The following is a 72,089-nucleotide window of genomic DNA, read 5'->3' on the forward strand; positions in this document are numbered from 1 at the left end:
GCGTCCCGCTTACATTTGCCGGGCTTATATATTATTTATATTATTTCGGCCAAGTCAGCGGAGCTCGTGTGAGAAGGGCATTCGTCAGAAAAATTGCGGAGCCCGAAAACCGGGTCTGATATTAGTTCAATCCAGAGGGAAGGTTGCCCAAGTCCGCGGAGCTCAGGTTAGAAGGGCATTCATCAGAAAAATTGCGGAGCCCGAAAACCGGGTCTGATATTAGTTCAATCCAGAGGGAAGGTTGCCCAAGTCCGCGGAGCTCAGGTGAGAAGGGCATTCGTCAGAAAAATCGCGGAGCCCGAAAACCGGGTCTGATATTCGTTCAATCCAGAGGGAAGGTTGCCCAAGTCCGCGGAGCTCAGGTGAGAAGGGCATTCGTCAGAAATATCGCGGAGCCCGAAAACCGGGTCTGATATTAGTTCAATCCAGAGAGAAGGTTGCCCAAGTCCGCGGAGCTCAGGTGAGAAGGGCATTCGTCAGAAAAATCGCGGAGCCCGAAAACCGGGTCTGATATTAGTTCAATCCAGAGGGAAGGTTGCCCAAGTCCGCGGAGCTCAGGTAAGAAGGGCATTTGTCAGAAAAATCGCGGAGCTCGCAGCCGCGCTCTATACCTTCCCCCCTTGCCCATCGCAGCACCCCCTGGTGGGCTTAATCCGGTACTACGATTTGTGGAAGTCTTGCCGATGAGTGGAGACTGGCACCCCTCGGGCCGGGACAGGCTTCCAGGAGCCAGGGGAAAATCGGAGCATGTGACGCAAAAGTGTCGCGCACGCCACCCGACACGTGACTCTAATAAGAACCACCTCTCCGGATGTGTAATAGGAAGCACGTGCCGGGGCCTGGGCCCTTGATTCCCTGAACCCTGTATTCACGGTGGGCGTGGTTAGACAGAAAGCGCGGGCTTGGTACGGTGTGTGCGCCACAAACCCCGGAAGTCCTGGGTTTGCTGGTCACATTGAGGCAATGGACGGAACCGACGGCAGTGACGAAGACTATCTCCCCGACTCGTCAGAGTTGAGCAGCTCGGATGATAGTGGAGGGGAGGAGATGTCTTTTCACGGCAGGCAGGTTCTGGAAGTGTCCGGGGCTTGCTCCGCGGAGGCCGAACCAAGTCTCCATCCAGCCCGCGCAGTGTCGGTCCAGGTACTTACCCGAAAAGCATATGGTTCGATTGCATGTAACAAGAAAAATTTCTGCCTGTGGTGCGAGAGGCCATTCTCAAAAATTGCGAGACATGTGCAAGCTGTCCACCACAATGAGCATGAGGTAGCAAGGGCACTCAGCTTTCCGAAGCGATCCAGGGAAAGGACAGTGCAGCTAGACCTGATTCGCACCCGGGGAAACTTTGCCCATAATGTCGGGGTTCTCCGTGAGGGCAGCGGAGTCCTCCTACCGTGCAAGCAGCCGGAAGAAGCAACGGCTCCCCAAGATTTCATGCACTGCGTAAAATGTAAAGGGCTATTCTCCAGGAAGCACCTGTGGGGCCATGTGAAGAGGTGCCCGCTCCGCAAAAGTGACAGCCCCAAACCTGGAAGAACCAGGGTGCAGGGTCTCTTCACTTACGCCACACCTCTCCCGAAAGATGTTGGCACCGGCCTCTGGAAGTTGCTGAGCGAAATGAATTATGATGATGTGGTACCGGTAATCAAAGGGGACGGCTGTATTATGCAGTTCGGTCAGCACCTCTATAACCATCTGGGGTCTGATGTCAGCAAGCATGATTACATCCGTCAGAAGCTCAGAGAGGTGGGGCGGCTTCTGCTGAAGGCGATGAAGGTCACACCGTTGCGGTGTATGGAAGATTTCATTTGCCCACCGAATTTCCTGCAAGTGGTGCATGCTGTGAGGAGCCTGGCCGGTTACGATGACCGCACCAATACATATAAAATACCCTCGTTGGCTCTGAAGGTGGGACACAGCTTGCAGAAGATTTCTGCTATGGTGGAGTGTCAGGCACTGATGGAGGGCAGTGCCCTGACAGTGGAGCATGCCCGAAACTTTCGGAAAATTTATGAGGCGAGGTGGAGCGAGCTCATCTCCACTGCTGCCCCGAAGACACTTCGAGAGATAAAATGGAATGCACCGCTGCTTCTGCCCTTCACTGATGATGTTAAGCGCTTGAACCTGTACCTCCTTGACCGTCAGCGAGGGTACATTGATGAGTTGTCCGCCCACCCTTCCAAACAGCAGTGGTCCATGTTGGCCAAAGTTACCCTCACGCATCTGATTCTCTTCAACCGCAGGAGAGAAGGTGAGGTTTCCAAGATGCGGCTCTCCTCCTTCGATTTACGGCACACAGCCAATTTGCAGGGTGATGTGGCCCAGACCCTGTCAGAGCTGGAGAAGGCACTCTGTCGTCACTTCTCCCGTATTGAGATTCCTGGGAAAAGAGGCAGGAAAGTCCCTGTCCTGTTATCCCCAAGCATGCAGAAAGCGATGGAGCTCCTCACAGAGAAGCGGACAGAATGTGGTGTGACCCCCACACAATATCTACATGTTTGCTAGGCCAACAGCCATGTCCCATTATAGGGGATCCGACTGCATACGTCTCTACGCCCGGGAGTGTGGGGCCAAGCACCCCGAAGCATTATCTTCCACCCGCCTACGGAAGCATGTGGCTACACTTTCCAGGGTCCTCAACCTGAGCGATACAGAGATGGATCAGCTTGCTGATTTCTTTGGACATGATATCCGGGTGCATCGGCATTATTACCGCCTCCCGGAGGGTACCCTTCAACTGGCCAAGTTGAGCAAGCTCTTTCTGGCTCTCGAGCAAGGGAGAATGGCTGAATTCCGGGGCCACAATCTGGAAGAGATCTCCATTGATCCAAACGGTAGGTATCACTTGACAGTGTGGCTCCAGGGACTGACTGTCTAAGTGGGCTGGTGTGATCGGTTTCCCTGTCCTTCTCTATCCACAGAGCCGATCCAGGTGGTGAGCGATGACTCTGGGGATGAGCCAGAGAGTCAAGATACTGAGGTTCCCATGGGGCACATGGGAAAAGAAGCCGGCAGCGTGGTGTTGGCGGTGGATGGAGGTGCAGCTAAAGGTGGGTGTGACTCAGAGCCGGATTAACAATGGGGCGGATGGAGCTGCAGCTCCAGGCCACCCCATCAAAATAGGCCCACAGCATCCCCTGCTGCTGGAAACAGGAAAAAATGTTTTTCCTGTTCCAGCATGTCAGTAGCACCAGAAAGCCTCCCTGCGCTGAAACAGTTCTCTTCTCCTCGCCTTGCTTGCCGGGATGCAGGGTGATTTAGCAACTTGTCTGGTCCCGTGACCCCTGTGCAGGGCGGCTGATGATCCTTGCTCAATGTTAAAGGTAATGTAGTTTTCCCTCAAAGGGGGCGTGGCCACGGGTCCGTGATTAGGCCACACCCCCGGTCTTTCTAGTGCTCATGTGGCATACTGGAATGTTACGAGACAACAGATTTTGGAAAGTTCCAAAAGCCTTTTGATTCTTATCAGTGAGTGGGGGAGTTTATGACCCCAAAACCAGTTACTTGCAGACCCTGTGACATGTAAAGAGTTAGGACAGGAAGTGTAGGGGGTTTTAATAGATGGAACAAAGCAGAGGCTAGAATTCAGTGGGAGCTGAGGTCTGAGGATGGAGGGCACAGGCTAGTGTCCAGGAGAAACGCAGTCCGGGGACTGTGGAACAAGCATGGTCCACAGTCCCTGGCATGGAGAGAAGAGCAGCATGTGGGTGTTGCTATGAAGAGAGGGAGAGACCATATCTGCAGTGTAACAGGAGAGACAGCAGCTTCAGTGAGAGATGGAGAGTGCAGTGTGAGAGCCACAGTATGCAGAGTACAGTGGAAGGAACCAGGAACAAAGGACCTTCAGGTGTACCCAAGAAGCAGGACGGGAGGTGTGATTCTTCGGGAGAGGACGAGCTGGGTGAGTGGTAGGAAACCACGTTTGGCGGAAGGCCCCCAGTAACGTGTCCATGAGAGATCCCGTTTAGATAGAGCCCCTAGGGAATGGGGGAGAGCACACTGAAATGAATCTCAGTTTGCGGTCGCCGCACTACTGATTCCCAGAGACTGCGCTGGTATGTACTGTACTGTAATGCTGTCACATCATTGTTAATGCTGTTATTGCCCGTGAAGCAAATGAAAGGAGATGTAACCTGATGTAACCCATATAAATATTGTGCTGGAGAGGAGAATGAGGAGTTAAATGTTATTGTCGTGATAACCCTGTCTGAACTGTGAATAAACTGCTTGCTTATGTGATGAGATGGCCTGGCGTGCAATGCTTTTAAAATCACTGATTGACCTGGCGCTGCCCGGCTACCACACTCATGCTGTGTCCGGATTCCGGAAGGCTCAGTGTCTGGGGGAAATGGGGGAGAGTGGGAGGGCTGTGGGAACAGGGATTTTGTGTTGGAAAGGACAGGCTGGGGGTGTGTGTAGGGACTGGGGTGAACAGGGTGAGAGTGTGTCTATGGTGACTGGAGGGGACAGGCTGTGGGTGGGGAGGGGGGGGGGTGCTGGGTGGAACAGGCTTTGTGTGTATGTACAGTATGTATGTATGTATGTATGTATGTACTGTATGTGTGTGGTGTGTGTAGGGACAGGGGTAACAGGCTGTGTGTGTGTAGGGAGGCGAGGGGGGCAGACTTTGTGTGTCTGTGGTGACATGGGTATGTTGCTGGGATTAGTTGCGCGCACAGACTGGGTTGCTCACATTGGAAGCTATGCTCAGGCGCATGTCTGTGGACACTCGGTCCTTGAGGTCCTTGTGCATTTGGCTGCACTATGTGCACTGGGAGGGGCTTTGTTGTCGACTGAGTGTTGGCTGCGGGGGGGGGGGATACGTGGAGGGTCGCTGGTCATCCAGCTCAGGGGATCCCGCCAGTGGCGGTTTTAGGTGCGGGTTAGCAGGACGTTCGCCCAGGGCGCTATGGCCTGAGGTTGCAGTAACCCCACCAGTGCCATCAGCACCCGTCTGCTGCCTGCACTGCAATACCCCCCACCACTTCCTGCTGCCAGCCAGCCGGCCCGTCCTGGCCACTTCACACTGCCCGCACCTCACCGCTGCCTCCTGCCGACTACCCCCCTCTCCTGGACGCTTCCTGCCGGCCACCTCCTGCCACTACTTACTCCCCTTCAGCTTCACGCTGGGCGGATGTATGAGGAGAGCATAGAGCCACGGGACCACAGGCGCCAAATGGTGAGTGACGGCTAGCTGGTGCAATTTGTATAATGAGCTACCTGGCGCAATGTGTATAAGGGGTTACCTGGTGCAATGTGTATAAGGGGCTATCTGGCACAGTGTATAAGGTGCTACCTGGCACAGTGTGTAAGGGGCAACCTAGCAAAGTGTATAAAAGGGGCTACCTGGCGCAGTTTGTATAACAGACTCTACCTGGTACAGTGTGTAAAAGAGGCTACCCGGCGCAGTTTGTATAACGGGCTCTACCTGGCACAGATTGTATAACGGCTCTACCTTACGCAGTGTGTATATCTGGCTCTACCTGGTGCAACATGTATAAAAGGGGCTCTACCTGGTGTAACGTGTATAAAAGGGGCTCTACCTGGCATAACGTGAATTAAAGGGGCTCCATGAAGATGGCCCGGGAAGATCGTGACAGCTATCTGGCTGCTGCTTATTGCTAAGGGAAGCCGGGATAAATAGCTGCTGCACAGACAGAGGCATGCACTTCCAACCAACCGTAAGTTATACCACCTGTCAGCCGGCATATAACATCAGCAAGGCACCACAACACCGCAAGCCCACACTCAGACGTCTAGCTATTATCTCAAGGACAGTGCTATACAAGTGTTCCCCTAGTGAACTTCTACTTAGCGCTGGTGCTCCCCATGCCCATATCTGTCTTCATACACTTCCCTCACACATCCACCCTGAATACTGGCAAATATTTCATGTTGTATGTGTTGTACACATTACATTCTACACACTTCTATTAGACACTGGCCAGCACCTATATCACCATCCTTAATATGCTTTTAGATTGTTTTGATACTCACTTCTGGGCCAATACATTGATTGAACTGTATCGATTTATTACTAATAAAATATACCAGCGTATATATATATATATATATATATACTGTATGTATATATATATATATATATATATATATAGAAAGAGATAGAGCTATAGATATATATGGGATGTAGTTATGTGGCCACCAGTCACAATACCTCCCCCTGCATTCCGAAGCCTGACAATCCCGACAGTTGGCATGTCGACTAAAAGGGACTATTCCCACTCGTGGGTATCCACGACACCCATAGAGTGGAAATAGAACCTGTGGTGAGCGTAGCCGGGATCCCAGCCGCCTGTAACACATACCCAACCCTATTATGTAGAGATAGATAGATAGATAGATAGATAGATATAGAAGAAAGAATGGAAATATAATACCACCAGAAACAGTATAACCTGCATCACATGCTGTGGTAACGGTTGTCAATGCTTCGGTCCCCTTCCGGACCAATTTCAAGACCACCAACAATTACAGCAGCTGCTCTCAAGCCAAAAAGAACCTGCAGTTAGTTACTTGTTGGCTTGAGACTGGCTGCTGTAATTATTGGCAGACTCAAGGGACAATGGGGGTCATTCCGAGTTGATCGCTCGCTGCAGATTTTTGCAGCGCAGCGATCAGGTAAAAAAACAGCAAAACTGCGCATGCGCACGTGCGCCATACGGGTACAAATAGCATCGTTGCTGTGCAATGGATCTAGTGAAGAATTCATTCGCACAGCCAATCGCAAGGAGATTGACAGGAAGAGGGCGTTTATGGGTGGCAACTGACCGTTTTCTGGGAGTGGTAGGGAAAACGCAGGCGTGTCCGTGTTTTTTACAGGGCGGATGTTTGATGTCAATTCCGGCACCAAAAAGACTGAAGTGATCGCAAGCACTGAGTAAGTCCAGAGCTACTCAGAAACTGCTCAAAATGTTTTTGCAGAGCTCGGCTGCTCATGCGTTTGCACACTTGCAAAGCGAAAATACACTCCCCCATGGGCGGCAACTATGCGTTTGCACGGCTGCTAAAAGTAACTAGCAAGCGATCAATGTGTGGCGGACCCTGCGTGACACAACCCCTAGTCACAATCCTGCTGTTGCTGGTCACTCCCACTGTGACGGTATACAATAGGCCCTTCATAAATTTCAGCTCCAGGCCCATTTGGTCCTTAATCTGGCACTGGTGTGACTGTCCATTCCATTTGAGATGCGTCCATGACTGGTGGTGGCGTTGCGTGGTGACTGACCTTTCTTCTCCCGCACAGGGGTGCCAAGCGCAATCCGTGGACCCCAGCAGAAGTGAAAGCTGTTGAACGTCACATGATTCGGTTCATTCGCTCATTCAAGGTGCCGGGCAAGAATGACTGTGATGCGTGCCTAAGGGCAGAACGACAAGCGCTGAAGGCTCGGAACTGGCTCTCGGTTAAGTTTTACATTAAGAACCGAATTACTGCTGAAATGAGAAAGAACCTTTCCTGAATAAAATGTATCTGCTGCTGAATACATGTTTCCTCTATCTCTAATTAACCCCGAAAATAAATCAGTTATGTGGGTGTCCTCATGAGGCAGGTATTCCTGAATAGGTCCCCATGAGGAAGGTTCCAGACATAAGTCCCGATGAGGATAGAAAAACAAGTATGTGTGTCGTGTGTGTGTGTGTGTGTGTGTACATATATATCCACTGGATACAATCAATTTGCCGGTGGTCAGGATCCCGCCACCGAAATCCCGCTAGCCGACATTGCCGCAAGCCGGAATCCTGGCGCACCAGGGCTAGTTACACTAGTGGGAATAGATTCCCATAGAATGGGAATAGATCCTGTAGAAACCACACAGTGTTCGCCCCGCTGCCGGCATTCTTGTGGGTGGGATGCCACTGTCGAGATATGGACAGCCTGGCTTCCCGTCCACCGGTAATACTTGCCAAACCCATATCCACACACATTTACATATATGCGGAGTTTAAATATATTCATAATATATACACATAACTATAAATATTTATATTGGGAAAAAAATATTTATGCATATATTTATATATTATATTATGTACAGTATATATTATTATTATTTTTTTTTTTTAACATTCACATACTTATAGTATTTAGAGTCACTTTTAATTTCACTCGTTAAATTGCACAAGCACTTTTGTAAACATTAGATTGGTATCTCTCAATAAATCATAAATAGTGTATTCCCCTCTTTGTTTTTGTTTTCTGAACCTGTTGCTCTGGAAATCGCTGTTCTAAATATGTTTTGAATATGTACAAAACTAGTATACTTGATATTACCACTTGTTTCTATATATTTTTTATATGGCATCCTGTTACCATGGACACCGACATGCTGGGGATCGAGAATTGTCTCCTGGGTCCACTTAAAGATGGCCGCCGCAGCTGTACTGAAAACTACATAAAATAATCTGACACAAAATGGACACCACCATTTGTTTTAAGAGACATAACTTCCGTCCACAGTATAGAGCCGCTTGAAGCAGCCGCGGGCGCATGCGCAAAAGAACTTGTGAAGCCGGGACCCTGCCGTGGGCGCATGCGCAAGACGTCACCGGAAGTGGGGCGGAAGCGCTAAGCCGAGCCCTCCATCACCGGAAGTGTGGTGGAAACGCCCGCTTTTCACATCCTGAACGTTTTAAACCTTTTTCTAAGCTGTAATCTACACGTTTCTGTAAATACTGAGTTTATAAGAATCTGTCTCCATTCTAGCTGTGTTGCAAATTAGCTTTTTAGTACTTTTATAATATGGATTGCATAATTGTATCACATGATCTAGTATGATGTCACAACCCCAGAATTAAGTACTAGGGGTATAAATAGACATATAGGGGTATATTTACTAAGGTCCCGATTTTGACCGAGATGCCGTTTTTTCTTCAAAGTGTCATCTCGGTAATTTACTAAGCAAAAATTACGGCAGTGATGAGGGCATTCGTAATATTTTGGAAGTCCTAGGAAAAAATCACGAATCAATACACCATCGGTCAAATACGCCTGCAATTTGGTAGAAATCGGTCATTTACTAAAAAGTGCAAAACACAAACACTGCCGACAATAGCCAAACACTGCCGTGCTAAAATACAAATCGTGAAAAAGTGCTAAAAAAAAACAGACCTGCTTTTTTATCCCGTGTTTGTATAGGCATGCACGGATCCATGAGATCCGTGCATGTTTTTCAGTGGGAAGGGGTGGAAAATGTTATAATTTTCCCCAAAAAAATGCGTGGGGTCCCCCCTCCTAAACTAAACCAGCCTCGGGCTCTTTGAGCCGGCCCTGGTTGCAAAAATATGGGGAAAAAATTGACAGGGGTTCCCCCATATTTAAGCAACCAGCACCGGGCTCTGCGCCTGGTCCTGGTTCCAAAAATACGGGGGACAAAAAGCGTAGGGGTCCCCCGTATTTTTGAAACCAGCACCAGGCTCCACTAGCTGGACAGATCATGCCACAGCCGGGGGTCACTTTTATACAGTGCCTTGCGGCCGTGGCATCAAATATCCAACTAGTCATCCCTGGCCGGGGTACCCTGTGGGAGTGGGGACCCCTTCAATCAAGGCCCCCCCCCAGCCACCCAAGGGCCAGGGGTGAAGCCCGAGGCTGTCCCCCCCATCCAATGGGCTGCGGATGGGGGGCTGATAGCCTTTGTTGAAAGTAATGAATATTGTTTTTAGTAGCAGTACTACAAGTCCCAGCAAGCCTCCCCCGCAAGCTGGTACTTGGAGAACCACAAGTACCAGCATGCGGCGGAAAACCGGGCCCGCAGGTACCTGTAGTACTACTACTAAAAAAATACCCCAATAAAGACATTACACACACACCTTGAAAGTATAACTTTAATACATACATACACACCACCATATACACATACTTACCTTATGTTAACACGAGGGTCGGTCCTCTTCTCCATGTAGAATCCATGGTGTACCTGTTGAAAAAATCCTACTCGCCAAATCCAGTGTAGAGGGCTCCTCGGATAATCCATTTGTAATCCACGTACTTGTAAAAATAAAAAAACGGGACACCCGACCACGAACTGAAAGGGGACCCATGTTTTCACATGGGACCCCTTTCCCCGAATGCCAGAAACCCCCTCTGACTGATGTCTAAGTGGGTTTCTTCAGCCAATCAGGGAGCGCCACGTTGTGGCACCCTCCTGATCGGCTGTGTGCTCCTGTACTGTCTGACAGGCGGCACACGGCAGTGTTACAATGTAGCGCCTATGCGCTCCATTGTAACCAATGGTGGGAACTTTGTGGTCAGCGGTGAGGTCACTTTCGGTCAACCGCTGACCTCAAAGTTCCCACCATTGGTTACAATGGAGCGCATAGGCGCTACATTGTAACACTGCCGTGTGCCGCCTGTCAGACAGTACAGGAGCACACAGCCAATCAGGAGGGTGCCACAACGTGGCACTTCCTGATTGGCTGAAGAAACCCACTTAGACATCAGTCAGAGGGGGTTTCTGGCATTCGGGGAAAGGGGTCCCATGTGAAAACATGGGTCCCCTTTCAGTTCGTGGTCGGGTGTCCCATTTTTTTTTTTTTTAAATTGTTTATTTTAATTTACAGGTTATAAACTTTACAGGTTACAAACATTACAGCAGCCTCCCCCCATTCTTGGGGTGGGCTGTTTCGTCTAACATTATAGTACCAAAAGCAGAGATATAACCTTAAAATAAGGAACATATGGTTCCCATGCTGCACAGATACAGCAAAGAGTTATGCAACGGGGTAAGCAGATACTGTTCAATTGAATGGGAACCAGAAATAAAGAAAAGAAAAAAAAACAAAAAAAAAAAAACAAGCTCATGTTTGTATCAGTAAGAGGAATAAGACTAGAGAAAGAGAACATGAAGGGCGAGAAGGAGAGACAGGGAAGGCTGAGAGGGGATAGAGTAGAGGGGGAGAGGGGACAAAGTTGGAGAGAGGCCGCTGGTACGCCCCCGTGTTGCGCTGGTTACGCACAAGGCGCCGGTACGAGATGGAAAGTGCTATTCGGGGAACACGGAAAGGATATATTGAAGATATCCCACGGGCTACTTATCAGGTTAGGAGAGTACAGGGGTCATAGTAGTAGGGCCGTCGAGCTCCCGGAGGGTCGTGCTCCATGTGCGGTAGTCTGTGAGTCGAACCATAGTTCCCAGTTTTGAAGGAACTGGAAAGATCTGTTATGGAGGTAAGCGGTGATTTTTTCCATGCTTGCGAAGTACCATACCTTGTTGATGACCTGCTGCATAGGGGGGGGCTCCATCTTTTTCCAATGGAGGGCGATTGCGCATCTAGCCGCGTTCAAGATCTGTGTCAGTAATTTGCCCGAGTTCGGAGGTGCATTGGCAATGGGGAGACCTAGCAGGAATGACCAAGGGTCTTTGTGTATCCGGATCTGGAGTACTGTACTCAGCAAGTGTGCGACTGAGTCCCAGTATAGCTTGATTTTGGGACACGTCCACCATATATGGAGGAAAGAACCATGTCCTCCGCACCCTCTCCAGCACAAAGGCTGAGAGGAGGGAAACATTTTGTGGAGTCTGGAGGGGACTAGATACCACCTATATAAGATTTTATATGCGTTTTCCTTAACTAAGGTTGAGATAGAGGATTTCGCGGCCGCCGTAAAGACATCTGACCAATCATAGTCATCCGGTATCGGGCCAAGGTCCTGTTCCCACTTGTGTATAAAAGCCGGAGTTACCAATTTATCCCCTGCCTGGAGAAGGGAATACAGTAGGGTGATGATTCCTCGGACAAGTGGATTGTTATAACAATAGGATTCGAGGGTTGAGAGAGGTTGGAATGGGGATGAGCTCGTTAAGGACGCGACAAAGTGTTTCACCTGGAGATAGGTAAAAGGATTCGCTTCCGGGAAGTCATGTTTTGAAATGATATCCGGTAACGGTGCGCAGGTCCCTTCGGATAACACATCTAGAACAAAGCAAATGTTGTGTGTTGACCATGGGCGCGAGCGGGTTATGGATTGGCCTGGGACGAAAGCATGGTTGTCCCACAAGGGGGTAAGTGCTGAGGGGGATGATAACATGTGGAAATGACGTGTGCAATAGTCCCAGATCTGGCAAGTGAATTCCAGAACCGGGTGGAGTTGCAAATGGGGAGATCTGGTCTTAGGAGGGGATAAGAGTATAGATGATAGCGATGAAGTGTGGCTAAGCGTCCTCTCTAGCTGAAGCCAACGTATGGACTGCGTAGGGGCGAACCATGCCACTGCTTGGCTGAGATGGGTAGCCAGATAGTAAAGACGGATGTCTGGGAATCCTCTCCCCCCTTCTTGCACTGGTTTGCGGAGGGTAGAAAACCCTATCCTAGGGGTTTTATTTCTCCACACAAAGCGAAGCAACCACGAATGGATTTGTGCCAGTACCGAATCCGGAACTTTCACTGGCAGCGTCTGGAACAAATAAAGGAGACGGGGAATAATATTCATCTTCAGAGCAATAATACGACCCAGCCAAGAGATGATTAGTGATTGCCATTTATGGAGGTCGGCCTTAAGGTTTTTAAGCAATGGCGAGAAGTTTTCCTTAAACAAGTCTCCATAGCGACTCGTAATATAGACCCCCAGATATCGAATTTTAGAGGTGCGCCAGGAGAATTTAAAGTTGTTTTGCATGTTGGCTGTTTGGGAAGGGGAGATGTGGAAGGGAAGAGCTTCAGTCTTGGACCAATTGACTTTGTAGCCCGATATATTTCCGTAGTCAGACAGGAGAGTAAAAAGGTTCGGCAAAGAGGTGTGAGGTGAGGAAAGTGATAGGAGGACGTCGTCTGCGAACAAGGAGATCTTGTAGACAGAGTCCCCCACTTCCAGTCCTCCTATATCGGGCGAGGCTCGTATGCGGGCTGCTAATGGCTCTATTACTAAAGCAAAGATCAGGGGTGAGAGTGGGCAGCCCTGTCTGGTACCATTGGAAATGTTCAGAGGGTCTGATTGTACTCCGTTCACAGATACCCTAGCGGAAGGGGTCGAGTATAAAGCTTGTATCCCTGCGAGGAATTCCCCCTGGAAACCTAAATGAGCAAGTGTTTCAAACATGAAGGGCCAACCTATCCTGTCAAATGCTTTCTCTGCGTCCAGAGAAAGCAAGAGAGCAGGGGTATGAGTAAGGTTGATATAATGAGTCAGGCTAATAACTCGTCTCGTGTTGTCTCGAGCTTGACGGCCGGGAATAAATCCTACCTGGTCGTTATGGATAAGGTGGGGCAAGACACTATTTAGACGGAGGGCTAATATTTTGGCATAGATCTTGATATCTGAATTAAGTAGTGATATAGGCCTGTAATTAGCGCAATTAGATGCGTCCTTACCCTCCTTAGGGATGACTATAATCTTAGCCTCCAGTGCCGATTTGGAGAAAGAAGCTCCCTGTAGGACAGCATTGAAAAGGGTTGAGAGGTGGGGAGTAAGCTGGGGGAGAAAGGTCTTGTAATATGCGGCCGTAAAGCCGTCTGGGCCAGGGGCTTTGTTAAGTTTTTGGTTTTTGACAACAGTGTCAATTTCTTCGTCGGATATTTCTGAATTCAATTCGGCAGAAACCGATGAGTTCAGACGAGGGAGATGGCTTTGAGCCAGGAAGGAACGGATAGCCCCAATAAAGTCTGGTTTTGTCTGAGAGGTCTCGTGGGCATTGTATAGCTTCTCGTAGAAGCGAGAGAAAGTTTCCGTGATACGTTTAAGATCCCTAGTCTTCTCACCAGAGGGAAGCTGAATGGACATAACGTTGTTCCTTGCAAGTTTAGCCCGGAGCCTAGAGGCTAATAGCCGATCGGCTTTATCCCCTTTTTCGTAAAAGGATTGGTTGAGCCACTTCAGGCTGGTCTCCACCTTCGTCGTCAGGAGCATGTTTAATTCACCTCTGACCGCAGCTAGGGAGGAGAGATCCGTTTCGGATCCTGTTTTTTTGTGTTTCAGTGAGAGGGAACCAAGCATGTCTGAGAGTTCCCGGATGCGTTTAGATCTGGTCTTCTTGTTATAGGAGGAGGCGCTGATCAGGCATCCACGTATAACCGCTTTATGAGCGTCCCATAGTAGCATAGGGGAAACAGATGGGGATGCGTTTGTCTCAAAGTAGTGGGAGATTTCAGCGGCTATGTGGGCTTTCGTTTGGGGGTTAAGAAGGAGTCTATCATTCAGTCTCCACACAGGATGGCGGGCGGGTGGGTGTGAGCCCTGGACATCTACGGTGACCGGGCCGTGGTCTGACCACGTGTTGGGGTGAATGGAGGTGTCTATGATACATTGCGCAGGTTCCGAACTCAGGAAAATCATGTCCAGTCTTGTGTAAACATCGTATATGGGGGAATAGTATGTGTAATCTTTAGCGGTCGGCTCTTTCACTCTCCATGTATCGAAGAGAAGGTGGCGTGACAGCAGGAGATTCAGAGCAGCTGCGTTACGCGTGTGTGAGGGGCGCATAGATCTGGGTAGAGGTTTAGATCTGTCCAGAACGCTGTCCAAAGTCACATTAAAATCCCCCCCTAATACCACATTCCCGCGTCTGTGTAGGGTTAAGAGGCTATTTAGTGAGTGGAAAAAGGGGGCCTGGTTCTGGTTTGGCGCATAGACATTTAAAAATGTATAGGGGGACCCATTTAACATCCCCACCAGCAACAGGTATCTACCTTCGGGGTCGTTCAGTATTTCAGAGGGGATGAAATCTAAATGATTAGCGAAGAGTACTGAGACCCCTTTTTTCTTGTGTATGGGGTCGCAAGCATGGAAAGTGAGCGGGAAGTGTTTGGACTTAAGTTCTGGATGAGACTTACCCGAGAAATGAGTCTCTTGTAGGAAAACGATGTCGCCTTTAAGTTGCTTAAGGGATTGGAATAATAGAGATCGTTTACGCGGGTTATTCAGACCTTTCGTGTTCAATGTGATTATTCTAAGAACCATGATATGAGAACAGAGCACTTTTCATGTGGGAGCGCACCAGCTGGGCTCCGAAAGAAATAGGGGAAGGGAAAGGAGAGAGGATCGGAGAGAGAAGAAGGGAGAGGGTAGGAGAACAGATGAAGGGCAAGCCTATATTAGTATCAGTGGTTAGAAGGCGGAGAAAATCCATTCTCGTTAGTCGGACCCAAGGAAGAAGTCGACCCGTAGGTCCAGGTCGTCCGACGTCGACCTTAAAGGTCGAATGGGGGGTGGGTGGACCCAGCTGCTCGGAGAGGAGCCCGGGTCCCATGTGCAATCAGATTAAGGGTAAGTGTACATGTTGCGGACAATATACTATGGGAGCTTGAAGGGGAGGGAGGAAGGGGGGGAGGAGGGAGGGAAACAGCATTAATGGAATTGGGGGTAAACATGTCAAGTCGACCACATATCAACAACAATAACATTACAGCCTACGTGAGGTAAAGAGAGAAGGTTCGGCCCATACGGGCCCCCCGGGGCCGGGACCCCCGCGGCCAGCCACGACGAACCCCGGCCCCGCGGGCCCAGACAGGCCCCCCCACAGCAGGATCACCAAGGCATTAAATGGTAAACATTAACTTAACCAAAGTCTCTACATCTTATGGGAGTCTTGGCATAGTGCGGAAAGACCCCCCGCAGTCCGTCAGGGATTCGTATGCGCATCGAGATCCATCATGGACCTCTATACATGGCGATTCATGTATCTGGGGAGGCGTGAGAAGCGGATCCGACGGTGGTCCAGTTTGAGGCTGGGGCTGTGAGAGAAGGGGAGGTGTTGACTGGGAGAGAGCGTTGAGGAGTGGTGGTCGGGGGGCCGGAGATGTTCAGTTGATGGAGTAGTTGAAGGGCCTCATCTGGGGACCTAGCAGAGAGGAATTTACCATCCGTTCTGACTTGGAGGGCAAAAGGGAAGCCCCATCTGTATCTGATGTTATGGTCTCTTAGGGCTTTGGTTATATCTTTTAGCTCCCTCCTTCTGTTCAGCGTGACCGGCGACAGGTCCTGGAAGATCAAGAGATCGGAGCCCTCGAACGGGATAGTCGACATCCTCCTGGTTTTGGCGTAGACTCGGTCTTTGACCTCGAAATAGTGGAAGCGGAGAATTACGTCTCTTGTTGTTTTGGCGTCTTGGGATCTAGGACGTAGAGCCCTGTGGGCCCTATCTAGAAGGAGCATGTCGTCTGGAACGGAGGGAGCCAGTGAGCGGAAGAGGCGGAGTAGATAATCCGTGAGGTGATTTTGTTCCACCGTCTCGGGCACATTGCGTATTCTAAGATTGTTCCGACGACCTCTGTTGTCCAAATCTTCCTGCTTATCCGCTAAGAGCATAACATCCGTACGTATTTGTGATATCTCCTGTTCTGATTCTTGTTGGAAGGCGATAAGCTCTTCTTGTTTTCTTTCGATGGCATCCACCCTGGTGCCCAGGCTATCCACGTCCGATTTTAGACCCGAGATAGCCTCCTGTACTTCTGCACAAATTGATTTTTTAATATTACGCATCTCGGATAGGAGAAGGGCGACATCCGCCTTTGTGGCAGGAGTGGAGGAAGAGTCATCGTCCGAGTCTCTGTCAGAGGTTGCTGAAGTGGGTGGGGGTGAGGTTGCTCTCCGGGTGGAAGATGGGGTCGTGTTCTTGAAGTAGCCCACTAGGTTATGGGCATTCGACTTTTTCCCCCCTTTTGGCATGTTGGCGGAAAGAGGTGAGGTAGGTTGGTTGTCAACACCTGGGAAGGACGAGGGAGGCTCCTATATCATTAGGATCACACATGGGACCAGGTGTAGTACATATCGAGGTCACATGTTAGGCACTTTGAAGAAGATCGTCAGGAAAGTCCAGCTGGGCATGCCACGGCATGTAGGTAATGAGTGACGTTTCTTAGCACCGGCAGGGTTGGGAACCCCCGGAGGCCGGGGCTTCTTTCAGAGATACTCAAGGCCCTTCAGGCGTCACGTGTGTGGGTGTCAGGGGGGGGGGGAGGAGTACTGTTGGACCGGTAATAGTAGGCCGAACCCTCAGAAGTGTTATCTGGTCCAGTATTTCTAGCCCGTAGGAGCGCTTATAGGGCGGGGTAGGGCGTTCAAGAGGTGAGGGTGAGAGCAGGGTAAGGAGAGTCCTCACTATCAGCAGCGCCCGCTTCCGATGGCCGCCACAGGTACACAGGGGGTCTCCTGCGTTGGCGGCAACGGCTCCCACCTCTCCAGGCAACAGTCGTCAGCCGCGTCTATCCGGTCTCCACCGCCCCCCGGCCCGTCCAGCCGTGTCCCCGGCAAGGGAGGGGAAGGTCGTATCTCACAGGAGCCCCTCCGAGGCAGCACCAGCCCGTGGGATCACACCCCAACCGTGAAAGAGTATACCAAAGGTGAGAGGACAATTGCAGGGTGAGGTGATCACTGTACAACAGGTTCTCCCCCCTCACAGTCTGGTGTAGTGGGCAGCAGGTACTGGGCACGGGGGTCTAGGCGGGGGCTCCGAGGTGTACTGGGAACCCAATCCTCCAGCCGTGTTTTCAAGGTGGCCGCCGGCCTTCGTGCACTTTTACCGTGCGGCTCTGTTATGTGCTCGGTGCAATGGGGAGGCAGGGGGGAACAGGGCCTCCTTCAACAATGTAGCTGCGCCGGCAGGAGCCGTGTCAGGGGCCGCTGAGTCCGTCCGTGGTCAACACGTGACCGGCCCCGCAATCGAGGTCCCGGACCGAGGACCGCCGCTAGGCCGCGTCTCGCGGGAGCTCTAGTGATCGCTACCCGGGTCCGCGGCTCAGAGCAGGTTGCAGCGGACGAGGCGGCACGGACAAGAGGCGCGGGGAGAGGGAGGAAAGAGCCCCGATGCTGTGCTGGGGGGCGCCGGTAAGGAAGGGACTCACCCACCGTACGGGGCTTCCGCCGCCAACCGCACACGATATCGACGGCTGCTGCAGGGTCACAGGACGAGGTCCCCGGTCCCGGGGAAATCACTCTCCGTCGGCCCGGCGTATGGGCCTGTCCTCCCGGTCCTCCCGGACGGCAGTCCCGAACGGTCTCACTTCCGGTGGGGTGGGAGGTCGCGCCACAAACCCCCGGCTTCTTATGGAGGGGAAGGCCGCAACCTGCAGGAGCCCTGATAAGGGCTCCCCGGCTCCGCAACCGACACCCTCCGATACTAGTTGGAGCAGAGAACCGGGATACACGGTTAGATGTGTGTGATGACCCGTGAGGTGAATTTTATAAGCAATATAAGGCCCAGGCCCTCAGGAGCTCACACACTTCACCTCCTCTCGGCTTGCTAGCTAGGCCACGCCCCCCGGGTGTCCCATTTTTTTATTTTTACAAGTACGTGGATTACAAATGGAGTATCCGAGGAGCCCTCTACACTGGATTTGGTGAGTAGGATTTTTTCAACAGGTACACCATGGATTCTACTGGAGAAGAGGACCGACCCTCGTGTGAACATAAGGTAAGTATGTGTATATGGTGGTGTGTATGTATGCATTAAAGTTATACTTTTAAGGTGTGTGTGTAATGTCTTTATTGGGGTATTTTTTTAGTAGTAGTACTACAGGTACCAGCGGGCCCGGTTTTCCGCCGCATGCTGGTACTTGTGGTTCTCCAAGTACCAGCTTGCGGGGGAGGCTTGCTGGGACTTGTAGTACTGCTACTAAAAACAATATTCATTACTTTCAACAAAGGCTATCAGCCCCCCATCCGCAGCTCATTGGATGGGGGGGACAGCCTCTGGCTTCACCCCTGGCCCTTGGGTGGCTGGGGGGGACCCCTTGATTGAAGGGGTCCCCACTCCCCCAGGGTACCCCGGCCAGGGGTGACTAGTTGGATATTTGATGCCATGGCCACAAGGCACTGTATAAAAGTGACCCCCGGCTGTGGCATTATCTGTCCAGCTAGTGGAGCCCGGTGCTGGTTTCAAAAATACGGGGGACCCCTACGCTTTTTGTCCCCCGTATTTTTGGAACCAGGACCAGGCGCAGAGCCCGGTGCTGGTTGCTTTATATATGGGGGAACCCCTGTCAATTTTTTCCCCATATTTTTGCAACCAGGGCCGGCACAAAGAGCCCGAGGCTGGTTTGGCTTAGGAGGGGGGACCCCACGCAATTTTTTTTTTAAGTTTAAACATGTTTTATTTTTTTAACAAGGTGCACAATGAAGCCCTGCACGGATCTCTCAGATCCGGCCGAGATTCATTGTATTAAAGTCGGCAGTGTTTTACAAGTCACTCACGTAAAACACTGCCTAAAAAAACGAATGACATCGACATCGGAAAAACCGAAAATGCAGAATACGGCAGCTTAGTAAATTAGTCGTAATCAATTCAAAAAGTTGCATATTTACACTTTCGATGTCATTCGTGATTGAACTTTGACCTCAAACGGGAAAATACGATTCTTAGTAAATTTACCCCATTTTTTCATTCTGTCCCTACCCTTTGAAGAAGTCTGATGAGACGAAACGCGTTGGGTTTCCTGTACTGACCTCCTACTGATTTTAAGCTAAGTTTGATCTCCTATCCTTTGATGTTTTTTCCGTATTTTTACTTGCATTTTAGAACTTTTTTTACTCTCATGTTCATTAAAACTTTTTTATAATTTTACATCCTTTTGGCTCTTAAAAATTGTTTTGGCATATTTAAATCTTGTTTTAGCTACACCTGTCGCCGGTACCCCTATCCCTCCCTTTTACTTATGTACAGTATAGTTAGACTCATAGAACACATTATCCATATATCTTTATTAAAAAGTGCCTCACACTGTACTGCACACCATATTACTGTCTGTCAGCAGTAGCCAGGCAGCAGGTCTGTGATCTCACCTCAGTCAGGACTCGGAGGATCAGACACGCTGTTGCTGACGGGCCACTATCATGGAGCTGCTTCCTGTCAGTATTGCATTGGCTCAGGGCTGTGCGGTGGACTCTGTAGTATGCCACACAGCCGACTGCCGGGATGCTATACTTTTGAGCGTGGGAGTGACGGAGCGGCACCTTTTTGATGTCACACGCCGTGACATCATGCGGCGCGGAGAAGGCGCCTAATCACTACACATACAGTATGTAGCGCAGGAAGGGCTTGCAAATCCTTGAACTGTACCACCATTGTAGGTAAGACATCTATGCTGGCGGCAGGGCTTGATGCAGCGGACGGCAGATGGAGGAGGCGGCGGGGAAGGGGGTGGAGGCTGGGACGACCACTGGCAGACTGCAGTAGAAGGAAATGTCTTTCCTATCTACTGCAGTAGAACAATCTGCAGGTGTTGTGGGACTATTTGGATAGGTGGCCTGGAGCTGCAGCTCCATCAGGCCCATTGTAGAGAGAGAGAGAGAGAGAAAATACATTTACATATCACTTCCTGTAGAGTTGGTCTTTTCAAAATTAAAGTAATAGCAAGACATGATGCTAGGTTATTTTTGCAAATTCCAACACAGGTTACTCTGACACTCAGTCTTCCACTTTGCTATGAATAGCTGTGTAACAAATGATTACATGATGAAACAACCAATTATAATCAAAGCAGACTCCCATCACTAGAAAAACTACTGGGATAAGGAATAACACATATCTAGTTGAAGTGCAATTCATTCAGAGCTAGACACTCATCTATACAATACAGATCAACAGTGTACTGACCTGGCAGATAATATTCTAAAAAGGTTAATCATATTTTGAAAACCCATTCTGTAAGTGAAGAACCCATTGTATTGCAACATATCACAAGAAAAAGAGATAGTTAGTGGTAAATTTGTATAATAATAATAATAATAATAATAATAATTATTATTATTATTATTATTATTATTATTATTACTAGTACTACTACTACTACTACTACTACTACTACTACTGTATTTTCTCATACGTCCTAGAGGATGCTGGGGACTCCAAAAGGAACATGGGGTGTAGACGGGATCCGCAGGAGACATGGGCACACTATAAGACTTTGAATGGGTGTGAACTGACTCCTCCCTCTATGCCCCTCCTCCAGACTCCAGTTAGACTCTGTGCCCAGAGAGACTGGACACACACTAGGGGAGCTCTCCTGAGTTTCTCTTAAAAGACTTTATGTTAGGTTTGTTATTTTCAGGGAGACCTGCTGGCAACAGGCTCTCTGCATCGTGGGACTGAGGGGAGAGAAGCAGACCTACTTCTGTGAGTTTCAAGGCTCTGCTTCTTTGGCTACTGAACACCATTAGCTCCAGAGGGTCTGATCACTTGGTTCGCCTAGCTGCTCGTTCCCGGAGCCGCGCCGTCACCCCCCTCACAGAGCCAGAAGAAAGAAGCCGGGTGAGTAAAGAAAAAACAGAAGACTTCAGTGACGGCAGAAGACTTCAGAGTCTCTGAGGTACCGTGCAGCAGTCGCGCTGCGCGCCATTGCTCCCACACACAAGCGGCACTACAAGGGTGCAGGGCGCAGGGGGGGGGCTGCCCTGGGCAGCAAAAATACCTCATATACATGCCTGCCAAAGATGTATACAGTGCATAAGCACTGTATACTGACCCCCGCCAGTATAAAAAAGTAAAGATTAGCGGGACTGAAGCGTGCTGAGAAGGGGGCGTGGCTTAGCCCTCACAACTCTATACAGCGCCATTTTCTCCTCACAGAGACGCTGGCACCGCCAAAACACTGTGGAACAACTAACAGTGTAAAACGGAGGGGGGCACAGTTGTTTAGTGCACTATAGGTTCATATATGAAGCACTATATATATATATATATATATATATATACTGTATATATAAGGAGCGTGTGGTACATGAGTTGTTAAAAGTTTCTGTGTTTTCCCTGTCAGATACTGCAATCTACCCATTATAGCGATTTAGTACATGTGTGTCGACATGTGTGAGTGCTCTGCCACAAACAGCTATGGGAATCCCTCTGTCGGCATTGCCGACTCCTGATGGTACTTGATTCAGTAGATGAAGTGTCAGCATGTCGGTAGTTGTAAGCTTTTCCAAAGTAAACACTGTATGGGAGACACAGTCGTATGTGGGTGACCCTGTCGGCACCAACTGTTATGACTGGGTGTAAATTAACATGATAATGTAAAAAACCTATACCTGTGTGTGTGTGTGTGTGTGTGTGTGTAATATATATATATATATATATATATATATATGTATATATATATACAGTGCTCAAAAAAAAAAAGGGAACACTACAATAACACATCCTAGATCTGAATGAATGAAATATTCTTATTAAACACTTGGTTCTTTACATAGTTGAATGTGCTGACAACAAAATCACACAAAAATTATCAATGGAAATCAAATTTATTAACCCATGGAGGTCTGGATTTGGAGTCACACTCAAAATGAAAGTGGAAAACACACTACAGGCTGATCCAACTTTGATGTAATGTCCTTAAAACTAGTGATGTGCACCGGATCATTTTTCGGGTTTTTTGTTTTGGTTTTGGATTCGGTTCCGCGGCCGTGTTTTGGATTCGGACGCGTTTGGGCAAAACCTCCCTGAAAATTTTTTGTCGGATTCGGGTGTGTTTTGGATTCGGGTGTTTTTTACAAAAAACCCTCAAAAACAGCTTAAATCATAGAATTTGGGGGTCATTTTGATCACATAGTATTATTAACCTCAATAACCATAATTTCCACTCATTTCCAGTCTATTCTGAACACCTCACACCTCACAATATTATTTTTAGTCCTAAAATTTGCACCGAGGTCGTTGGATGACTAAGCTAAGCGACCCAAGTGGCCGACACAAACACCTGGCCCATCTAGCAGTGGCACTGCAGTGTCAGACAGGATGGTCGATTTAAAAAATAGTCCCCAAACAGCACATGATGCAAAGAAAAAAGAGGTGCACTGTGGTCGCTTGATGGCTAAGGTAAGCGACACAAGTGGCCGACACAAACACCTGGCCCATCTAGGAGTGGCACTGCAGTGTCAGGCAGGAGGGCACTTCAAAAAAATAGTCCCCAAACAGCACATGATGCAAAGAAAAATGAAAGAAAAAAAGAGGTGCAAGATGGAATTGTCCTTGGGCCCTCCCACCCACCCTTATGTTGTATAAACAGGACATGCACACTTTAACAAACCCATCATTTCAGCGACAGGGTCTGCCACACAACTGTGACTGAAATGATTGGTTGGTTTGAGCCCCCACCAAAAAAGAAGCAATCAATCTCTCCTTACACAAACTGGCTCTACGGAGGGAGGCAAGATGTCCACCTCCTCCTCATCTTCCGATTCCTCACCCCTTTCACTGTGTACATCCCCCTCCTCACAGATTATTAATTCGTCCCCACTGGAATCCAGCATCTCAGGTCCCTGTGTACTTTCTGGAGGCAATTGCTGGTGAATGTCTCCACGGAGGAATTGATTATAATTCATTTTGATGAACATCATCTTCTCCACATTTTCTGGAAGTAACCTCGTACGCCGATTGCTGACAAGGTGAGCGGATGCACTAAACACTCTTTCGGAGTACACACTGGAGGGGGGGCAACTTAGGTAAAATAAATCCAGTTTCTGCAAGGGCCTCCAAATTGCCTCTTTTTCCTGCCAGTATACGTACGGACTGTCTGACGTGCCTACTTGGATGCGGTCACTCATATAATCCTCCACCATTCTTTCAATGGTGAGAGAATCATATGCAGTGACAGTAGATGACATGTCAGTAATTGTTGGCAGGTCCTTCAGTCCGGACCAGATGTCAGCACTCGCTCCAGACTGCCCTGCATCACTGCCAGTGGCTGGGCTCGGAATTCTTAGCCTTTTCCTCGCACCCCCAGTTGCGGGATAATGTGAAGGAGCAGCTGTTGACGGGTCACGTTCCGCTTGACTTGACAATTTTCTCACCAGCAGGTCTTTGAACCTCTGCAGACTTGTGTCTCCGGAAAGAGAGATACAACGTAGGTTTTAAATCTAAAATCGAGCACGGTGGCCAAAATGTAGTGCTCTGATTTCAACAGATTGACCACCCGTGAATCCTGGTTAAGCGAATTAAGGGTTCCATCCACAAGTCCCACATGCCTAGCAGAATCGCTCTGTTTTAGCTCCTCCTTCAATGTCTCCAGCTTCTTCTGCAAAAGCCTGATGAGGGGAATGACCTGACTCAGGCTGGCAGTGTCTGAACTGACTTCACGTGTGGCAAGTTCACAGGGTTGCAGAACCTTGCACAACGTTGAAATCATTCTCCACTGCGCTTGAGTCAGGTGCATTCCCCCTCCTTTGCCTATATCGTAGGCATATGTATAGGCTTGAATGGCCTTTTGCTGCTCCTCCATCCTCTGAAGCATATAGAGGGTTGAATTCCACCTCGTTACCACCTCTTGCTTCAGATGATGACAGGGCAGGTTAAGGACTGTTTGCTGGTGCTCCAGTCTTCGGCAGGTGGTGGCTGAATGCCGAAAGGGGCCCGCAATTCTTCGGGCCACCGACAGCATCTCTTACATGCCCCTGTCGTTTTTTAAATAATTCTGCACCACCAAATTCAAAGTATGTGCAAAACATTAGACGTGCTGGAATTTGCCCAGATGTAATGCACGCACAATATTGCTGGCGTTGTCCGATGTCACAAATCCCCAGGAGAGTCCATTTGGGGTAAGCCATTCTGCGATGATGTTCCTCAGTTTCCGTAAGAGGTTGTCAGCTGTGTGCCTCTTCTGGAAAGCGGTGATACAAAGCGTAGCCTGCCTAGGAACGAGTTGGCTTTTGCGAGATGCTGCAACTGGTGCCGCCGCTGCTGTTCTTGCTGCGGGAGGCAATACATCTACTCAGTGGGCTGTCACAGTCATATAGTCCTGAGTCTGCCCTGCTCCACTTGTCCACATGTCCGTGGTTAAGTGGACATTGGGTACAACTGCATTTTTTAGGACACTGGTGACTTTTTCTGAGGTCTGTGTACATTTTCGGTATCGCCTGCCTAGAGAAATGGAACCTAGATGGTATTTGGTACCGGGGACACAGTACCTCAATCAAGTCTGTAGTTGCCTGTGAATTAACGGTGGATAACGGAAACACGTTTCTCACCACCCAGGCTGCCAAGGCCTGAGTTATCCGCTTTGCAGCAGGATGACTGCTGTGATATTTCATCTTCCTCGCAAAGGACTGTTGGACAGTCAATTGCTTACCGGAAGTAGTACAAGTGGTCTTCCGACTTCCCCTCTGGGATGACGATCGACTCCCAGCAGCAACAACAGCAGCGCCAGCAGCAGTAGGCGTTACACTCAAGGATGCATCGGAGGAATCCCAGGCAGGAGAGGACTCGTCAGACTTGCCAGTGACATGGCCTGCAGGACTATTGGCTTTCCTGTGTAAGGAGGAAATTGACACTGAGGGAGTTGGTGGTAAGGTTTGCAGGACCTTGGTTACAAGAGGAAGGGATTTAGTGGTCAGTTTTTGAACTTGTCACTGACTTATGATGAATGCTCTGCAGGTGACGTATAAGGGAGGATGTTCCGAGGTGGTTAACGTCCTTACCCCTACTTATTACAGCTTGACAAAGGCAACACACGGCTTGACACCTGTTGTCCGCATTTGTGTTAAAATAATTCCACACCGAAGAGGTGATTTTTTTTTGTAATTTGACCAGGCATGTCAATGGCCATATTCGTCCCACGGACAACAGGTGTCTCCCCGGGTGCCTGACTTAAACAAACCACCTCACCATCAGAATCCTCCTTGTCAATTTCCTCCTCAGCGCCAGCAACACCTATATCCTCATCCTGGTCTACTTCAACAGTGACATCTTCAATTTGACTATCAGGAACTGGACTGCGGGTGCTCCTTCCAGCACTTGCAGGGGGGCGTGCAAATGGTGGAAGGCGCCACCTCTTCCCGTCCAGTGTTGGGAAGGTCAGGCATCGCAGCCTACACAATTGGACTCTCCTTGGGGATTTGTTATTTAGAAGAATGCACAGTTCTTTGCTGTGCTTTTTCCAGCTTAAGTCTTTTCATTTTTCTAGCGAGAGGATGAGTGCTTCCATCCTCATGTGAAGCTGAACCACTGGCCATGAACATATGCCAGGGCCTCAGCCGTTCCTTGCCACTCCGTGTCGTAAATGGCATATTGGCAAGTTTACGCCTCTCCTCAGACGCTTTTAATTTAGATTTTTGGGTCATTTTACTGAACTTTTGTTTTTTGGATTTTACATGCTCTCTACTATGACATTGGGCATCGGCCTTGGCAGACGACGTTGATGGCATTTCATCGTCTCAGCCATGACTAGTGGCAGCAGCTTCAGCACGAGGTGGAAGTGGATCTTGATCTTTCCCTTTTTTACCCTCCACATTTTTGTTCTGCATTTTTTAATGTGTGGAATTATATGCCAGTATCAATAGCAATGGCCTACTACTATATATACTGCACACAACTGAAATGCACCACAGGTATGGATGGATAGTATACTTGACGACACAGAGGTAGGTAGAGCAGTGGCCTACTGTACCGTACTGCTATATATTATATACTGGTGGTCAGCAAACTGTGCAAAACTGAAATGCACCACAGGTATGGATGGATAGTATACTTGACGACACAGAGGTAGGTAGAGCAGTGGCCTACTGTACCGTACTGCTATATATTATATACTGGTGGTCAGCAAACTGTGCAAAACTGAAATGCACCACAGGTATGGATGGATAGTATACTTGATGACACAGAGTTAGGTAGAGCAGTGGCCTACTGTACCGTACTGCTATATATTATATACTGGGGGTCAGCAAACTGTGCAAAACTGAAATGCACCACAGGTATGGATGGATAGTGTACTTGACGACACAGAGGTAGGTAGAGCAGTGGCCTACTGTACCGTACTGCTATATATTATATACTGGTGGTCAGCAAACTGTGCAAAACTGAAATGCACCACAGGTATGGATGGATAGTATACTTGACGACACAGAGGTAGGTAGAGCAGTGGCCTACTGTACCGTACTGCTATATATTATATACTGGTGGTCAGCAAACTGTGCAAATCTGAAATGCACAACAGGTATGGATGGATAGTATACTTGACGAATCAGAGGTAGGTAGAGCAGTGGCCTACTGTACCGTACTGCTATATATTATATACTGGTGGTCAGCAAACTGTGCAAAACTGAAATGCACCACAGGTATGGATGGATAGTATACTTGACGACACAGAGGTAAGTAGAGCAGTGGCCTACTGTACCGTACTGCTATATATTATATACTGGTGGTCAGCAAACTGTGCAAAACTGAAATGCACCACAGGTATGGATGGATAGTATACTTGACGACACAGAGGTAGGTAGAGCAGTGGCCTACTGTACCGTACTGCTATATATTATATACTGGTGGTCAGCAAACTGTGCAAAACTGAAATGCACCACAGGTATGGATGGATAGTATACTTGACGACACAGAGGTAGGTAGAGCAGTGGCCTACTGTACCGTACTGCTATATATTATATACTGGTGGTCAGCAAACTGTGCAAAACTGAAATGCACCACATGTATGGATGGATAGTGTACTTGACGAAACAGAGGTAGGTAGAGCAGTGGCCTACTGTACCGTACTGCTATATATTATATACTGGTGGTCCGCAAACTGTGCAAAACTGAAATGCACCACAGGTATGGATGGATAGTATACTTGACGACACAGAGGTAGGTAGAGCAGTGGCCTACTGTACCGTACTGCTATATATTATATACTGGTGGTCGGCAAACTGTGCAAATCTGAAATGCACCACAGGTATGGATGGATAGTATACTTGACGAATCAGAGGTAGGTAGAGCAGTGGCCTACTGTACCGTACTGCTATATATTATATACTGGTGGTCAGCAAACTGTGCAAAACTGAAATGCACCACAGGTATGGATGGATAGTATACTTGACGACACAGAGGTAGGTAGAGCAGTGGCCTACTGTACCGTACTGCTATATATTATATACTGGTGGTCAGCAAACTGTGCAAAACTGAAATGCACCTCAGGTATGGATGGACAGTATACTTGACGACACAGAGGTAGGTAGAGCAGTGGCCTACTGTACCGTACTGCTATATATTATATACTGGTGGTCAGCAAACTGTGCAAAACTGAAATGCACCACAGGTATGGATGGATAGTATACTTGACGACACAGAGGTAGGTAGAGCAGTGGCCTTCTGTACTGTACTCCTATATATTATATACTGGTGGTCAGCAAAATTATGCACTGTACTCCTACTATATACTACAATGCAGCACAGATATGGAGCGTTTTTCAGGCAGAGAACGTATAATACTGGTGGTCACTGGTCAGCAAAACTCTGCACTGTACTTCTCCTATATAATACTGCTGGTCCCCAGTACCCACAATAAAGCAGTGTGAGCACAGATATATGCAGCACACTGAGCACAGATATGGAGCGTTTTGCAGGCAGTGAACGTATAATACTGGTGGTCACTGGTCAGCAAAACTCTGCACTGTACTCCTCCTATATAATACTGCTGGTCCCCAGTACCAACAATAAAGCAGTGTGAGCACAGATATATGCAGCACACTGAGCACAGATATGGAGTGTTTTTCAGGCAGACAACGTATACTGGTGCCACTGGTCAGCAAAACTCTGCACTGTACTCCTCCTATATAACACTGCTGGTCCCCAGTCCCCACAATAAAGCAGTGTGAGCACAGATATATGCAGCACACTGAGCACAGATATGGAGCGTTTTTCAGGCAGACAACGTATACTGGTGGTCACTGGTCAGCAAAACTCTGCACTGTACTCCTCCTATATAATACTGCTGGTCCCCAGTCCCCACAATAAAGCAGTGTGAGCACAGATATATGCAGCACACTGAGCACAGATATGGAGCGTTTTTCAGGCAGACAACGTATAATACTGGTGGTCACTGGTCAGCAAAACTATGCACTTTACTCCTCCTATAATACTGCTGGTCCCCAGAATAAAGATATTTGCACTGCAGCCCCCTGAAACAAAGTGAGAGGACGCCAGCCACGTCCTCTCACTATCATTTCCAATGCACAAGTGAAAAATGGCGGCGACGCGCGGCTCCTTATATAGAATCCGAATCTAGCGAGGATCCGACAGCGGGATGATGACGTTCGGGCGCGCTCGGGTTAACCGAGCCATACGGGAGAATCCGAGTATGCCTCGGACCCGTGTATAAAGGGTGAAGTTCGGGGGGGTCGGATTCCGAGGAACCAAACCCGCTCATCACTATTTAAAACAAGTCAAAATGAGGCTCAGTAGTGTGTGTGGCCTCCACGTGCCTGTATGACCTCCCTACAACCCACACAATGCAAGCTGTGGCAAGAAGGTTTGCTGTGTCTGTCAGCGTAGTGTCCAGAGCATGGAGGCACTGCCAGGAGACAGGCCAGTACATCAGGAGACGTGGAGGAGGCCGTAGGAGGGCAACAACCCAGCAGCAGGACCGCTACCTCCGCTTTTGTGCAAGGAGGAACAGGAGGAGCACTGCCAGAGCCCTGCAAAATGACCTCCAAAAAACCACAAATGTGCATGTGTCTACTCAAATGATCAGAAACAGACTCCATGAGGGTGGTATGAGGGCCCGACGTCCACAGGTGGGGGTTGTGCTTACAGCCCAACACCGTGCAGGACGTTTGACATTTGCCCGAGAACACCAAGATTGGCAAATTCGCCACTGGCGCCCTGTGCTCTTCACAGATGAAAGCAGGCTCTCACTGAGCACATGTGACAGACGTGACAGAGTCTGGAGATGCCAAGGAGAACGTTCTGCTGCCTGCAACATCCTCCAGCATGACCGGTTTGGCAGTGGGTCAGTAATGGTGTGGGGCGGCATTTCTTTGGGGGGCCGCACAGCCCTCCATGTGCTCGCCAGAGGTAGCCTGACTGCCATTAGGTACCGAGATGAGATCCTCAGACCCCTTGTGAGACCATATGCTGGTGCGGTTGGCCCTGGGTTCCTCCTAATGCAAGACAATGCTAGACCTCATGTGGCTGGAGTGTGTCAGCAGTTCCTGCAAGACGAAGGCATTGATGCTATGGACTGGCCCGCCCGTTCCCCAGACCTGAATCCAATTGAGCACATCTGGGACATCATGTCTCGCTCCATCCACCAACGCCACGTTGCACCACAGACTGTCCAGGAGTTGGCGGATGCTTTAGTCCAGGTCTGGGAGGAGATCCCTCAGGAGACCATCCGCCACCTCATCAGGAGCATGCCGAGGCATTGTAGGGAGGTCATACAGGCACGTGAAGGCCACACACACTACTGAACCTCATTTTGACTTGTTTTAAGGACATTACATCAAAGTTGGATCAGCCTGTAGTGGGTTTTTCCACTTTAATTTTGAGTGCGACTCCAAATCCAGACCTCCATGGGTTAATAAATTTGATTTCCATTGATAATTTTTGTGTGATTTTGTTGTCAGCACATTCAACTATGTAAAGAAGTATTTAATAAGAATATTTCATTCATTCAGATCTAGGATGTGTTATTTTAGTGTTCCCTTTATTTTTTTGAGCAGTGTATATAATGTATGGTACGTAATGTTCATTCTAGGATTTTTTAGGGCAGGGTGCTGATTATTGAGGAGGGCACATTTTCATTTTGAAGGGCACATTTTTGATGTGACTCTGTGCACAAAGCATAGCGCATATGTTTATAGTTTTATACATATATTTTCCCCTTAATGTATCATTTACCCCTACATACATATAGGACACCCATGTAACACCCAACATCTGTACTGAGAAAAATACTATATTTGTCCAGTCTTCTTGAAAGAACGGCTACAGTATATACATAATAAGTAGAAAATAATAAATGTCTCCTCCACTGCTGAAGTAGTTTTAGGGGTATATGCAATTGCGGTCGAATTCCCGAAATTGTCGAATTTCGGGTCATTTTCGAAAAAAATAAAAATAAATCGTCAATGCAATTCAGTGCTTTCCGTCAAAAAAACGGACTTTCAAAATTCGACTTTTTGCAAATTCGACTTTTCTGCAATGATACAAGTGCTGCAATTCGACCAAAGCATATTCAATTCAAGTTTGGAAATTCGACAGCAGTGCTTTTAGACAGTAAATTCGTCATTTTCAATCCGCCACACTTTGGAGGGTGAAAACAATAAAAAAAAATTTAAACATGTTTTTTTTGGTGTTTTTTTGGGGGGGGAATAGCATATCTATTTATATTAGAAGGGATTAGGTACTTTTTTTTTGGAGGCACAAGTATTATTTATATATTTAAAAATTTTTTTTTTTTTTTTTTTTTTTTAGTGCTGGAACGGTAAAATAAAAAAAAAAAAATGGCGTGGGGTCCCCCCTCCAAAGCATAACCAGCCTCGGGCTCTTCGAGCTGGTCCTGGTTCTAAAAATGCGGGGAAAAATTGGGCAGGGATCCCCCGTATTTTTAAAACCAGCACCGGGCTCTGCGCCTGGTGCTGGTGCAAAAAATATGGGGGACAAAACGAGCAGGGGTCCCCCGTATTTTTCACACCAGCATCGGGCTCCACTAGCTGGACAGATAATGCCACAGCCGGGGGTCACTTTTATACAGTGCCCTGCGGCCGTGGCATTAAATATCCAACTAGTCACCCCTGGCCGGGGTACCCTGGGGGAGTGGGGACCCCTTCAATCAAGGGGTCCCCCCCCCAGCCACCCAAGGGCCAGGGGTGAAGCCCGAGGCTGTCCCCCCCATCCAAGGGCTGCGGATGGGAGGCTGATAGCCTTGAGTAAAATGACAAGAATATTGTTTTTTCCAGTAGTACTACAAGTCCCAGCAAGCCTCCCCCGCAAGCTGGTACTTGGAGAACCACAAGTACCAGCCTGCGGGAGAAAAACGGGCCCGCTGGTACCTGTAGTACTACTGGAAAAAAAATACCCAAATAAAAACAGGACACAGACACCATGACAGTAAAACTTTATTACACACTGCCGACACACACATACTTACCTATGTTCACACGCCGACATCGGTCCTCTTCTCCATGTAGAATCCACGGATGCCTGAAAAGAAAAGATCAATATACTCACCTCAACCAGGGTCCAGAGATAAATCCACGTACTTGGCAAAAAAAAGAAAATGGACACACGGACCACCGGACTGAAAGGGGTCCCATGCTGACACATGAGACCCCTTACCCCGAATGCCGGGACACCACGTGACTCCTGTCACTGAAGTCCCTTCAGCCAATCAGGAAGCGCTACTTCCGTGGCGCTCACCTGATTGGCTGTGTGCTGCCTGTGCTGTGACAGCGCATCGCACAGCTTTCTCCATTACTTACAATGGTGGGAACTTTGCCGTCTGCGGGGGTTACCCGCGGTCAGCCGCTGTCCGGCGGGTGACCTCACCGCTAGCCGCAAAGTTCCCACCATTGAATATAATGGACGGAGCTGTGCGATGCGCTGTCACAGCACAGACAGCGCACAGCCAATCAGGTGAGCGCCACGGAAGTAGCGCTTCCTGATTGGCTGAAGGGACTTCAGTGACAGGAGTCACGTGGTGTCCCGGCATTCGGGGTAAGGGGTCTCATGTGTCAGCATGGGACCCCTTTCAGTCCGGTGGTCCGTGTGTCCGTTTTCTTTTTTTGCCAAGTACGTGGATTTATCTCTGGACCCTGGCTGAGGTGAGTATATTGATCTTTTCTTTTCAGGTATCCGTGGATTCTACATAGAGAAGAGGACCGATGTCGGCGTGTGAACATAGGTAAGTATGTGTGTGTCGGCAGTATGAAATAAAGTTTTACTGTCACGGTGTCTGTGTCCTGTTTTTATTTGGGTATTTTTTTTCCAGTAGAACTACAGGTACCAGCGGGCCCGTTTTTCTCCCACATGCTGGTACTTGTGGTTCTCCAAGTACCAGCTTGCGGGGGAGGCTTGCTGGGACTTGTAGTACTACTGGAAAAAAAATATTCTTGTCATTTTACTCTAGGCTATCAGCCCCCCATCCGCAGCCATTGGATGGGGGGGACAGCCTCGGGCTTCACCCCTGGCCCTTGGGTGGCTGGGGGGGGGACCCCTTGATTGAAGGGGTCCCCACTCCCCCAGGGTACCCCGGCCAGGGGTGACTAGTTGGATATTTAATGCCACGGCCGCAGGGCACTGCATAAAAGTGACCCCCGGCTGTGGCATTATCTGTCCAGCTAGTGGAGCCCGATGCTGGTGTAAAAAATACGGGGGACCCCTACTCTTTTTGTCCCCCGTATTTTTTGCACCAGCACCAGGCGCAGAGCCCGGTGCTGGTTTTAAAAATACGGGGGATCCCTGCCCAATTTTTCCCCCGCATTTTTGGAACCAGGACCAGCTCGAAGAGCCCGAGGCTGGTTATGCTCTGGAGGGGGGACCCCACGCCATTTTTTTTCGTGTTTTTCCCGTTTTTTCCCGTTTTTTTAAATCGCGGCAAAATCCGGCAAATCGGCCGTTTTTCGCCCGCGGGACTGTCGAATCCGTTTTTCATTGAATATGGTGAATTCCGGCAGCCACCTGCCGGAATTCACCTGTCGAATTGTGTCGAATTTAAAAACGGCGATAATTTGCCGCGATTCGCCGTGAATTGCATATACCCCTTAATCTTTCTGCGTTATAAAACAGAAAAGTTAAGCAGAGGGTTAAAATATACAGTATAGGTACAAAATAAAAGTCTGTTCTTCAACTAAGGAAATAGTGTAAGCATTACATGCTCACTGCTTACCCTGTTCTTTCCCTCTATATCAGAGTGCTGTGTTATGCTGGCAGCCACTGCAGTGATGCCATTTACAGTCCCTCCTCTGCCATTCATTTCATTAAGTATAGAAATTGTTTCCAATTTCAGAAGTAGGCAAGGAGTAGACAACTACATTGTAACATGCACTCTGACTGTTGCATTCTGTATACAAGGGGGCGATTTATGATCCAGCAGGGTGCACTGAAAAAGGGCAGGGTGCTTTTTCACATTTCAAAAATGGGCAGGGTGCAGCACCCTGCTAAAACAGCCTAGAAGGAACACTAGTACGGTCCCATTGAGCTGTAGCTCGAGCACAGATGTGGGTTAGAATTATGTATATATTTCCCTCAGACCCCTCGGGGTCGCAAGAATGTTATTTTGCCCGGTTACTACTCCCTATTGTCGACGAATACTATGTCTTATGTCGACCATAATGTTTCCTGGTTAGATCCACAACATTGGCATTCAGTACATGTTCATACACATTCAGAACACATTAAGGTCACTAGGAACCCTGCTGTTCCTGACAAAATACATATATGTATGATGTATATATAGAATATGTGTGTATATGTGTATTTAAATATGTATATTCATATTAGAATTTCTAATGAATGCTGAAGTAAAGTTATTCCTTCTTATGTGCTGGTCGCTCTGTTGATAAAGCTCTAGGTCAGCCGTGACAAGATGGTCTCAAACCCTCACGAGGAGTCCGAGTGTTTATTCTTTTCCCGCCGTGGATAGAATAAAGTGAAGTTCAACCCCTGGTCTGCACGGGGCCCTGTCATAAAGGATCGTATACAGGAAGCTAAGTGATATCTTCATTATATGCTTTGATAATATTTGCATTACGTGGGGGAGTGCTTACATTCAGAAAGGGTCGGTTACCTTGGCATCCGACATAATTACCCTAGAGAGAAAGGGGATATTCCTTAGGTTGGGTCTACTCTAGAACATTGCAGCATGCTGCCGTGCGACTATGAGAGGTATGGGCCTCTAGGGTGCGCGGGCAACTTCCATGGCCCTCTCGACTAGGAGGGCGTGGTGGATTCACCAAGGGCATGCGGAGGCTGGCTCCGAGGAATACTGGAGTATCTTCCCTAGGAAGGTGTAACCTGGTTTGGGGATGGCTTTGTTAAGTTGATCTCGGCAGATACCACTGGTAAGTCTACCTTCTTGAGCTATGTGTTAGGATCTCCTGCTCTGTGCTGCTACGTCGCCACGGCAACCGGGAGGCAAGTGTTAGCGAAGTAACCTGAGCGCAGCTGATACTCCGGTCCGGGTTTTTACTGTGTAGTGGTTACAGGCTCTGTGCACGGCAGGGAATCCGGCGCTGGTTTTGTGCTCACAGTCTGTGAGGTCTGAGTGGGGCGTGGACAGCACCTGCTATATAAACCATCCTCTCAGGCTAGGCAAATGCTGCTGAATCTTTGTTTGTTAGTCAGTTCCAGAGAGTTAGCTAGTACTGTGTGACTTTGTATTTACTTGTTGCTTACTGCGAATAGGCCTTTGGATTCGGTACTTCATTCTGCCAATCCGGACCTAGCAGTAAGACTGGAGTCAGTTGTTTGACCTGCTGGGGTTCTTTTGCTATTCTGTGAACCCAGCAGGTTTGCAGCTGTACTCTCAGACCTGCTTGCTTAATCCTCCCTCACTGTGCAGGGCGTCCAGGTGTCAGTTTAGTGGCAGTAAGCTGAACCTGTGCCCTGCAAGTGGGGGTTAGGATTGTGGATACTCTCCTTGTGTCTATATTTCTATCTCTGACCAAGGAGTTTATTCCCACACCCGTTGGTAACCCTTTGGGGTTTTTTCTGTTGCTCTTAGCAACATCATTTCAGGTGCTCCACATGTTAAATCACTACACCTCGCTTCATTGTCCGCTCTATTCCATCTGAGCATTCCTGACACTAGGGAGACACCCAATTCCTGAGCCTTTGGGCTTCTCCGTTCACTTTGTGGTTATTAGTTATTCCATCACCTCCTGTTTATGTTAAGTTATACTGTCTGTGAGTTTGTTTGCTTCGCTTCCCTCTCTGTTCATACACCGGTATACTCCTGTTAGTACTGGTGTACGTAACATATTCAGCAGCCCTACTCCTGTTGAAATTTTGTGGGAATATGGAGCATACCCCTCAAAATACTTTGCAACAGGTGGTCGATCAGGTGCAGGTCCTGACTCGACAATTTAATGAGATGTCCATTAAAATGAACACCCCGCAGGCCGCTAGCGGAGCTCCCGCAGCAGCAGCGGCAAGTTCAGGGGTTAAGGAGCCAAAAGTAAATCTCCCGGATCGTTTTTCTGGAGATCGCTCGCAGTTCTTTTGTTTCAAGGAGAGCTGTAAGCTATATTTCAGGCTTAGGCCCCAGTCTTCTGGGTCGGAGATTCAGCGGGTGGGCATGGTGATTTCCTTGCTACAAGGAGACCCACAGGTCTGGGCATATGTGTTACAGCCTGACTGTCCGTCGCTTAAAAGTGTTGATGCTTTTTTTACAGCACTGGGCATTTTGTATGATGACCCTGACAAGATGGCTTCAGCCGAGGCTCAGATTACGGTTCTTAAGCAAGGGCGACGGCCAGCTGAGGTTTATAGTACGGAGTTTCGGAGGTTGGCTCATGATACCCAGTGGAATGATCCAGCCCTGAGAAACCAGTACCGAAGGGGCCTTTCTGACCAGATAAAGGACCAACTGGTACAATATCCCTCACCTGATAGCTTAGATCAGCTCATGCAGTTATCCATCCGGGTGGATAGACGGCTGAGAGAGCATAGGCTTGAAAGGGAGACTGCAGTTTCCTTTTTTCCCAAGGGAACCTCAGACTCTGAGGAATATTCTGAGGAGCCTATGCAGATTGGGGCTACCCGCCTCTCCTCGCGTGAGAAGATGCGGAGGAGACAGCAGGGTTTGTGTTTGTACTGTGGGAATAAAGGTCATGTTGTAGTATCATGCCCAGAAAAACCAGAAAACTTCTGGGCCTGAGGGTGATGGGAAATATCCTGTCAGGCCAGAAGTCAGAATTTCCCAAAAATACTTTTCTCATTCCGGTGACTTTGGAGATCCTCGGTCAAACTGTCAAGACTTAGGCCTTTGTTGACAGTGGGGCCGATGGGGTTTTCATGGACCGTCAATTCGTCCTGGAACACTCTGTTCCCTCAGTACCTTTGGCATCAGAGATTGAGATCTGTGGGTTAAACGGGGAACCATTGTCCCAGGGTAAAATTACCTCCTGCACCAGCCAAATTCCTTTGTTTATTGGAGCCACACACTCTGAAAAATTGTCTATTTATGTGACTGTCTGTTCTTTTGCCCCATTGGTTTTGGGGTTACCCTGGTTAAGGGCCCATAACCCTCAATTTGACTGGGTCTCTGGAGAGATTCTTAGTTGGGGTAGTGATTGTTTCAGGAGTTGCTTGAGCCTTCCAGTCAGGCTCTCGCAGCTAAGTTTGCCAGGATTGCCAGGATGTTATGCAGATTTTGCGGATGTGTTCTCCAAAAAAGTTGCGGAGGTACTACCTCCCCATCGCCCCTATGACTGTGCCATTGATTTGTTGCCGGATGCTAAGCTTCCCAAGAGCAGGTTGTACTCCCTGTCACGTCCTGAGACTCAGGCTATGGCAGAGTACATTCAGGAGAACTTGGCTAAGGGATTTATCAGACCCTCACAGTCCCCAGTTGGGTCGGGGTTCTTCTTCGTGGGTAAAAAGGACGGTTCGTTGCGACCCTGCATCGACTTCAGGGAATTGAACCGTATCACGATTAAAAACTCGTACCCACTGCCTCTCATTTCGGTTTTGTTTGACCAGCTTCGTACTACCACCATTTTTTCTAAGATTGACCTACGCGGTGCTTACAATATAATCCGAATAAGAGAGGGGGATGAATGGAAGACTGCCTTTAATACCCACTCAGGGCATTATGAATATTTGGTGATGCCTTTTGGGCTCTCTAATGCCCCGGCAGTCTTCCAGGAATTCATGAACGATGTGCTCAGGGAATATTTGGATAGATTCTTAGTTGTTTATCTAGATGACATCCTAATCTTCTCTCATTCTCTGGAGGAACATCGGAAGCATGTACGCTTAGTCCTCCAGAAACTCAGAGACCACCAGCTTGGGGCGAAGCTGGAGAAGTGCGAGTTTGAAGTCCAGCAAATCGCATTTCTAGGGTATATTATCTCCTCAGAAGGTTTCCAAATGGAGGGTTCTAAGGTACAGGCAGTCCTGGATTGGGTGCAGCCCACTAGTTTGAAGGCGCTTCAGCGTTTTTCTGGGCTTTGCGAATTTTTATAGACGGTTTATCGCTGGATTTTCGTCTATAGTGTCCCCCTTGGTGGCACTCACTAAGAAAGGGGCGGATGTTGCTCACTGGTCTTGTGAGGCCAAAGCGGCCTTTGCCCGTCTCAAAAGGGCATTTGTCTCAGACAAGGTGCTGCGACACCCAGATCCAGAGCGTCCTTTTGTGGTAGAAGTGGATGCCTCTGAGATAGGTATTGGGGCAGTGCTCTCTCAGATGGGGGTGTCTGATCGCCTTCATCCCTGTGCTTACTTTTCTCGTAAATTTTTCGTCTGCCGAGATGAATTATGATGTGGGTAACCGGGAATTGTTGGCTATAAAGGATGCACTCGGGGAGTGGAGACACTGGCTTGAGGGGGCTAAGTTTGTGGTCTCAATTCTCACCGACCATAAGAATCTGGCATATTTAGAGTCAGCGAAGCGGCTCAATGCCAGGCAGGCACGATGGGCTTTGTTTTTTGCTCGCTTTAATTTTTTTGATAACATATCGCCCTGGGTCAAAAAACATCAAGGCTGATGCGCTCTCGCTGAGTTTTGCTCCAGTTCAAGAGACCACCGAGGAGCCATTGCCCATTGTGTCCCCATCATGTATTAAAGTGGGCATTACCCAGGACCTCTTGTCATTAGTCCTTAGAGCACAGGAGCAGGCTCCTCCAGACCTTCCGGTAGGTCTCTTATTTGTGCCTCCTAGGTTAAGACAGCGAGTGTTCCTGGAATTCCATGCCAAGAGGTCGGCAGGGCATCCGGGTATTGCCAGAACTCGGGAGTTGCTGTCTAGGGCAGTGTGGTGGCCCTCGGTGGCTAGGGATGTGGATCAGTGGGTTCGGGCATGTGACGTTTGTGCCCGAAATAAAACTCCTAGAGGGGTTCCTGTCAGCCCATTACATCCACTCTCTATTCCGTCTAAGCCATGGACCCACATTTCCATGGATTTTGTGGTGGACTTGCCCAAATCCTCGGGGATGACAGCCATTTGGGTTGTCGTTGACAGGTTTTCGAAGATGGCGCATTTCGTTCCACTGGTTGGGTTGCCATCGGCCAGACGCCTGTCTGAGTTATTTATGCAGCATGTTGTGCGCCTCCACGGGTTGCCACTTGATGTGGTCTCTGACCATGGATCCCAGTTTGTGGCCAAATTCTGGAGGGCATTTTGTTCTGATCTCCAGATTTCTGTGAGCTTGTCGTCAGGCTACCATCCACAGTCTAATGGGCAGACTGAGAGGGTGAACCAGTCCTTGGAGCAGTTCCTCAGGTGTTATGTCTCCAAGTGTCATACTAACTGGATTGCTCATCTGTCCATGGCGGAGTTTGCCTATAACAACGCGGCTCACTCTGCTACAGGGATCTCTCCCTTCCTTTGTGTGTATGGGCATCATCCTAAGGCCAATTCTTTTGACCCCCTGGATTCCACGCCTGGTGGTTCCTCTGTTGTTTCGGTCCTTAGGGGTATTTGGAGGAAAGTGAAGAAAGCCCTTGTGTCTGTGTCATTAGTGACCAAAAGGGTTTTTGATAAGCGGAGAAGACCCTGCAGCTTCAAATTAGGAGACTTCGTCTGGTTGTCCACCAAGAATTTGAAGTTGAGACAGCCATCTCATAAGTTAGGCCCCCGGTTCATCGGCCCTTATAAGATCACCAGGGTTATCAATCCAGTGGCATTTCAGTTAGATCTGCCCCGTTCATTGGGTATCAATAAAACATTTAATTGTTCCCTTTTAAAACTGGCGGTTAGTAATCCTTCTTCCAGTGGAAGACCTTCTCCTCTTCTGATACGGGGTCAGAGGGAGTTTGTGGTTGAAAGGATTCTTGACTCCAAGATGGTTCGGGGTCGGCTGTCATTTTTGGTGCACTGGAAGGGGTATGGCCCGGAGGAGCGGTCGTGGGTGCGCAGTTGTGATCTTTATGCCCCCAGACTGATACGCTCTTTCTTCTCGCAGTTCCCCGATAAACCCGGTGGTAGGGGTTCTTTGACCCCTCGTCAGAGGGGGGGTACTGTTAGGATCTCCTGCTCTGTGCTGCCACGTCGTCATGGCAACCCGGAGGCAAGTGTTAGCGAAGTAACCTGAGCGCAGCTGATACTCCGGTCCGGGTTTTTACTGTGTAGTGGTTACAGGCTCTGTGCACGGCAGGGAATCCGGCGCTGGTTTTGTGCTCACAGTCTGTGAGGTCTGAGTGGGGCGTGGACAGCACCTGCTATATAAACCATCCTCTCAGGCTAGGCAAATGCTGCTGAATCTTTGTTTGTTAGTCAGTTCCAGAGAGTTAGCTAGTACTGTGTGACTTTGTATTTACTTGTTGCTTACTGCGAATAGGCCCTGGGATTCGGTACTTCATTCTGCCAATCCGGACCTAGCAGTAAGACTGGAGTCAGTTGTTTGACCTACTGGGGTTCTTTTGCTATTCTGTGAACCCAGCAGGTTTGCGGCTGTACTCTCAGACCTGCTTGCTTAATCCTCCCTCACTGTGCAGGGCGTCCAGGTGTCAGTTTAGTGGCAGTAAGCTGAACCTGTGCCCTGCAAGTGGGGGTTAGGATTGTGGATACTCTCCTTGTGTCTATATTTCTATCTCTGACCAAGGAGTTTATTCCCACACCCGTTGGTAACCCTTTGGGGTTTTTTCTGTTGCTCTTAGCAACATCATTTCAGGTGCTCCACATGTTAAATCACTACACCTCGCTTCATTGTCCGCTCTATTCCATCTGAGCATTCCTGACACTAGGGAGACACCCAATTCCTGAGCCTTTGGGCTTCTCCGTTCACTTTGTGTTTATTAGTTATTCCATCACCTCCTGTGTATGTTATGTTATACTGTCTGTGAGTTCGTTTGCTTCGCTTCCCTCTCTGTTCATACACCGGTATACTCCTGTTAGTACTGGTGTGCGTAACACTATGTCCCTCACAACGGTTGGTGACGCATTTTTTGTAGGATGCAGTCATTTTGACCAGTTGGATACCGTTTTTTCCCCTTCTTTGCAGGTAGAGGAAGGTGATAAGGTAAGAGGTCCTCAGACTTTTCAAGTTCGCAGAAGCAGATATCGTCCTCTGTTCTACCACATCCACTGCATGTTGCTGGGTCTATCTTGCTGGAGCCCACACAGGTGGGAACTCGTCTAATACTCTTCAGTCAGTCCTGGAATGGACTTGGACCAGTGAGTCAAGAATGGAGTCAAAAAGGGGACATACTGGAGGTTCCAGATGATTCCCCTCACTAATGTTTCAAAATAGAGCTTACCGATTCTCCTCTGGACAGGGAGGTAGTATGCGACGCCATACAAGAGTAGGGTCAGGATCAGGACATTGGCCTGCTGTCCCTGTCACAAAAAAAAAAAATCTGTTATTCAAGCTTTTACGTGCTTCTGAGGCAGGGATCTCCAACCTGTAAAAGAAGAAAGACGGTTTAAATGCGGTTTCATCCGCATTAAGCTTACCTGGGTTTGTTATTCAGGATTGTCATTGCCATTTCACCAGCGTGATGGCAGTATGTTGGTCTTCCTTCAATAGTAAGAGCCATTATTGTTCTGTACTGGGACACTCTCCTGACTACGGCGAGGTCTAGAAACAAGAGGTACAAATCGTTGTTTCTCTCTGACAGTTCTTCAACACAGAGAATCGCTGTTGATCCAAACGACGCAGATGTCGGAGTTGGGAATAAGATGAGATACTGAACTGTTGAGAGTTTGTTTTTTCCTGTGGAAAGAGATCTGAGGATCCAGAGTCGGATCAGATTTGCAACAGTGTAAACCCGTCAATACGTTCCGTTGATGAAGAAGATGGTTGCGGCCTGCGAGGCCATCCGGTGAGCAGGTCAAATGCCAGAGTGGTTTTTGCAGGACCAGTTGGACATGTGGTCCGGGTCTCACCTGCAAATGCACCAGAAAATAATCCTATTTTCCAGGACCAGGATATCTCTCCTGTGGTGGCTTCACAGTTCTCACCTCCTAGAGGGACGAAGGTTCGGGATCCAGGATTAGATCCTGGTGTCCATGGATACAAGTCTCCGAGGCTGGGGAGCAGTCTTTCCAGGGGAAAAGGTCAAGTCGGGTAGCTTGTCTACAATAAGCTTTCTTAAATTAAGAGCTATTTACAACGGAACATCTTCTTCGCGATCTGCCCGTCTTAATTCTGTCGGACGACTTAACAGCAGTGGCGTAAGTAAGCCGCTAGGACGGAACGAGGGGCAAAGCGGCAATGGCAGAAGCCACAATAGGTTTCCGCTGGGCGGAAAGGCATGTAAACGCTCTATTAGCGGTCTTCGTTCCGGGTGTTGACAACGAAGAAATAGACTCCCTCAGCAGACACGATCTCCATACAGGATAGTGGAGTCTTCATCAAGAAGTTTTCACTGAAGTGACAAGTCTTTGGGGAATTCCTCAATTAGACATGATGGCGTCTCGCCTCAACAAGAAACTTCAGGGATATTGTTCCAGGTCAAGGGACACTCAAGCAATAGCAATGGACGCCCTTGTGACACCGTGGGTGTTTCAATCAGTCTATGTGTTCCCTCCACTTTCACTTTTTCCGAAGGTGATAAACATAAGAAGAGCAAAGGTTCAGGTGATCCTCATTGTTCCGGTCTGGTCAAGGAGGGCTTGGTATCCAGATCTTCAAGACTTACTCATAGAAGATCCCTGACGTCTTCCTCTACGAGAGGACCTGTTACAGCTAGGACCGGGCGTGTATAAGTCTTACCGCGGCTGCGTTTGACGGCATGGCGGTTGAACGCCATATCATAGCCCGAAAGGGTATTTCCGGTGAAGTCATTCCCACATTGCTTCAGGCTAGGACAGGAGTAACGGCGAAGTTTTTCCACCGTATTTGGAGGAAGTATGGGTCTTGGTGTGAATCCAGGAAGGCTCCTACGGGAAAATATCAGCTGGGTCGTTTACTCCATTTTTTGCAAGCAGGTGTGGATGCAGGCCTAAAGTTATGCTCCATTAAAGTGCAGATTTCGGCCTTATCAATTTTCTTTCAAAAAGAATTGGCCACCCTTCCAGAAGTTCAGACTTTCGCGAAAGGGGTGCTGCACATCCAACCTCCATTTGTGCCTCCAGTGGCACCATGGGACCTTAACGTGGTGTTGCAGTTTCTTATGTCACACTGGTTGGAACCTTTACGAAAGGTTGAGTTAAAATTTCTCACTTGGAAAGTGGTCATGCTGTGGCCTTGGCGTCCGCAAGGCGGGTGTCAGAATTAGCGGCCTTGTCTCACAAGTGCCCTATTTGATCTTCCATGTGGATAGAACGGAATTGAGAATTCGGCTACAATTTCTGCAGAAAGTGGTTTCTGCGTTTCACATGAACCAACCTATTGTGGTGCCTGTGGCTACTGAAGCTGTGGCTGATTCGAAGTCTCTCGATGTAGTCAGAGCTTTGAATATTTATGTCGCCAGGATGGCTCAGATTGGGGAAACAGAGGCTCTGTTTATCCTGTATGCTCCCAACAAAATTGGGGCTCCTGCTTCTAAGCAGACTGTTGCACGCTGGATCTGTGATACGATTCAGCAGGCTCATTCTACGGCTGGTTGCCAGTTCCGAAGTCGGTGAAGGCCCATTCTACCAGGAAGGTGGGCTCTTCTTGGGCTGATGCCCGTGGAGTCTCGGCGGTTTAACTTTGCCGAGTAGCTACTTCGTCGGGTTCAAACACTTTTGCTAAGTTCTACAAGTTTGATACCCTGGTTGATGAGGACCTCGTGTTTGCTCAATCGGTGCTGCAGAGTCGTCCGCACTCTCCCGCTTGGTCTGGAGCTTTGATATAAACCCCATGGTCCTTTTGGAGTCCCCAGCATCCTCTAGGACGTATGAGAAAATAGGATTTTAATACCTACCGGTAAATCCTTTTCTCTTAGTCCGTAGAGGATGCTGGGCGCCCGTCCCAGTGCGTACTGTATCTGCAGCTATTGGTGGTTACACTCATGTGGTGTTTCTTTTCAGTCAAGTCGGTTGCTGACGTTATTCATGCCATGGCATGCGGTATGCTTTTATTGGTCGTGTTTACACACAGGTTGTGTTACATTTTCGGTCAGCATATTGCTGTATATTTTTCATGCCGTCGGCTGGTGTTCTATTGAATGCCACGTTCTGCGGCATGTTCGAGGTGTAAGCTGGTAGGACACTCACTGTGTTTAAACAATAAATTCTTTCCTCGAAATGTCCGTCTCCCTGGGCACAATTCTCTAACTGGAGTCTGGAGGAGGGGCATAGAGGGAGGAGACAGTTCACACCCATTTAAAGTCTTATAGTGTGCCCATGTCTCCTGCGGATCCCGTCTATACCCCATGGTCCTTTTGGAGTCCCCAGCATCCTCTACGGACTAAGAGAAAAGGATTTACTGGAAGGTATTAAAATCCTATTTTTAGTATTTTAAGAATTATTAGTATAAGAATTATTATTTTTATATTTACATTTCTGTGGCAGAAAAATAAAATGTTTCTCTAATGTTTTCATTTGCTCTAGGCTTGTCTATCATATAAAAAACTCTGTTGCTATATTTTTTCTCTAATGTTTTCATCTGCTCTAAGCTTGACTATCATATTAAAAAAATTCTGCTGCTTTTTTTTTGTTTTTTTTTTTGTTTCTTCTTGAATGATAAAATCCATTTCATACCAAGCCAAACTAACAGTGCTTTTTTTTCCCAGGGCAGTTGAGTGCTGCAATTATTGGGGAGGGCGAGGGAGAGGGGGGACTTGGGGGTATGGCTAAATCGCAGAAGTGTGGCCTTGCTCCTTACAAAAAACAATAAAAAGAACCTGGGTGATTAGTACCCGCTTCCTCTGCTTTCCCATTGCATGTACACTCCATTTTGATATAGATGAATAAATGAGCTGCTCTGTGTTTAATTATAGCCCTCTACTTGTTTTTCTTTGCAATGGTGAATTCTAATTTACCTTGTTTATCCATACTCAGCTATTTGGGCTAGGGCTCATGCAGAGAGAAAAAATGCCACAGATGGACAAATCTATTCCAAAGATTTATGTGCCCTCAGAAATCCAAAAGAGATTAACACCTCAGCTACACCAGCCCTGTAGATTTTGACAATTACAATAGGTGTACTAAGTAATTCATGAAAAAAGTATGATTAATGTTCACCAAATGGTGATAGCCCATGTCAGAGTTACCAACTCCACAACTACAGCAGGTCTTGAAGTACAGCCGGCCTATTTGGTTCCTTCCAAATGCAAGAAAGAAATTTTGTTCCAAATGCAAGAAGGATATTTTACAAATGAAAGTCAATTTTGAATGTTTCAAATTATCACCTACAAAAGGAGCTGAACTACCTTTGTAGGCTTCATGAGGATCAAATTGCGAAAGGTAGAGAAATCTGTGATTATTATGACAATGTGTATAATATTTGTCCTATTAAAAACACGTTAAAGGTTAAAGAACACAGTACGCAATTGGCGCAAAAAGTACCGCAAGGGTACGCCCTTAACTATACCTTAAGGAATGTACTTATACTGTAAACATTTGTGCAGTGACAATGTGTAGATGTAATGCAGTGTAACCTTGTTAGCTTAAAAGCTGTATGAGCGACTATGACGCTCCGAGAACCTTTATGCATTTATAATAATCAATCAAATACCGGTCTAAGGTTCTAACGCCTTTAGTGAGAGAATGAACGTTCAAAAAGAATAATACAATACAAGCTATACACTACCAAAATAACATAGAATATCTAACCAAGTTACTACACATAAAATACAATAAAGACACAATTACTTTTAAAAGGGGAAGGAGAGAGAGAATGGCTTATAACATTAAATAAGAAACAATATGGTTGCAGAGGAACTTACACATGTGAGAAACAATCGCTGCGCAGTTAGTCAATGCTGAGAATCTTTGTGGAGAGTATACTTGAGCTTACCCATACTGGCTGTCCCTATATACACATCACCCAGCAACAACACAATGGTACCGCATGGGACAGAAGCTAGACTCCATTTTGGGAAAACTCCCATGATTCCAAAGACTGCAACACATGGTTGAAAGGGGGAGGGGAAAACCCCCAGCAGCAGCCATCTTCTACACACCAACTCATTATATTCCACATTCCAATCCAACTTCCTAGAACCATCTTATTCAATTTCACATTCCAAACAACTTCCTAGAACCATCTTATTCAATTTCACATTCCAAACAAACTTTGTTTATTGCATACAGTCCATGTTATATGAATCACCAGATCACAATGTAACCACACATATCAGCCTGCCATTGCTACAAGCACATGACTACAGTAACAAAAGGAAGTATGTTTTGACTGCAAACCTTCAGCAAGATGCATCATGTAAAACTACTATAATCTGTTATAAATCACCATCCATAAATGTATACCAGGAATACTATGCTACAGATTGTCTACTGTTCCAATTCATTACAGATTTCATAGAGTATTATCACCAACACATAACAATCACACAACTGTACAAGCATCATTAATCTTAAGCCATTTGTATCTCCACTAACTATTCAATACCAATCATTTCACAACTACTTTAAACTATTCTATGCCAATCAGCCATGTGGATTCAATACTTAGCCTTTCGCTTGGAGCCTGGTGATAAAAACAAGCCATTGCTTCTGGATGCCAGCTTGGTTTTGAGTATAGCCACAGTACATCTGTCCTCTGTGATCGCAAGCAACTGAACCCTGACCTCTTCTCTAGCCATGCTACTTTCCTGTTTGACCAGTTCCTGGGGGAGGGGTCTCTCTTGCTTTGTATATGCTGATCAGGTTCAGCCCTTAACTGTATCATTCATTGTTCTAACAAAGTGATTTTCAGCTTTTATACATATAATCATATCTATCCGCTGCAATGTCCCACAACTTCACAACAAGTATCAAATTAATCTACACACCAATGTGCTTGTTTCAATAGTAAACATGACGGGTTTATCTGGTTCGGTTCAAATAATACACATTCATGACATTAATTCATTAGCTAATTTTAAATCTCCATGATGTCTGGTGCTTGATATTATTATAATTATGTACTGTATGAAATAAGTGTCGAATCCATCTCTGTGCCATGTCCGTGTAAATGCGTGTGTTACCATATATTGCTGTGCTCGCTGCGCATATTTGCAAGTATAGCGACTTGTTTGTATGTTCTCTCTATGTAATATTTTTGACTTTGACAGTCCACCCTTTGGCAGTCACCAATAACTGCCACTTCCTAAAACATTTCAAAAAGAGAAAAATATATGTCATATGTAAATACATTTCTATGATTGGGTAAGGGAGGAGAGAAGAAGGTGGGAAAAGGGTATGACCTAGTGAGATAGCAGAAGCATGTGTGTATGAATCCATGTTTGGGGGGTCATGTATCATCGTGCCGTACGTGTTTTAAATCAAGCTTCGAGGTATTGCGAAGTATACATTTGAATTCCTTCTTATCCCGTATTAAGGGTCTGTGGATGGGCTGTCAAACTTTACCGAGCTCTTTTTGGCTTTGGTTGCAACAAAATGGGGAAGCACATTTTAGTTGATGATACATGAATGGGGGAGGTATGTGAGTGCTGATATCTGTGCCTGTATTCCCTATCGACTATGTGTGTTATTACCTGAAGGTTGTAGAAATGAAGATAAAGAACAATTATGGAAAATGCAGTCGTATTCTATGTGAGGTTAATGAACATTTGTCGATTGAAGTCTTGTCTGGTGTCTGTTGACTGCAGTCTTCTTTGGGCTTTTGTCAAAAGTGCGAGCAAAAGCTTTGTCAATGTCCATAGACTTACAAAAAGTGTTGGGCTAGCGTAAATTTTAACGTTACTAGGGATAAGGGGGTCTATGGCATAGTTCATCAGTTATCTGTGTACAAGGTTGTCAAATCTTCTTCTTTAGTCCATCTGTTGTCTGTATACCGGGTCGTCAAATTCCTCTTCCAAGCGGGTCTTTTTACCTTGGAGAAAAACAAAGGAGAAACTGGTGAAAGAAACGGACCGTATAATCGCATTTTCATCACATCATTGTCTCTACCGTTGGGTCATAAATCAAATCCATTGGAATTACAATTTCCTCACTCCTTAGACTCATTACCCTGGTACTACGTTTGCACTTCATTAAAGCCTGACCGCATCTAAATATCAAGCCAATCGATATGACAACACCTAAGATACATAGAAGAAACTTCCCAACATCCATTATGACTCCTTGAGCCCATTCTCCTAAACCAGAGAACCAATTTCGCGGGTTCAACCATGACACCCAACCAGTCAGCTCATTACCCACAGCAGCAAGGGTGAGATTGTGTCTCCTGCGAAATTCCCACTTTAATTGGAGAATGTCGTCCATCTTTTGGTCTATGACCTCGACCGGGTCCTCGGTGCTATTCGTAATATATGTGCAGCATTTCACGCCGTACTGCGTTGCCAGTGTGACACAATATCCACCTGTCACTGCCGTGAGATAATTAAGAACCATTCTATGCTGAACCAGTTCTGTTTTATAAGCTTGAAGCTCTCTTCCAGTATACCTAAAAGTGTCATCATACATTTCTGTGATATTATCTAACAAATTTGCAAGCGCAGATATATATCTATAGTTCATCACTCCTCTAGCGGTGCGAGTGAAATCTAACGCAAGTAAAACCTGAATCCCGGTGGATTCATGGATCAGATCAGAGGCCGAATGCTCTGTCCTTTCTGTCAGTTGCCTTTTAACAACGTGCTCGTAATGAGTGTGAGTATAAGGAGCTTGGGCACCACGGTGTATATCTTTCATTTTGGTATGCGATACAGTCATTACTTCAGGCAATACTTTTCCAATATAACACAATCCTTCTGAGTTTGGGGCAAGCCGCTTATACGCCTTCCTCCCGCATATGAAATATGCCTCATCGGGGAGGACATATGGGACCGAGTAGGACATTACCATGTTACACATTTTCCATGTGAACTCTCCTAACCCTAATTCTCCCCTCTGTTTAGTACACCTATCAGTTTGTACGATCTGTGCACTGTATCCTGGTGATACTTCTCCAACTCTCATGGTCCTACTTCTTAGGTTATACCTATATCGGAAAGATTTTCCACTACCGGCTATGTGGCGTATGAGCTCTGTATCTGTAGGCATTCTATCGGCTCTATGTGAAAAGGTCATGGTTTTGTTATTCCATGACACTTCCCAATTTCCCGGCTTTCGGGGATTGGAAATGTAAAAACATACTAGGGGTCTATCCACATGATATTGGTGGAGCTTCAAACTAGGAGGACTAGAGATATTAAACCTCCTGTCCACCGGCCTCCCACCACTTAGCTCAAGTACCTCCCCTATCGTTAAAAGGAAATGGTACTAGTCCTAGCTTGCTGTGGCCTTGAGGTACTTGAGAGCATACCCAACAATCTGTCTGATTTAACACTTTACCCACTAAGGAGTGATAGTCACTCAATGGGTGCCGGTCCATGTTAATGTTAAAACTGGACTGACATTTCTTGATGCACCCATCCTCTACTACACTGTCACAGAGTCTACAGATACAGTTCTCTTTTCAGCTAACAATCCTTCACAATGTTTACAAATAACATGGCTGCTAGATCGTTTCCGGTACTCGCCTTTGCTTGGTGATTGTGTTGCTATTGGAAATTTACACCTCCGTCTCAGTCATCAGAAACCCATTCTGGATCCTTTCTCGACCTCACTGGTACTCTCACCGAAACAGACTGCTCTGGTCAACATCAGGGTCAACATGAAAATCCATATCACAGTCTCTTGGGGCAAGTCCATCTTACAGGAGGAGAAAAGGAGACATTTGTAAAGGGGGTATAGGAAAACAGTTTGAGGGGGAGAGAAACTTGTTACGATAATTAGTTCTTGTCACGATCCAGGTAATTCCTTATCAGTATTTACCTTCCAAATGTCTCCTGAGACTGTCCCAGTGTTCCAAGCCTGGATTCCATCTGCACTGTCTGTGTGCAGCACGCTGCATCTCATTGTTTCTAATCTCTTTACTGTGATTCTGGTAGCTTCATGGTTAAAGCTCACATGCAAGTTACAAACAGTCTTTCCCTCCAAATTCAAACATGGGCGCAGCCATGTTTGTTTTCATCACATGTTACTTTTCAGCCAATCAGCTGCACTCTGGTTTCTACCTAATTACCCAGCAGCTGCACTCTAGACTCTGCTTAATCAGCCAGCCAATCCCTGTTTCCCAGCTGGTATAAATATCTTGTTCCTGGGCTGGAAAGTTGGTCAGTGCTTCAATTGTCTACAGTGATTCCAGTGTGCAGTTCTTCCATGGACTTTGTCTGCTGTACAGCCTGACTCTGCAGTGTCTACATTGCTCCCTGTGACTGGCAGTTACCTGAGACCGGCTTCCAGCTTCTAGCTTCCAGCGGTGCTCTGCCCTGCCAGTAACCATCGGTGTTCCGCCATCGATCCCCAGTAACCATCGGTGTTCCGCCATCGATCCCAAGTCTCCATCGGTGTTTCGCCATCGATCCCAAGTCACCATCGGTGTTCCGCCATCGATCCCCAGTCACCATCGGTGCTCCGCCATCGATCCCAAGTCTCCATCGGTGCTCCGCCATCGATCCCAAGTCTCCATCGGTGCTCCGCCATCGATCCCAAGTCTCCATCGGTGCTCCGCCATCGATCCCAAGTCTCCATCGGTGCTCCGCCATCGATCCCAAGTCTCCATCGGTGCTCCGCCATCGATCCCAAGTCTCCATCGGTGCTCCGCCATCGATCCCAAGTCTCATCGGTGCTCCGCCATCGATCCCAAGTCTCCATCGGTGCACCGCCATCGATCCCAAGTCTCCATCGGTGCTCCGCCATCGATCCCAAGTATTTCTCTGAACTGTGATTCCTGTTACCTGTACCAAGTCATCCGTATTCCTCTGAACTGTGTTTAATAAACCTTTGAACTTTCCTTCGTTGTCTTGGTCACACCTTCGGGCATTTGTTCTAAAGGTTCCCTGCTTGTCTAAGAACCCTGTACTGCCTCCCAGGTACACATATACCTCAGCCCCTACAACTGAGGCTCCCCCTGGTCAGCACCAGCCCTCAGTTTGTGACAGTAAGCACTGACCTCATGGATCCGGCCGGAGACCAGGTCCAAGCGACCAGGCCGATGCAAGAACTTGCAGCCTGCCTTGAACGTCAGGAGACTGCACAGGGCCATGTGATTCGCTGTCTCCAGGATCTCTCCTCTCGGCTGGATGGAATACAAGTAACCCTCCGTGGTTCAGGGGCGTCCAGTGTGCCGACTGCAGTACCTTTGGTGGTATCCCCACCCACCATTCCTGTTTCTGCTCCTTGTCTCCATTTACAGACACCTGCCAAGTTTGATGGTTCCCCAAAATCCTGTCGGGGTTTCCTAAATCAGTGTGAGATATATTTCGAGTTACAGCCTGGCAGTTTCCCAACTGACCGCACAAAGGTTGCTTACATCATCTCCCTCCTCAGTGGCTCTGCCCTCGATTGGGCATCACCTCTATGGGAGAAGTCTGATGCCCTGCTCTCTTCATATGCAGACTTCGTGGCAACCTTCAGGTGCATCTTTGATGAACCAGGTCGTGTGACCTCAGCCTCCTCTGATATCCTCCGGCTACGTCAGGGGACACAAACAGTCGGTAAATATCTGGTACTGTACCAGATCCTAGTGTCCGAACTTTCCTCAGCCCTAGAAGGGGCGTCTGTGTCTACAGCCCAAGAAGGGGCGTCTGTGTCTACAGCCCAAGAAGGGGCGTCTGTGTCTACAGCCCAAGTTGGGGAGTTCGTTTCTGCAACCCCAGGAGGGGTATCCAATGTTCAAGCTCTAGTAGGGGCATATGAGTCTTCTCAAAAAGGAGTTTCTGATCTGTCAGCCCCAGGAGGGGTGCTGGAGAAAACAACCCTGAGAGAGGTGTCTGATTCGTCAACCCCAGGAGGGGTCACCAAAGTTTCAGCCCCAAGGGAAGTATCCAGAGCCAAGTTCCCAGATGGAAATTTTTGTGCTACAGATGCAGTTATGAACTCCTGTTTGCCGTCTTCAGAGAGCACCACCCTGTTGGCATCCAGCATGGACCATGTCCAGGATGGTCTAACAGAACACTCAGATACCACTTATTCCGGTTCTAACCGGATTCAGACTCCTTCAGTTCCAGCTGATTCGAATGTCAATCCAAAGACTCCTCCGGTCCCAGCCGGTTCAAGCTTTTCTGGACCCAATCCGGTTCCATCCGTAGGTCCAAAGACTACTTCAGTTCCAGCTGATTCAACGGTCTCCAAACTCAATCCTGTCCTATCCGTCGGCCCAAAGTCTCCGCCGGTCTCAGCCGGTTCAAGTTTGTCTGGACTCAATCTGGTCTCGTCCATAGGTCCAGTACAGTCTCATCTGGTTCGAGCCAGTTCAAGTTCATCAGGATTCAATCTAGATCCTTCCGTTTGTTCAGGTAAAGAATTTATAAGAAGTGTCCTGGGGCCACTCCTAAAGGAGGGGGTGCTGTCACGATCCAGGTAATTCCTTATCAGTATTTACCTTCCAAATGTCTCCTGAGACTGTCCCAGTGTTCCAAGCCTGGATTCCATCTGCACTGTCTGTGTGCAGCACGCTGCATCTCATTGTTTCTAATCTCTTTACTGTGATTCTGGTAGCTTCATGGTTAAAGCTCACATGCAAGTTACAAACAGTCTTTCCCTCCAAATTCAAACATGGGCGCAGCCATGTTTGTTTTCATCACATGTTACTTTTCAGCCAATCAGCTGCACTCTGGTTTCTACCTAATTACCCAGCAGCTGCACTCTAGACTCTGCTTAATCAGCCAGCCAATCCCTGTTTCCCAGCTGGTATAAATATCTTGTTCCTGGGCTGGAAAGTTGGTCAGTGCTTCAATTGTCTACAGTGATTCCAGTGTGCAGTTCTTCCATGGACTTTGTCTGCTGTACAGCCTGACTCTGCAGTGTCTACATTGCTCCCTGTGACTGGCAGTTACCTGAGACCGGCTTCCAGCTTCTAGCTTCCAGCGGTGCTCTGCCCTGCCAGTAACCATCGGTGTTCCGCCATCGATCCCCAGTAACCATCGGTGTTCCGCCATCGATCCCAAGTCTCCATCGGTGTTTCGCCATCGATCCCAAGTCACCATCGGTGTTCCGCCATCGATCCCCAGTCACCATCGGTGCTCCGCCATCGATCCCAAGTCTCCATCGGTGCTCCGCCATCGATCCCAAGTCTCCATCGGTGCTCCGCCATCGATCCCAAGTCTCCATCGGTGCTCCGCCATCGATCCCAAGTCTCCATCGGTGCTCCGCCATCGATCCCAAGTCTCCATCGGTGCTCCGCCATCGATCCCAAGTCTCCATCGGTGCTCCGCCATCGATCCCAAGTCTCATCGGTGCTCCGCCATCGATCCCAAGTCTCCATCGGTGCACCGCCATCGATCCCAAGTCTCCATCGGTGCTCCGCCATCGATCCCAAGTATTTCTCTGAACTGTGATTCCTGTTACCTGTACCAAGTCATCCGTATTCCTCTGAACTGTGTTTAATAAACCTTTGAACTTTCCTTCGTTGTCTTGGTCACACCTTCGGGCATTTGTTCTAAAGGTTCCCTGCTTGTCTAAGAACCCTGTACTGCCTCCCAGGTACACATATACCTCAGCCCCTACAACTGAGGCTCCCCCTGGTCAGCACCAGCCCTCAGTTTGTGACAGTTCTCTAGTCTTGTTGTTCTTCTCGTTCTGCTGTCATCTCAAAGGTGCTGTCTCTCAGTCTTCCAAACGAACATTCCGGTGATGCAATATTCCTTCCAAACCAGCGATCTTTCTGTAAGGAGCAAAAATCTTGCATTATCATTTGTCTAACTGATGTGTGACATACCATCTTTAAAACATGAAAACATGAGTGAGAAGAGAGAAAACAAAAAAAACACAAAAGAGAGAGAGAACAATTCATATATATATATATATATATATATATATATAACATAACACATCAATAAACAACAACAGGAAAAAAAACATTTTTTTCAAACATTTTAAAACATTGTCAGATCATCAGGCTGTCATATCTACATGTCCAATGGTTTCCTTGCGCAGTCCCTCCCACCAGCACCTCCATACTCCACCCTCTGTATCTGGCCAGGATACATTGATGCGGATAGGTCATGCTGGGGTTTGGTAGACTTCTGCAAAGACCAAGCAGATATGCAATGTTTGAGTCCTATCAATAATCGTCAGAGATGGGGAGAGAAAAGAAACATTTCACAGATACATTTACAACGTTTCACCCGGTCATTCCTGTGTCTTCAGGGAATGACCTCCCAATTTATTAACTGTTACCTCAGGCTTACCATCAGTCCTAATGATCACCTTTTATAATTTGGTGTGTCATATTCATGCTCATATTCATGTCTAGGGGGTCTGATTTTATGTGGGCTGTTGCAGTTACTCTCTTTTGCAAAGATCACAAACCCTGGGCTTCCTCCAAGTGTCAGTGAAATGGGGTCTTGGTTGATTTGATGCCTCCTCAAACGCTTGGATGCTCATCACCATCAACTGCTTTCCCTGTACCTCTCTGATTCCTTGGATACCATGATTATGTCGTTGTCTAGGGAGTTGATATACCTTCTGTGAATCTTTGATCATACACTTAGATCTTTCCTAGGATCAGGGAAATCAGACATGATTGATCTCAATTCTGTCCGGGACCAGGGATGGCGCATTGCACTGTCCTTGACGGGTATGATTCCCTGATCGTCAGTCTTCCCATTGGGGACTGTGATCACCCTGACAGGACTAAATTCAATTACATCACCTTGTGTTGGTCTTACAATATAGGGTACATTTGTTTGCGCGTGATATATAACACCGTACGTACCTGTGGACACGACCTCACCTGACCCTCCGTTAGGGGGTTTGATTACTGTCTTTACCAATTTGGTCGCGTCCACCTGAATGTCTTGTAGGCTGGCTGCTGGAAGAGGTGCCGATATCGTGCTGGGCTCACTTTCTTGCTGGTAATCCTGAGGGAAGTTTAACATGGGGTGCGACTTGCACAGGTTAACATTTGTGATTTTTACACTTTCATTTTTATAAACATTATTACATTTGTTACTTTCATTCTTAATACAGTTACTAAGTGCATTTTTATCGTACAACATTGTGCCATTTCTCTGCAACCATAATCCTCTCCATTGCCATGTCTCTCTTCCCAAGATGAGGGTCAGATATGTAAGTTAAATTTCTTTGCATTTCACTTTCCTGTTGCCATAACTGTAAACAATCATAATGTGTAATTCGTTGCTTCCAGGATTTTATGAGACAGATCCTTCGCCTTAAATTATGCAGTACCTCTGAGTCAAAACTACCTATCCCAGGAAATGGTGCTTTATCCCCCACAGTCATTCATGTCCATTCGTCACAAAAGGTCTCAGTGTGGGGACCATATCTTCCCCGCATTACTAACCGAGCAGACCCTCGGGGTCTGCAAGCCTCTGCAGTCTGAACCCTGACTGCTGAACGTCCCTGTGTTGTGCACTTGGCTGCCATTGTGGACCTCTTTTAACACAGAAAAAACTTCCTAAAATGCACCAAACACAGTAGTCTACAGTGGGAGTTTTCCAAGCTCTTCCACCAGCTTCTTCTGCTCCGGGTATCTCCGGTCCGCCTTCTAGCAGACACGTGTAGCCGTTGCAGGCCCTACCTCTAGAGATTTTCCTGTGAGACCAGCGAAAATTCCCTTCCTTTTACTTTACACAAATCACGCTTGCATGTGCTTCCCACAACACGTATGAGGGCAATTTACCTCGTATCACGTTGCGTTATTGGTCACACCTACAACCGTGCGGTCCAATCGTACCACTTATAGACACTTGTTGCCCATAAATGGTAGAATCATTGGAGTCTCCCTACTGTGCTCCAAAACAGCCAGAGCGTAATACAACGAAAACTTTATCACACTCTGTCGCACGTTTTCAACCTAGACCGTGCTCATCACGTTTCACCAAGATCACCAAGATCACCAAGTTCACCAAGTTCACCAAGCGGGATTCAATAGACTCATACCGTTTTCAACCCACTATCATTCTATAGTTTTCTGATCAGAAAAATCATTTCCCGTAATCTGATAGCTCTCCCCAGAGGCACTACAGTAAAGTAAGGTATTTAAACTAAGTTTTGGAAACTGAAATTAATTTGTGCTATTATCGCGAGGCTATACTATACCGCCCCCACTAAAACAATGCTATTGTGCGATTTGAGTTTCGGTGGGCGTACCCAGACGCTCCGTTGCGTCGACCCTTTTGTTAGAGACACGTGTACGCTGGCCACAAAAATACAATTAGCACGTTTATCAATGTAGATGATCTTTAACTGTAATCATCTACCGAGCACCACACAGGTCTCTCCTTGTATCTCAGGCAAAGCTGTGTGTGTGTTTTACAAATTACCCCTTAATGTATCATTTTTACTCTTTAAGTACCAATAGCAACAAATCTTTCTCTGCACGTTATCAATTATGAAATGGCAACCAGGAAAGTGAGATGTGAAGATTACACAAATGAACATGCAATTCCAAATCAATCTAATAACATACATCGATGTAAGCACACGCCTATAGATATTACATATATGAGACCCTATTCAGTGCTTCTAATTTGCATATGAATGTGCGATTTCTTTCACTGCTGGGAGAGAGAAAAAAAAACAACAACAAACCAGTCCCACAGGTCATTTGCATTTCAATGGCCATCGTACAAGTAGCAGCGTTAAAACAGGTTCTTGAAGAGAGACAGTTACCAAAAAAAAAACTACTTGTGTATTTCTTAAATCAAATATTTAATTTATTATTAACTGTTATTAAACTCTATCTGAACTACTTATGATTGACTATGATATGGACTAAACAAATGCATTAAAAAAAAAACTCATTAAATGATGATTTCTTTTTGACAATGGATGGCTGATTATTTCCTGAGTCAACTGAAAATCAGCCGCTTAGGGGGAAAAAAAATTGACCTTCCCAAAATGGCCGCTGCTCCTCCCCCTTTCACCTCCATGAGGGTCACACAAAATGGTGGACAGACCATGCGGCCTCTTGTCACAAAGAAAGTCATCATTCAAACTCCTAAAGTTATTCTAGGCCTGAGTTTTAAAAAAAAAACTATATCAAGGCTATGCAGCAACTTTTAAAAATAATTTTAAACCTATTTAAACAGACAAACCATCCAATCTGCGTGTGTAGTTGGCACCAAATAGAAATAAAAAAAAAAAACAGATTTTCAAAGACAATAACGTACTGTTCCTACCTTCCAGTTCCCGAATTCCCTCAGCACTCCTTACCAAGTGAAGCAGACAATTAACTGGTCAGCACTGCAGTATCCCCGACCTCCAAACGGTTTAACGAGGGATACTACCGTCCACTCTTTGCTGACCGATAATGTCTGCTGAAGTTACCTAGTGCAGATATGTGAAGACCGGAGGAGCTCCCAATTGACAATGTGTATAATATTTGTCCTATTAAAAACACGTTAAAGGTTAAAGAACACAGTACGCAATTGGCGCAAAAAGTACCGCAAGGGTACGCCCTTAACTATACCTTAAGGAATGTACTTATACTGTAAACATTTGTGCAGTGACAATGTGTAGATGTAATGCAGTGTAACCTTGTTAGCTTAAAAGCTGTATGAGCGACTATGACGCTCTGAGAACCTTTATGCATTTATAATAATCAATCAAATACCGGTCTAAGGTTCTAACGCCTTTAGTGAGAGAATGAACGTTCAAAAAGAATAATACAATACAAGCTATACACTACCAAAATAACATAGAATATCTAACCAAGTTACTACACATAAAATACAATAAAGACACAATTACTTTTAAAAGGGGAAGGAGAGAGAGAATGGCTTATAACATTAAATAAGAGACAATATGGTTGCAGAGGAACTTACACATGTGAGAAACAATCGCTGCGCAGTTAGTCAATGCTGAGAATCTTTGTGGAGAGTATACTTGAGCTTACCCATACTGGCTGTCCCTATATACACATCACCCAGCAACAACACAATGGTACCGCATGGGACAGAAGCTAGACTCCATTTTGGGAAAACTCCCATGATTCCAAAGACTGCAACACATGGTTGAAAAGGGGAGGGGAAAACCCCCAGCAGCAGCCATCTTCTACACACCAACTCATTATATTCCACATTCCAATCCAACTTCCTAGAACCATCTTATTCAATTTCACATTCCAAACAACTTCCTAGAACCATCTTATTCAATTTCACATTCCAAACAAACTTTGTTTATTGCATACAGTCCATGTTATATGAATCACCAGATCACAATGTAACCACACATATCAGCCTGCCATTGCTACAAGCACATGACTACAGTAACAAAAGGAAGTATGTTTTGACTGCAAACCTTCAGCAAGATGCATCATGTAAAACTACTATAATCTGTTATAAATCACCATCCATAAATGTATACCAAGAATACTATGCTACAGATTGTCTACTGTTCCAATTCATTACAGATTTCATAGAGTATTATCACCAACACATAACAATCACACAACTGTACAAGCATCATTAATCTTAAGCCATTTGTATCTCCACTAACTATTCAATACCAATCATTTCACAACTACTTTAAACTATTCTATGCCAATCAGCCATGTGGATTCAATACTTAGCCTTTCGCTTGGAGCCTGGTGATAAAAACAAGCCATTTGCTTCTGGATGCCAGCTTGGTTCTGAGTATAGCCACAGTACATCTGTCCTCTGTGATCGCAAGCAACTGAACCCTGACCTCTTCTCTAGCCATGCTACTTTCCTGTTTGACCAGTTCCTGGGGGAGGGGTCTCTCTTGCTTTGTATATGCTGATCAGGTTCAGCCCTTAACTGTATCATTCATTGTTCTAACAAAGTGATTTTCAGCTTTTATACATATAATCATATCTATCCGCTGCAATGTCCGACAACTTCACAACAAGTATCAAATTAATCTACACACCAATGTGCTTGTTTCAATAGTAAACATGACGGGTTTATCTGGTTCAGTTCAAATAATACACATTCATGACATTAATTCATTAGCTAATTTTAAATCTCCATGATGTCTGGTGCTTGATATTATTATAATTATGTACTGTATGAAATAAGTGTCGAATCCATCTCTGTGCCATGTCCGTGTAAATGCGTGTGTTACCATATATTGCTGTGCTCGCTGCGCATATTTGCAAGTATAGCGACTTAAATGTGTGCAGTTTGTATGTTCTCTCTATGTAATATTTTTGACTTTGACAATTACAAGACATGAAGTCATTCTAGTGAAACCTCAGAAGTTTTTGCCAGAAGATAATTACGTCTTAAGGAAGTTTGCTATGACTCTACAGATAATTCCCTGCATGAAGACAAATGATCCCCTACCAAGGGTAGTATCTGTATTGTCTAAGAGCAAGTTGTAAATCAATCATGCACATATGCTCTTTTATGACCTCATGCTTACATTTCTCCAAATACATCTTGTTTAACAGGGAAACGTATTGATAAGTGGGCCAAAATGATTTTACAACACCACCTTATTTTTTTAAAAATATCTACTTCTCAAAAGGTCAGTAAATTCTTAAAGTTGTGTATCCCAAACTCAGACCTCAAGGCACCCAAACAGTCCTAGTTTAAGAATATCCAGTTACTTCATTAGTGCCTCTGTCATTTTTATTTAATCATCTGCCCTCAAGCATGGATATCCTTAGCTGGACTGTTTGGGTCCCTGATGCAGGGCCAAAACTAGAGGTTGACAAGGATAGCACCTCTCTGCAAATGTTATATCTGCCACACCTGTAGTACACATGGTTTTGTCCAACTGCTAACAAATTTGCTGCTATGATCAGGTCTGAATTATCCCCAATGTACAGTATACCTACTGGGTTGGGGGTCCAGGAAGGGGGTGCCCAAAGACATCGATGTGCCAAGCACCAAGATTTCTGTTGCTGGCCTTGGGCCTGGTACAAAGTATATTGGGCCCAAGTTATTGCATTTGTTGCATTGTCATACCATATCCACCAAACTATTGCTGTATAAATTATTGGAAAAATTAGTCCTAACTGAATCAAACATTTTATTAATTCCATATAGTTACTCACTTTTATGCAAGAAAAGCTATTGTATTAAAATACAGAGATTCATAATCCCTTGTCATCATCTTTTGAATGAACAAATGGGCCCCCATGAACATGGAATGGGATGGGATCCCTGCAACAAGGCTCAATCAATCTCCTCTAGCTTTTAAATTATTGTACTCTCAGCCATCAGTTACATAGACTTATTTCATGTTATGTTATGTTATATGATTGATGATGATGACAACAATCTATGGAAGGGATCAAGATGGCTGGAACCATTAGTAAGATATGGCTGTGGTACACAGTGAAATGGTTAACATGCACTTGTACACATTATCTGTTTGCTTGTTGTACACTTTATTGTATCCACCCTTCTTCCTCCATCATTACGTCCCCTCATTTTTGTCAGTTTTTGAGGCATATTCTTCTTTTGCACAAATAACAACCTCCTTTAAGTGATATGTATTAAAATGTAATAATTCAGTGTCTACAGATGCTAGAGAAATCTTAATATAAATAAGTGTTCAATTTCTCCAGCCCTAACTTTGATGCAAGAAAATGATCTGAAAACAGGTATACAGTATAGCTACTTAGGCACAACTCTGCATAGCTCACACCAAAGATGCACCTTACCAAATTTTGCCTACAGCACATGCGAACTCCCAGTTACCACCCAATTATGTCTCTTCAGCTGTAAGAGGAGATGATACTTAGTTGCACAGGATTGTGAATTGCCCAGAGTTGGGTGTAGTCTGCTCTTCTTTATGCACAGTGCGAAACCACGCTTGGCATCAGCCCCCGTGTGCTGTAAGGCAGACTCTGATCCATATTTCTGTCCACAAATACACATTGACATAAATAGGTATAAATGATCCTTTTGTTAGAGAGGGGTACACACCAGCACTATCTACTGCTATGTACAGTGAAGGCAGCCTCTGTAATCTCACTGTGCATGCGTGACCCAGACCCCTGCACCATCTTAGGGATTTATGTGTGACTCAATGTACTACAACAGTGTGTAGCACATGTTCGTACAGGGAAGTGTTACTACAGATAACATCTGCATTACTGATAGCATTGTCTCTGGTAACATTATTGCTTACCCTGTGCTATATCCTGGAATTGCTGTTACCCCTGACAACCAATATTATAATAAATAAACCTTCAAGCCGGTTTAAGGATACACTGTGTGGACTATTCTCCTTTTCACATTCTTCTGGTGGCTTTTGTTCTACACCAGTAGGACATCTAAACATCTATAACACACATTGAGCCTCTTGAATCAATATCATGAGTGTACTCCAGTACTCTATGGGGGTCATTCCGAGTTGATCGCTACATTTTTATTACACTTTTGCACAAAAGGAAAATGGAAAGAGCATGTAAACAATATCAAATTATTGTTGCTGACATAACAGAACCAAGAGCAATGTTAAAAAGAAATGGTCATAGAATTCGGAATACAGTAATAATGCCCAACCAAATTACAAGAAAAGAACATGCATTATAATAAAATCAAAAGACATCACAAATGGTGCGTGGAAGTAGGGGAGCAAACAGGAAGTAAAAAAACTAATGAGGAAGATGAAAAGGGTAGTGGTGGAAGAGGAGACAATCCATAACAAAGGCCAAAAATCACAGTCATGGGCATGACATTTAGGACAGTTGGTAGGAGCATTGACATTAATATGGGCTAAAGCAGCAGAAGTACAATAGGAAAGTAAAATAAAGTAAAGTAATGAATTTGTTGAAAATGGGCACACAGGAAGTATAACAAATAGGTTTCAACAACTAAGTACAGTGTTCATCTTGAAAAGAACCCAGGTCTGCCTCCAATCTATGCCTAAGGTGTAAAAGGGTATTTAGCTTATATTTCTCTATTTATAATTTGGGGTATGTTTTTTAAATTTTGTATTTGATTTTAAATTCAATTTAAATAGGCTGAAATCAAATAAATTGACATTCTTATTCACTCATCAAATCCCACATTTACTAAGATTCAATTTTGAAATTGGCTTCAAAATCGAATCAATGTTGTTTGATTTTGACTAGTGATTTTGTGCTCAGTTTATGATATCCATTTCAAAATCACCTATAATAAAATTGAATTTAAAATTGAATATAAATTTGAATGAAATAGAACAAACATTTCGTTATGTATTTCTATTGTACAAAATACTGTATATCACATGCAAGAAGCTGCAGTGGTTCCTCTAATTCTGGTTTGCTTACATATCCGATCATGGGGCGTCTGTGCATGCCCAGGACCCATTCTGTGCATGTGTAGAATGAGTCCTGCATCGTCGCATACAGTGTCTCCTCCTGGAGACATCTCCAGTGTGCATGCGCAAATCACTCAGAAATGACCACAGTGGCCATTTTCATAATGATTTGTGTCTCTTACTGCAGGGCTGCCACCGTGGGACTCCAGAGGGGTAAGTATAACATATGGGTGAAGGGTGTGCGTTGTGGGCCCCCCTAGACCCAGGGGCCCATATGCACTGCACACACTGCACCCATAATAGAAATGCCTGTGAGTGATGTGCATTGCATCTATCTCTGAATGATGCCCATAACTCCCACAGCCACAGTGAACTACATGTTTGGGTCCCTTAAGAGATGTGCGCAGATCCTCAAGTGTGTCTTGATTACTTTTAAAATTGATAAAAACATCTTAAATCATGTCATTTGAACCTGTCACATAGAGACTTCACAATATTATTAATATCTAACCTGATTCATTGACAGATGTTATGACAACTGCACCTGCAATTGTACGCATTGAGAATATGCAAAACTATTTTAAAAAAAACAGCAGCCCTGAAACGTTAAGAGACATCCAGCAGAGCAATTGCAAAGGCACAGCAACTGTGTACACATTCCCTGTGCACACACAGATCCATTGATAATCGTCAGCTCGATTAAATCAATGAAAAGAGACCTGAGCCATGTTGCTTGAGTATGGATTTGCAAGTGAACCCAGTGACACGCCACATAAATGGACACAGCACGGCTGCATTTTTGCAACCACTCCCCTGTCAACGCCCATCGCTATTAGACTCTGTCGCATATGCAGTATGAAGCATATGCATGTGCAATTTACCAATAATCACTCAATTGCAAAAATATTGTCATAGTGTTTGTCATCTCTACTTTTAGAGGGATCATAATGAATGTTTAGGGAATAGAATGTTGTCTAGAACCTAAAATCGCCTATCCGCTATTGGTCAAGTTTCTGGGAGATTTGTACTGTGCAGTAGATTCAATTTTGTGTTTGATTTGTGTTTCGATTTTCAATCTGAGATGTTATGCTGATACTCGATTTTGAGTGGGATTTGGTTTTATATTAAATTTTACATTCGACTTTGCGTTTAGAAAATCTCCAAATACAAAATATATGTAAATCGAAAGCAAAATCACCTAAAACCCAAAATCCCCAAATTGAACATTAGTAAATATACCCCTTTGACTCATATTTAATTATATACTCATCTTAACCCATCCCAGGGTTGGGAAACCTCAGTCTGTAACTCATTCATATAACTAAGTTTATAAAAATAAGTGAAAAAATGCTCCCACTTGATTATTTGTAGATTGCTTTTTTATATTTTCATGTTTTGTAAAAGAGGCAATCTCCCACATTATGTATTTATTCCGTATGTATAATTAGTAATTATTAATCCCATGAAAACATCACAATATGTAAATTTAATACAATTTAAATTGCTATCGGTACAGTGTTCTGTTAGGAAAACAAAGATGTTCAAAATGATTGCCCCTTAAAATGCCTTACATAAACTAGGCAAATGTTTACAGTACATTTTTCTTTAATATACATTATTATATTGTTTTCTGTTTTCTGGTGGTGGTAAATATAAAAACAGTAATAGGAAAATATTCTAGAGCTGTTTTATTAATGGATAATATGTCTGCCTTTGGGCAATATCTGTTTGCTTGCGCAAAAAGGCCACTCTGTAATAATAGGTGACACTGATAAAAGGCAGATCATTACAAGGAAAACATTACGGAGAGATGAAGAAAAACCCTAGGGAATCTTCAGCAAGAAAAGATCATGTTTGTAAATGAGCTGACCCCCAGCATTTTGTAACTTCAGAATAAATCAGTTTTGTGCTGTACCTACCCAAAATGATTCAGCTCTGGGTCTTCGATTTTGATGAAATACCTCTGTGCCTTAAAACATAAGTAATGTATAATATCTTGTACATTAATAACTTCATCACATATTACAGTATATATCTAGCTCATATGTAATCTGCGTGCCGAACATACAGTTGTTTATTTATTACATGATTAACATTTCGCTATTTTGGTACATGAAAAAGAGATAAAAGTCTATGTGAGTAGCCAAACTATGTTTAAACTGTTTTTAAATAAATGAGAAATTAACACCTTTCTGTTTTTTTCCTCTGGTTAAATACGCATTGGGACTAATTTAGTTTGGCACATACAAATTGTTATGGCATAATACACACTAAAATGCATTGATTTCAAGATGTTTCATATTGAAGACTTGCATTCCCTTATGCCTGGAGAGGCTAAATGAGGGAGTGAACAACAAGCATAACCTGAGAATAGTAAAGGTATATTCATGTAACAGCCACATAAATACATGTTCAGGCATACCCGCCACCTTCTCTTGTGTGTTCTGAAGGGCTCTGACAATTACACCTGATTATCAGAGCCGGATTAACAATGGGGCGGATGGAGCTGCAGCTCCAGGCCACCCCATCAAAATAGGCCCACAGCATCCCCTGCTGCTGAAAACAGGAAAAAATGTTTTTCCTGTTCCAGCATGTCAGTAGCACCAGAAAGCCTCCCTGCGCTGAAACAGTTCTCTTCTCCTCCCCTTGCTTGCCGGGATGCAGGGTGATTTAGCAACTTGTCTGGTCCCGTGACCCCTGTGCAGGGCGGCTGATGATCCTTGCTTAATGTTAAAGGTAATGTAGTTTTCCCTCAAAGGGGGCGTGGCCACGGGTCCGTGATTAGGCCACGCCTCCGGTCTTTCTAGTGCTCATGTGGCATACTGGAATGTTAGGAGACAACAGATTTTGGAAAGTTTCAAAACCTTTTGATTCTTATCAGTGAGTGGGGGAGTTTATGACCCCAAAACCAGTTACTTGCAGACCCTGTGACATGTAAAGAGTTAGGACAGGAAGTGTGGGGGGTTTTAATAGAAGGAACAAAGCAGAGGCTAGAATTCAGGGGGAGCTGAGGTCTGAGGATGGAGGGCACAGGCTAGTGTCCAGGAGAAACGCAGTCCGGGGACTGTGGAACAAGCATGGTCCACAGTCCCTGGCATGATGGAGAGAAGAGCAGCATGTGGGTGTTGCTATGAAGAGAGGGAGAGCCCATATCTGCAGTGTAACAGGAGAGACAGCAGCTTCAGTGAGAGATGGAGAGTGCAGTGTGAGAGCCACAGTATGCAGAGTACAGTGGAAGGAACCAGGAACAAAGGACCTTCAGGTGTACCCAAGAAGCTGGACGGGAGGTGTGATTCTTCGGGAGAGGACGAGCTGGGTGAGGGGTAGGAAACCACGTTTGGCGGAAGGCCCCCAGTAATGTGTCCATGAGAGATCCCGTTTAGATATAGCCCCTAGGGAATGGGGGAGAGCACACTGAAATGAATCTCAGTTTGCGTTCGCCGCACTACTGATTCCCAGAGACTGCGCTGGTATGTACTGTACTGTAATGCTGTCACATCATTGTTAATGCTGTTATTGCCCGTGAAGCAAATGAAAGAAGATGTAACCTGATGTAACCCATATGAATATTGTGCTGGAGAGGAGAATGAGGAGTTAAATGTTATTGTTGTTAAATGTTACTGTCTGAACTGTGAATAAACTGCTTGCTTATGTGATGAGATGGCCTGGCGTGCAATGCTTTTAAAATCACTGATGGACCTGGCGCTGCCCGGCTACCACAACTTGGCGTCACGAACAGGATCGGTACTGAATATTTATTTGACAATTTGGGGAAAACTTTATTGGGAGGGGCCCATGAAAGCCACCTACTTCTTTTGACCCAGCGAACTGGGGAAGAAAGGGCCGGCACGGGCAGGTTCTAAGTGTTTGGCACAATTGCCAGAAGATGTTGGAACATTCATGATCATCTGTAACCCAGTACTGTAATTCACATGAAAAAGGCAGCAGTATATGTGATTTGTATTTCATGTGATGTTTTGCATGCCATGTTTTTCTGCTCATGTGATTGTTATATTTTGTGTTTGCATGCTATGTTTTTTCTGCTCATGTGATTGTTATATTGTGTGATATATACTGTAATTATCCTTGTTTATTGTATGTTATGTTTTTACCTTGCTATAGAGTATAAGAGACTGTTCCTTGCTAGACTTTGTGCAAGCTCATAGGTATATTGCGTGGGGACACGCAAGATTTTAGCAGGGGTGTATGTGGCATACTGGAATGTTAAGAGACAACAGATTTTGGAAATTTCCAAAAGCCTTTTGATTCTTATCAGTGAGTGGGGGAGTTTATGACCCCAAAACCAGTTACTTGCAGACCCTGTGACATGTAAAGAGTTAGGACAGGAAGTGTGGGGGGTTTTAATAGAAGGAACAAAGCAGAGGCTAGAATTCAGGGGGAGCTGAGGTCTGAGGATGGAGGGCACAGGCTAGTGTCCAGGAGAAACGCAGTCCGGGGACTGTGGAACAAGCATGGTCCACAGTCCCTGGCATGATGGAGAGAAGAGCAGCATGTGGGTGTTGCTATGAAGAGAGGGAGAGCCCATATCTGCAGTGTAACAGGAGAGACAGCAGCTTCAGTGAGAGATGGAGAGTGCAGTGTGAGAGCCACAGTATGCAGAGTACAGTGGAAGGAACCAGGAACAAAGGACCTTCAGGTGTACCCAAGAAGCTGGACGGGAGGTGTGATTCTTCGGGAGAGGACGAGCTGGGTGAGTGGTAGGAAACCACGTTTGGCGGAAGGCCCCCAGTAATGTGTCCATGAGAGATCCCGTTTAGATATAGCCCCTAGGGAATGGGGGAGAGCACACTGAAATGAATCTCAGTTTGCGTTCGCCGCACTACTGATTCCCAGAGACTGCGCTGGTATGTACTGTACTGTAATGCTGTCACATCATTGTTAATGCTGTTATTGCCCGTGAAGCAAATGAAAGAAGATGTAACCTGATGTAACCCATATGAATATTGTGCTGGAGAGGAGAATGAGGAGTTAAATGTTATTGTCGTGATAACCCTGTCTGAACTGTGAATAAACTGCTTGCTTATGTGATGAGATGGCCTGGCGTGCAATGCTTTTAAAATCACTGATGGACCTGGCGCTGCCCGGCTACCACAACTTGGCGTCACGAACAGGATCGGTACTGAATATTTATTTGACAATTTGGGGAAAACTTTATTGGGAGGGGCCCATGAAAGCCACCTACTTCTTTTGACCCAGCGAACTGGGGAAGAAAGGGCCGGCACGGGCAGGTTCTAAGTGTTTGGCACAATTGCCAGAAGATGTTGGAACATTCATGATCATCTGTAACCCAGTACTGTAATTCACATGAAAAAGGCAGCAGTATATGTGATTTGTATTTCATGTGATGTTTTGCATGCCATGTTTTTCTGCTCATGTGATTGTTATATTTTGTGTTTGCATGCTATGTTTTTCTGCTCATGTGATTGTTATATTGTGTGTGATATATACTGTAATTATCCTTGTTTATTGTATGTTATGTTTTTACCTTGCTATAGAGTATAAGAGACTGTTCCTTGCTAGACTTTGTGCAAGCTCATAGGTATATTGCGTGGGGACACGCAAGATTTTAGCAGGGGTGTATGTGGCATACTGGAATGTTAAGAGACAACAGATTTTGGAAATTTCCAAAAGCCTTTTGATTCTTATCAGTGAGTGGGGGAGTTTATGACCCCAAAACCAGTTACTTGCAGACCCTGTGACATGTAAAGAGTTAGGACAGGAAGTGTGGGGGGTTTTAATAGAAGGAACAAAGCAGAGGCTAGAATTCAGTGGGAGCTGAGGTCTGAGGATGGAGGGCACAGGCTAGTGACCAGGAGAAACGCAGTCCGGGGACTGTGGAACAAGCATGGTCCACAGTCCCTGGCATGATGGAGAGAAGAGCAGCATGTGGGTGTTGCTATGAAGAGAGGGAGAGCCCATATCTGCAGTGTAACAGGAGAGAAAGCAGCTTCAGTGAGAGATGGAGAGTGCAGTGTGAGAGCCACAGTATGCAGAGTACAGTGGAAGGAACCAGGAACAAAGGACCTTCAGGTGTACTCAAGAAGCAGGACGGGAGGTGTGATTCTTCGGGAGAGGACGAGCTGGGTGAGTGGTAGGAAACCACATTTGGTGGAAGGCCCCCAGTAACGTGTCCATGAGAGATCCCGTTTAGATAGAGCCCCTAAGGAATGGGGGAGAGCACACTGAAATTAATCTGTTTGCGGTCGCCGCACTACTGATTCCCAGAGACTGCGCTGGTATGTACTGTACTGTAATGCTGTCACATCATTGTTAATGCTGTTATTGCCCGTGAAGCAAATGAAAGAAGATGTAACCTGATGTAACCCATATGAATATTGTGCTGGAGAGGAGAATGAGGAGTTAAATGTTATTGTCGTGATAACCCTAGCTGAACTGTGAATAAACTGGAATGTCTGTGTGTTTGTGTTGCCTTGCATTGTCTCATTCCTGCCTCTAGGGGTCTCACTTGCTGCCTTAGGTCTGAATGGCAGTTGCACACTCTGTCCCTGCAGGTTGATTACCTGATTATGAGCAGCTGTGGCCAACACCTTGTACTGCTATTTAGCTCCAGCTCACCAGCATTCATGTGCAGATCATTGTGGTTCCGTCTGGAGTGTGACTAGGCTCTCTCCAGTTATCCTGTCTTGCTTCTGCCATACCTACATCTTGGAGACATTTCCTGCAGTTTGCCGTTACACATGCCTTGCTACAAGACTTCTAACCCTGCTGGATCAACATCTGCATTCCTGTATTATTATTTGCAGTCTGTTTCCACCCCTGCCTGATTACTATGTTTTGGTATGTTATTTTCCCCCTGCTTGGTTTAAACCCGGATTTCTTCATGTTTATTTCACCTCTGTAATTAACCTGGACTATACCTATATTCGAGCATAATCATCCTCCCTGTTTCTATAACAAGCCATTACAATTATCTGGGAATATTGTGTTCTGTTCCATGTTAATCAAGGATCCAGTTTCTGTATGCTGATATTTTACTGGTTCTTTTCTACCATAAACCTTGTTTTAATTTTCACCTGGCCTCAGCTGACCTCATTTCAGGTATGCACACACAGAGAAACCTAGTAATCCTAACAGAATGATCTGCCCAAATAAACGTGTGCAGGAGTTTGAGGTATAGCTTAATTTCATAAAATGTCTTCATTTAAAAAAAATTCCCTGCCTCTCGAGTTTATGCCGTTCGTGGGTTCTACATTGCTACTGGATTTCAGAGAGAAACTGGAGAATATTCAAACCATGTCTTCAGAGATATTGTCTGCTCTGCCTGAATATTCAATAAGATCACCAGTTCCCTTTAAGGAGACGCAGGGAAAAAGGGAAAAATATGAGTCTGGTGCTCTCAATTCTGGCCACTGTTTTCCAATCCCAAGCAAAGTCAAGTTTTGGAGCTCTCCACGATCCAGCCTCTCTGAGGAAGAAAAAAGACACAGAAGGGATAAAAAGCTTTGTTTTTATTGCGGCAGGTCTGGACATTTTATTCAATTATGTCCTGCTCGCAAACCTAAAAAGAGCTTTCCTCATTCTGCCATAGTGCCTAATTCTGCTCCGTTATGCCACTGTGGTGCTCAAATTTCAAAAGGAGGGGTGTCCAGCCAAGCGACCCCAGGAGGAGTGTCCGGCCAAGCGACCCCAGGAAAGGTGTCCGGCCAAGCGACCCCAGGAGGGGTGTCCGGCCAAGCGACCCCAGGAGAGGTGTCTGGCCAAGCGACCAAAGGAGAGGTGTCCGGCCCAGCGACCCCAGGAGAGGTGTCTGGCCCAGCGACCCCAGGAGGGGTGTCCGGCCCAGCGACCCCAGGAGGGGTTTCCGGCCCAGTGACCCCAGGAGGGGATAAGGACTCTACTCCCCTTGCCTTCGGCATGAGGTCTCTGTTACCCTTGCCTCACGGCATGAGGTCTCTGTTGCCCTTGCCTCACGGCATGAGGTCTCTGTTGCCCTTGCCTCACGGCATGAGGTCTCTGTTGTCCTTGCCTTGCGGCATGAGGACCTGTCTGCCCTTGCCTCATGGCATGAGGATGCTGTTTTTCCGTCTATTGGGCAAATTAGGACAGCCGTGTCAATGGTCAGTCCAAATGTTATTTTGTCTTTCAGGGTCACTCAGTCATCCAAGTCTGCCTTGCCAGAGGTCCGAGAGGTGTCTGCCTTGCCAGAGGTCCGAGAGGTGTCTGCCTTGCCAGAGGTCCGAGAGGTGTCTGCCTTGCCAGAGGTCCGAGAGGTGTCCGCCTTGCCAGAGGTCCGAGAGGTGTCCGCCTTGCCAGAGGTCCGAGAGGTGTCCGCCTTTCCAGAGGTTGTGCCAAGGCCTGTCCAGCCCCAGGAGGGGGCTCTGCCTGTCCAGCCCCAGGAGGGGGCTCTGCCTGTCCAGCCCCAGGAGGGGGCTCCGCCTGTCCAGCACCAGGAGGGGGCTCCGCCTGTCCAGCACCAGATAGAGGTGCCTGCCATGCCCGATATCCAAGATTTGCCCGAGGTGTCTGCCCAGCCGGGGCCATCTGAGACTTCCCTGTCTAAGGTGCAAGAAGAGTCCATCTTGTCTGAGAGGCCACGGTTGTCTATCCTCCCTGATGTAACATCTAATTTGGAAAGCCGAGTCGTTGAGGAACTGCCTTACTTTTATGGAAATATCTCTCACTGTTTAGCTCTCTTCAAGTATTATCTGAGTTTTGGTGACTTTTCCCCTATTGATATCATTGCTAACATATGTATAAGGTTCAGAGGGAGGGCCTTGAAGTGGGTAAATGGTCTTATAGATGCGGAAGATCCAGTTTTACAAGATTTGCCTGCTTTCCTCAAGGCAGTGTCCGAAAGATTCAGTCCACCAACTGTCCTCGCTCTCCTGGATGAATCTGTTAAAATGTGCCCGTCTGAGAACCTGCCTTTGCAGTGTGGGCAGCACCCTCAGTTTTTGAGCTGTGGGCACGTGTCTTTAGGTGTTCACGCAGATTGCTCGGCAAGTTTGGCTTCTTCAAATTTACCATCCGCTCTTGATACGATCCAAGAAAATAAGGGGTCACTACTGCCGTTGGGTTGTGGCTCTGATTCTGGGAGCGAGCTTCTGGAGGATACTAGACTTATAATTGATGGAACTGTACTGCCGAGTAGTGTCTTTGTGACACCTTCAAATAGGTCTAGGCAACCCAAAAAGAGGAGAGGAAAAAAGAAGAGAAGGTGAACTTTTAGGCGTCTGGAATCCGCCTGTTTAAGGGGGGGATAATGTTAGGAATGTCTGTGTGTTTGTGTTGCCTTGCATTGTCTCATTCCTGCCTCTAGGGGTCTCACTTGCTGCCTTAGGTCTGAATGGCAGTTGCGCACTCTGTCCCTGCAGGTTGATTACCTGATTATGAGCAGCTGTGGCCAACACCTTGTACTGCTATTTAGCTCCAGCTCACCAGCATTCATGTGCAGATCATTGTGGTTCCGTCTGGAGTGTGACTAGGCTCTCTCCAGTTATCCTGTCTTGCTTCTGCCATACCTACATCTTGGAGACATTTCCTGCAGTTTGCCGTTACACATGCCTTGCTACAAGACTTCTAACCCTGCTGGATCAACATCTGCATTCCTGTATTATTATTTGCAGTCTGTTTCCACCCCTGCCTGATTACTATGTTTTGGTATGTTATTTTCCCCCTGCTTGGTTTAAACCCGGATTTCTTCATGTTTATTTCACCTCTGTAATTAACCTGGACTATACCTATATTCGAGCATAATCATCCTCCCTGTTTCTATAACAAGCCATTACAATTATCTGGGAATATTGTGTTCTGTTCCATGTTAATCAAGGATCCAGTTTCCGAATGCTGATATTTTACTGGTTCTTTTCTACAATAAACCTTGTTTTAATTTTCACCTGGCTTCAGCTGACCTCATTTCAGGTATGCACACACAGAGAAACCTAGTAATCCTAACAGTAACCTGATGTAACCCATATGAATATTGTGCTGGAGAGGAGAATGAGGAGTTAAATGT

This window comes from Pseudophryne corroboree, chromosome 11 (genome assembly GCF_028390025.1).
Source record: "Pseudophryne corroboree isolate aPseCor3 chromosome 11, aPseCor3.hap2, whole genome shotgun sequence".
Classification (NCBI taxonomy): Eukaryota; Metazoa; Chordata; class Amphibia; order Anura; family Myobatrachidae; genus Pseudophryne; species Pseudophryne corroboree.